General features: G+C 45.2%; 1 long non-coding RNA gene across 2 annotated transcripts; it reads right to left on the bottom strand.

The window, feature by feature from the left end:
• Nucleotides 1-31,897: 31,897 nt before the first annotated feature.
• LOC114605934 (uncharacterized) lies at nucleotides 31,898-64,374 on the bottom strand. Of its 2 annotated transcripts, none has more exons than XR_003708700.2 (3): nucleotides 64,093-64,374; nucleotides 35,991-36,204; nucleotides 31,898-33,568 (listed from the first exon to the last, which is right to left on the bottom strand). It is a non-coding gene; the product is annotated as an uncharacterized LOC114605934 (long non-coding RNA). The 2 variants fall into 2 exon arrangements; XR_003708701.2 differs by having other exon boundaries at nucleotides 36,005-36,204; nucleotides 64,093-64,373.
• Nucleotides 64,375-72,089: the final 7,715 nt, after the last annotated feature.

Here is a 72,089-nt window from a genome sequence, read left to right as displayed (position 1 = left end):
GCTGATGAAGTCACCTTGGGAAGGTCTGGCGACTGAGCCAGAGGGTCATGGCAAATCTGCATATGTGTAATGAACTTAATTTTGCGTAACAAGCATGAGCAAGCAGAGAGGTTGGTGGATCTTTTACATTAAAATATGCACATGTGCAATTTTCTGCAAGTGTGCAATTTTAGGCTGGGAGGGAGGCATTCTCACTCCCAGAGTGTTTTTTAAAAGTGGGAGCATATGAGGAATTCTAGGTACCAATGTAACAAAGGAACAGAAAAGACTTTTTATGTATGCGACAACAGCCACACGGATGCTACTAGCCCAGAGATGAAAAGAAGATAAAGTCCCTACCAGAGAGGAATGGCAAATTAAGCTGTTGGATTATGTCGAAATGGCAAAACTGACTGGAAGACTCAGGAGCCAAGAAGACCTAAACTTAAGAATGGGGGAAATTTATAATTCATTTAGGAGAGCACTGTAAACAGATGAAAACACTAGCAGGATTTTTATAACACTTGTAACGTGATGAATATTATGGACAAGATGGAAAGTACAAAATTTGGATTGTGGAAAAATATTCAGTAAAAAAGGTGTATGATAGGACCCATGGGGAAGGTGGGAAGTCCAGAGATTTGGAGAAATCTCTAAACATGGATATGTAATTTGGATTGTTATAAATTAATATTTGTAAAACCTAATTTTATATATTGATAGGTAAAGGTAAAGGGACCCCTGACCGTTAGGTCCAGTCGTGGCTGACTCTGGGGTTGTGGCACTCATCTCACTTTATTGGCCGAGGGAGCCGGCATACAGCTTCCCGGTCATGTGGCCAGCATGACTAAGCTGCCTCTGGTGAACCAGAGCAGCGCACGGAAACGCCGTTTACCTTCCTGCCAGAGTGGTACCTATTTATCTACTTGCACTTTGATGTGTTTTTGAACTGCTAGGTTGGCAGGAGCTGGGACCGAGCAATGGGAGCACATCCCGTCGCAGAGATTCGAATTGCTGACCTTCTGATTGACAAGTCCTAGGCTCTGTGGTTTAACCCACAGCACCACCCACGTCCCTATATATATCGATATATAGATATAATAAAAAGTGGGAGCATCTGCAGGAGAAGTAATGGAAAGCGAGAAGACCAGGCCTTAAGAATTTGCTTCCTGTTCACTCATATGAAATGTGTATTTTGCAAAGTGCATAGTAGACATATTGGTATCGAGATTCTATGTGAATTATGCACAGCTGTTCAAAAACAATATAAGGCTAGCCTCTACTCTCTTTGCTGTATTTATGGCCAATAGTCACTCTCACAAAAATAACACCCAATTAACTTGCATTAGGTGACCAGCATTGGTCACACTAGTGTAATGGACTCACCAGTGTGGGCTGTCTTTGGACTGCTTTGTGTCATTGTGTGCGGTGGAAAAACTTGAACACATTGCAGAGTTCCCAAAAATACACCGGAGGCAATTGTATTTCATCCAGCAGAGCTTTACTGCTACTGAAGGCAAATGAGAATAATGGTCACAAATCCAATATATTCAGGATTGGCACTGTCCATAAGAAATCCAGCTGCAGCAGCAGACGTGACTTAAACTTACAATACTTATAATAAGACTAAACCTTAACCTTAGAACAGAACACAACACCACACCAGAACAAAGAGATAGAAAAGGAAAGTGAGAAACCCAGGCTCCTCCTAGCCTGACTATAATAGTCAGCATGACCTTGACAGAAAGAGATAACAGAGCCAGTTTAAACCAGCTGTACTCAGCTTCCCGGAAGGAATAACCCAAACAACAACCTTCTTTCAAGCAGAGAAGAAACCTTCCAGAACCCTCTTGAACTAAGCAGAACAGGAAAGATCAATACTTTCTGTACTAAGAAATGCAAACTTGTAGAATGTAAAGGTGCAGTCAAGTGCAACATTCCGACAGAGGACTAACGGCCTCCATGTTCTAACCAGTTGCTGTGACAACCAGTCTGTCGGTTGCTGGTAGTTTTGAAAGAGAACTGCTCAGTTGCAGTCACCTCAGGACCAACTTCCCTCTGGTATAGTTTATTTGCTTGTTATGTAACCTAAGCCTGCCTTCAGGTACAATTTTGTAAACCTGAATGAATCTGAGAGTAAAATAGTTTTATATTAACATGAATCAGATTCATGAGTGTATTCTTTAAGAGGGATTCAAAGGGATTATTAACCAGGAAGGCATCGTTATTAGTAGAATGCAGACGAGTCAGCAACCAGCTGATCACTGCATAAACTTATAAAGGGGATTGTTTAACTCTGCTAAAGTAAGGTAAAGGTAAAGGGACCCCTGACCGTTAGGTCCAGTCATGGACGACTCTGGGGTTGGGGCACTCATCTCGCTTTGTTGGCCGAAGGAGCCGGTGTACAGCTTCCAGGTCATGTGGCCAGCATGACTAAGCCGCTTCTGGCGAACCAGAGCAGGGCACGGAAACGCTGTTTACCTTCCCGCCAGAGTGGTACCTATTTATTTACTTGCACTTTGATGTGTTTTCGAACTGCTAGGTGGGAAGGAGCAGGGACCAAGCAACGGGAGCTCACCCCGTCACAGGGATTAGAACTGCCAACCTTCTGATCGGCAAGCCCTAGGCTTTGTGGTTTAACCCACAGTGCCACCCGTGTCCCATCTGCTGAAGTAAACCTCCCCACAAAACTGAGACTTTGATCATTAGCCTATCCAGTAAAACAGTTGTTGGAGAAGGGATCTGTCACAGCCAGAGTGGGGGACCTTGGTGCCACAGTCTGGTTGAATGCAGAGGGATGGTGGGATGAACCAGCTGGGGAACTCCCAAGGGAAGAAGGCTCAGAGGCCAGGGGTTGGTGGTGGGACGACGATCAACAGACTGCGAGGAAGTGTCAGAAGCTGGAGAGGGAACAGGGCTTAGTGAGCTGGGAGAGCCTGTGCTAGAGAGAAGTTCAGAATCAGAGGCAGAGGCAGGAGAGGAGGGAGGCGAAGAGGCAGAGATGAGACTGGCTGCTGAACAGTCATGGGTGTCTCCCCCTCCTGCTGGCAGATGGGGCTCAACAACCTTTGAAGGTAGCCCAGCCAGGAGAAAAAAACGCCATACACATTGCTCAGGGTAGGCCACTTGGGTGGTGCTAAAAGAGAGGTTTGACCTCACCCCCAGAGTTGCACTCCATGGTCTCTCAAGACAGACGGAGGCCAACAACAGGGGAACAGCAGTTCTCCATAGCTGAGCCACCATCGTTTTAAACAAAGAATAGCCACTTCTGGTGGTTCCCTCACTGCAAGAAGTGAGGTTACAGGGAACCAGGCAGAGGGCCGTCTCGGTAGTGGCACCTTCCCATCAGATGTCAAGGAAATAAACAACTATCTGAATTTTAGAAGACATCTGAAGGCAGCCCTGTTTAGGGAAGTTTTTTTTTAATGTTTGATGTTTTATTGTGTTTTTAATATTCTGTTGGGAGCCACCCAGAGAGGCTGGGGAAACACAGCCAGATGGGTGGGGTATAAACAATAAATTATTATTATTATTATTATTATTATTATTATTATTATTATTATTATTTTGTCCACACTTACCGTTTGGCCTGGTAAGGCAACAGTGGTGGTATTTTCCTATGGTTCCACTGAAACAGAGGCCTAGGTGAATATGTTTTATGATGGGTTCCCATGAAATGGCTGTTACAGGTCATTCTGTAATTCATGGAAGGGATAAAATGAGAGCAACTAGTGGATTAAAATGTCTGATGATCTGAAGTCCCATGATCTGATCCAATCCTGAAAAACAACTGTTGGCCTTAGTTTTAATGGCACAACTCGTAAGAAAGTGGGCTTTTTCTCACAAACATCTTATCAATAAACTGTGAAGTGTACATGCTCAAAAAGATCTGGAAGCAGTTTATCATACCCCCACTGCCCATATTTGCATTTCTAAAGGCATCCCACACTTTTGAAAATTATTTGTATGATGTGCCTTAGGCCTTTCTGTCAAGCCTTTGTTCAGAGCCGAAATTTCGCTGAAGCTCTCCCAACATGGGAAGAGAAAGTGTCACAAAATACCTGAGTGTTTCTGGTGCCTGTGTAGTCTAAGATTTGTGTGATCATTTACTTTATTGTTCTTTATATTCTTAGCCAAGGGAGAAATTTATTCTGAATCTGATATGGGGCATGCCCAATACTAATGATCAAGCTAAAATTGTATTGTTATTGTCTAACCAAGATAAATTTGTTATAGGTAGGGTAACCAGATTTGTGGTGATTGTTTAAAAGTTAAGGAAAATGTTTGCTGAGGATAATTTGGTGAACTGTAAAAATGTTATATGATACACGAGTTATTGATTATAGCCCCCGTATATAAATCTAAGGAAAAAGCATATTGATTTTAATTCTGCAACTTCCAGAGAAGCTATATATTGTTGGCTGGGTTTGGGGGTGGTTTTGCACTGCTGATAACATGTTTCTTTCTTGTTTTATTTATAGTTTAAGATTGTTGCAATGGCCATAACGGTTGAAACAATAAATACTTATGCAGGGAGGAAGTCAATCTCAAAATCCCCGACCTGCAGCTTGGAGTGGTACTTTCCAGTGGAAACATGTGATCTGCTCTCTGTGATGGGTGTGCCTGAACAGCAAAAGGGGGTGGTTTTTCTCCAGAAAAAGGAAATGTTAACTCTTGGAGAATGCAGGCCGGAGAGAAAGATTCCATCAATTACAAAACCGATTTAAACATCTTTTGATTGCAATTGACTGATAGCTTAGTGGGGTCGATTTGTTCCATCTGTCTCAACCTGAATGCCTTCTGACCTCCTTTTTTTCTTTTTGCAGGAGCGGCATCAGCTGCTAATATCTTTAGTTGCAGACTGTTGGAAGAATTTATAAGCGATTATCTCCTGGTGTTATTTAGGAGTCTTTTAATTGTCCTAACTGTTAATTTTCCCCATGGCTGGGAAATTAACATATGTATTAGTGACAATCTGGCCTTAATGAGTTTCCCAGCAACATATCAAAGAAGAAGAGACAGTCCTTGCAGAGAGAGAGAGAGAGAGAGAGAGAAAGAAAGAAAGAAAGAACGAAATATTGGAGAAAGCACCTGGGGATCAAAGCTATCACTCTGACGGGAATTTGAAGCACTGACTTAATTGACCATAAGAAACATTTTCCCTTTCCACTAATCTGAATTTCCCTGAGCTGCCAAAATTGCAGATGAAAGTGGAAAGCATCCTTGACCTCTTCTGACAAGCAAAACGTTCTCTCCCCCCCCCCCCAATGTGTAGAAAGGAGGATATTTTTGGAGTGATTTACAAGGTCTGGGAGCTGCAAAGAAAAGGTGTCAGAAAAGTGCATTCTGAATGGACTCCTTCATCCTCGGCTGCGCCTTGACCCATAAAGAGATGTTAAAGAACATTTCAGTGCTTGTCAGTTTACATACTGTCCCGATTCAGCTAGGTCTCCTGATGTGAATTTAAGCACGGGGCGGGGGGCACAGGGAAAGCCTCTTGCTCGACGGCAGTGGCATGAGAAAGGACTGCTGCCCATTTCAAAGGTGGAAATATATGCTCATTGCGTGTCGAGGTCCCCAGGGCCACCCCAATAACTCACACATCACACAGAAATTTTTGTTTAAGATTTTTGGCATAATTTTGGCCACAACTTTATTAAAATACAAATTTGTGAGTGGTTGCTTAGGCATTGGTTGCGACTCTCTGCCCCCCCCCATGGGGGACAGACTGACATTCCGCACGCCTGTGAAAGTCAGAATAGGGGAATACACTTGGGGGTAACGCGGAGCAGGGAACCTGCCTTCACCCCAAATGCAACCAGGAGCTCATTGCTATGGCCCGAGCCCCCTTGACAGGGTGGACAAGCAATAGTTAGCCCCCAATTCCTTTAACAGAATCCCTTGCAGCAGCAGCATTAGAGGGGCAGACACAGCCAATCCATGCCCCTCAACCAACCAAACCATAAACCAATGCCTAACCTTACAAGTTGTGACGATTTGCTACGCAGTAGGCAAAAACCAAATGGCCCCAGCCAATCAGCCAGATGGACAAAATTCCTACCGGGTCCTTGCCCCAAGAGCAGACGACCCCATGACAGACATAGCAAGGTCAAAGCGAACAACCCTATTCTAGGGAGGGAGGGACGGGAAATCTGATGCACGGGTGAAAGAGGAAGCCCTAGCCTCATGCAAGGAGTTTTAGCATTTCAGGCTGTCAATCAACAAATGGCAACATTAACTTCTTCCCAACTACAAGGGAAGCCCCAATCACATCAGTGGCCAACGATCAATTAGCCCGCCCCCAACTTTGGAGTGTCCTGGCGGCCCCCACCGCAACACGTGCTCTCCGTGAAGGAGAACACACTTTGTGGTCACTAGTCAGTAAACACAGGGGAGGAGGGACCTGTCTATGCAGTCATGTTTTGCATGATGGGGACAACATGAATAAGCATTTGCAGAGGATTTTCCTTGGACAAACTGGACTTAGGAAAGCTTGAAGGCTGGATTTACCCTTGGCAGAACTGGCCCTCTTGCACGTGCCACAAAACGTTTGCTCCACACTTGCAAGGAGGAATCGATTCTTTTGTATGGCAGCGCCAACTCTCTCGAACTTCTTGCCTCTCGATATTCAGCAGGTGCCTTCATTGTAGGCCTGCCTGTAATTTTGGCGGTGTGCATTTGTTTGCACACCATGCTCTAGTTATCTCTCACTTGGACTACTGCAATGTGCTGTACGTGGGGCTACCTTTGAATGTGACCCGGAAACTACAACTAATCCAGAATGCGGCAGCTAGACTGGTGACTGGGAGCGGCCGCCGAAACCATATAAAACCAGTCTTGAAAGACCTACACTGGCTCCCAGTATGTTTCTGAGCACAATTCAAAGTGTTGGGGCTGACCTTTAAAGCCCTAAATGGCCTCAGCCCAGTATTCCTGAAGGAGCGTCTCCACCTCCATCTTTCAGCCCAGACACTGAGGTCCAGTGCTGAAGGACTTCTGGCTGTTATCTCGCTATGAGAAGCCAAGTTACAGTGAACCAGGCAGAGGGCCTTCTCGGTAGTGGCACCCACCCTGTGGAACGCCCTCCCATCAGATGTCAAAGAGAAAAATAACTACCAAACTTTTAGAAGACATCAGAAGGCAGCCTTGTTTAGGAAAGCTTTTAATGTTTAATAGATTATTGTATTTTAGTGTTCTGTTGGAAGCCGCCCAGAGTGGCTGGGGAAACCTAGCCAGATGGGCAGAAAATAAATAAATAAATAAATAAATAAATAAATAAATAAATAAATAAATTATTATTATTATTATTATTATTATTATTATTATTATTATTATTATTAAAACAGCTGATGGTTATCTCTGTTCTGATACATTTCATTCCTCCTCGTTTTTCAAGGTTTGATTTTGTTTCCTCGTGTATAGTTTTATACCGTTTTATGCAAACCACTTAGAGTTTTTCTGTCGGATATTTGGCAGGTAAATCTTTTTAAATAAATAATAATAAATGGACGGTGAAATCTGTGGCGCGTCAGGTCTGCAGCTCACCGGGTCCAGGTTTTGGGGGCTGGGGGGATTTGCACCTACTTATGTTGATTTCAAGCCTTCTCCCGCTATTAAAGAGTGCCATAAAATACCCATTCAAATGTAAAAATATTTGGGTGGTGAGTTCCCGTCCCCTCCAGTGGAAATAAAGACACATGACACAATTATTTAAGGTTAATGGGCTAAATATGGCCACAACTTTATTGGTTACAGGCATTGGTCCACTTTATCCTCACCCCAGTGTCTCCCATGTGCAGAAGATCACTGAAGATCCCAATACGCAAAATATCTTGGCTGGATTTGAGAGTTCAGAGGTTGGGGGTTCAACCAGCCTGGCAACAGGGAAAGATGGGCAGGATTGCTATAAGACTTGATGGGCTGTTCACAGAGCAGACCATGAACTTCCCACCTGTGAGTTAGGGTCAGGATTTTTGTGAAGATGCCATTTAATAGCAATACTAATAACTTTATTATTTCTGGTTACAGATAGGTAGCCGTGTTGGTCTGCCATAGTCAAAACAAAAAAATTCCTTCCAGTAGCACCTTAAAGACCAACTAAGTTAGTTCTTGGTATGAGCTTTCGTGTGCATGCACACTTCTTCAGATACACTGAAACAGAAGTTGCCAGATCCTTCTATATAGTGAGAAGGTTTTTTATTATTTTTTATTAATTTTTTATTAATTTTTTATTATTTATTTATTTATTTATTTATTATTATTTATTAATTTTTTATTAATTATTTTTTATTAATTATTTATTATTTCTGTTTGTGTTCTTTATTTGTGTTATAAAATGAATAAAAAAATGGGGGGGGAAGAGAACACTGTAAATGACTAAAAACTTTAGCAGGACTTGAGTAACGCTTGTAATGTATTAAAAACTAAGGTCCTCCCTGGTAAAATCACTTCAGTCTCAGTCAGCTTTTCAATTAATAAAGAAGAGGGTATTTTATTTCAGACACAAACAAAACTTTTACAGCATTCCAAACGTTGTTGCTCTTTACTTTCTTAGTCTTATTTTCCTCTCTCTATCTCTTCTACCTCCCCACACTCAAGAACCCACTGCCCTAACTGTCTCTCTATTACCAACCGCCTTTCCCAACCAGCCAACCCACTAAATCCAACCAACTACCCACCAACAACTCCCAACGAACTCCTCCCGAACTCCTCCCAGAACTGGTTTTATAGTCCCACTGACTCCACCCCCCTGGGTCCTGTCTGTGCAACCTATTTAACTATTTCCCCTCCAGCACTCTCTCATATATGTTAACGTCACAGGTACATTCCCTACGAAAGTTCAGTGAAGTGAAGTCGAAGATACAGCCCTACTTTCTGAAAGCAAACAATGAGTTTCCCCAGCCCGGCCCTCCCTGCAGGACGCTTGCTGTTTTGGTTTTCTTTTAATAAGATATTTATTAGGTTTTTTCAAAGAATACACATAAATTTACGAAATAAGAAAATTACAAACAAAAAATTACAGTGTTAAAGAAAAAACATAGTAAATATAAAAAACTAAGAAGAAATACAGATAGAAAATACATGCAAAAACCGAGAAAGACCAAAAAAAAAAAAGAAGAAAATTTTTAAAAAAACAAATCCAGTTTTCAAAACTTGTAGGCTCATTGGCTTATTTTCTTGACTTCCTCACACCTCCCCTTTTTGTATTCCCATTTATATAATTAATTCAGCAAATCCTAGCCTTCTTTCATTTATTTTAACTTTTGATCTTAACCTATTATAACAATATATTTTCATCCATTATCAATCCTTATTTACATATTCTTATTACTCTTATTTGCCAACGCCAATCCAACATCATTTTAACATTCATTAATTTTGCAGGATGCTTTCTGATCTACTTCTCTAACTTAAATGCTGCCTTTTGTTTTCAAAATCTGATCGGGAAGGAAAGCCATTGACTTCATCATCATAAGCCACGGAAGAAAGCACTTCTCCCAGTCCTTCCTGATGTATTACAAGTTCATTGTGGCAGGTCAGGGAACAACCAAACAACACCAGAACAATACGTTTTTGTTTTGTTTTTTAAGGACAAAAATCAAACCCATTTTGATAAGCCCCGACCATTCAAAGGTAGCTATTGTCCTTTTCTTTTTGATGGTAATAATCCAAAGGCATGAAACAGATGTCTAGTGGGATCATGCAATCAGACACAAAAAGGTAAAGGACCCCTGGATGGTTAAGTCCAGTCAAAGGCGACTATGGGATTGTGGCGCTCATCTCGCTTTCAGGCCTAGGGAGCCGGCAATTGTCCACAGAGAAGCTTTCTGGGTAATGTGGCCCGCATGACTAATCCACTTCTGGCACAACGGGACACCATGACAGAAACACCATTTACCTTCCCGCTGCAGCAGTACCTATTTATCTACTTGCACTGATGTGCTTTTGAACTTCTAGGTTGGCGGGAGCCGACAGAAGGGAAGGGATGGAGATCTGCCAGTGGCTGTGTTTTTCAGCCCCAACGAAATGTGCAGAGAACTGGAATTAAGACTGTGGAAGTCTCTTGAGAAATATCACAGGACTGGGCTACGGTAAATGGCCATTTCTATGTAATAGAAGAGCGAATTTGTTGCAGCGATCTCTTACCAACATACTGGGTGGCATTCAGATGGCAGATATGGAAGATGTAATTACCTAGAGTATACGTGCCTGCCATCATTCGATCTTTGATACGAACCTTTAAACGAGATCATCGCGAGGTCAAGAGATTTTTAAGCCAGAAATGGGAATATTTACTTACATTAGAAATGGAAACTTAAAATAAAAAAAACTCAGGAACAAACATTCTTATGAGCCCATTCAAAGGTATTTGGACTCAGTTCATAAAAGACAAATCATCAGGGACCTGCTTGCCATTAAATGGCTTGGATTGTGATAAAAGCCAAAAAATGTTAATTGCAGACGCTAAATGAAAAATAAAACCTTAACGATAAACGAATGAAATGTCTTCCTTTACTTGATAATCTTAATTGGAGCTTTCTGTTAAAACCTGTTGGCCCTCAATATTCTGCGATGAAACTGAATTGCCAATGGGCTCCATTTGGTCATGTGCATACTCTGAAACATAGTTTTAATGATTGGGTCCAGTGAAGGTTTTCGGTTACCCTTGTATGATCTGAAACGGGACAAAAAAAACTATTTGGAAAGCCAAATCAAAAAGCCACATCATGGAACAGTTGCGAAGCAAAGTCCTTTCACATGTCTCTCAACATGCAAAGGCCCATGTGGGGAACCAGTGTGGCGTAGTGGTGTAGTGGTTAAGAGCAATAGTCTCGTAATCTGGTGAACCGGGTTCGCGTCTCCGCTCCTCCACATGCAGCTGCTGGGTGACCTTGGGCCAGTCACACTTCTCTGAAGTCTCTCAGCCCCACTCACCTCACAGAGTGTTTGTTGTGGGGGAGGAAGGGAAAGGAGAATGTTAGCCACTTTGAGACTCCTTAGGGTAGTGATAAAGTGGGATATCAAATCCAAACTCTTGTTGTTGTGATTCTTGCAAGACCTTCTCCATATACCCCATGTGGAGGTCGCATGCCTCTGAATACAGACCAGGCCTACTGATGAGGCAGGTGAGTCATGCATCTTGAGCGGCAGAAGCCCAAGAGACAGCACCCACCTCACCTCCGTTGCCCACCTGCCTACGCAGGTGGTGCTGTGGTCTAAACCACCAAGTCTCTTGGGCTTGCTGATCAGAAGGTCAGCGGTTGGAATCCCCACGATGGGGTGAGCTCCTGTGGCTCTGTCCCAGCTCATGTCAGCTTAGCAGTTCGAACCTAGTTCGAAAGCATGCCAGTGCAAGTATTTACTGCTGTGGCGGGAAAGCAAACGGCAATTCCATGCGCTCTGGCTTCCGTCACGGTGTTCTGTTGCACCAGAAGCTGTTTAGCCACATGACCTGGAAAGCTGTCTGTGGGCAAACACCAGCTCCCTCAGCCTGAAAAGTGAGATGAGCGCTGCAACCCATAATGTTTGGAAAAGAAAAGAAAAACCCAGAAGCTTTCCTTTTGGGAATTATAGGGACAGAATGACCCAGACTGTATAGAAATGTATTCATGTATGCGACTACAGCGGCAAGAATGTTACTTGCCCAAAAATGGAAAAAAGAAGAAGTCCCGGCAAAAGAACAGATGCAAAAACTTACGGACTATGCAGAAATGGCAAAACTTACCAGAAAAATAATAAATCAAGATAACAACTTTTTATAAAAGAATGGAAATGGATTGTTTAATATTTATAAATAAACAGATAAGAACATTGGCAGGATTGTTGTAATAACCTGCAGTTTCCTAAGAGGATATATTTAAAGTAGATGAATAAATGAGCAAGTCAAGATAATTTGGAATATGCAGAAAATATTAAAAATAAATTTAAGGAACGGCAGAAAGAGGGGGGATGAAGTCGAGTTTTGAAATGTTAAAGTGAATGTAAAATTATTGAAATGTATAAAATTGAAAATAATAAATAAATAAATAAATAAATCTGCTGCCAATCAGTGTTGGAAATAGTGAGCTAGATAGACCAATAATTTGACTCATTAAAAGGCAGCATCATATATTCCTATCCTGCTTTATGGCCTTTTTTTGTGAATGCATGAATAATATCCATAATAATATTTGTAATAGCAATAATATATTCCTATCATGGAGAAATGCCACCGCCAGTAGCATAACATGGAGAGGGCCCAGGGCGCAAAATTGTTAGGACTTCCATTGTTGGGCCCTGTTGAAAACAGTTTCTCTATGCGAACCAGGAAGTGACCTCTCCAGGCAATAGAACGACTCTTCTTTTCTTATCTCTGTGGCTGTGAATTCCTGGGTGACAAGGATGCTGTAAGGCAGTTGACTGTGCAAGCATACTCAATCCATTTCCCTCCCTCCCACCCCTCTATGCGGCCACGGGCACTGGCAATCCATGCTACGCCACTGGCCAAAGCCCAGCATCTTCAGTAGAGTCTGAAACCTTGCAGAGCTGGCAACAGTCTGTCTTGTCGGTATGGAGCTAGACACAGAGCCCATTCGTAAGCACATTAGACGCCAGAGACCTCCAAATGGTTGTGACTTCTGGGCACGTGCCATCTGTGCATTAGCAAACACGCGGTGCTTAGGGCTGGGCTCATCAGTGTGCATGTGTCAGGTGTACGTGCAGGAGCCAGGCCCTGTGACCAATAGGGCTTTGCAGGACTGGGGACTTCCTAAGTTTGTTCTGAAGAGGCAAGGCACAGCCACACAGGTGAGGCTGCTTGGTAACTCACAGAACCTGGCAGATGTGATTTCAGAACCACTGGCAGTCATCTTTGAGAATTCCTGGAGAACAGGCGAAGTCCCGGCAGACTGGAGGAGGGCAAATGTTGTCCCTATTTTCAAAAAGGGGAAAAGAGAGGACCCAAATAATTACCGCCCAGTCAGTCTGACATCAATACCAGGGAAGATTCTGGAGCAGATCATTAAGCAAACAGTCTGTGAGCACCTAGAAAGGAATGCTGTGATCACCAATAGTCAGCATGGATTTCTGAAAAATAAGTCATGTCAGACTAACCTGATCTCGTTTTTTGACAGAATTACAAGCCTGGTAGATGAAGGGAACGCAGTGGATGTAGTCTACCTTGATTTCAGCAAGGCATTTGACAAGGTGCCCCATGATATTCTTGTAAAGAAGCTGGTAAAATGCGGTCTTGACTATGCTACCACTCAGTGGATTTGTAACTGGCTGACTGACCGAACCCAAAGGGTGCTCATCAATGGTTCCTCTTCATCCTGGAGAAGAGTGACTAGTGGGGTGCCACAGGGTTCTGTCTTGGGCCCGGTCTTATTCAACATCTTTATCAACGACTTGGATGATGGACTCAAGGGCATCCTGATCAAATTTGCAGATGACACCAAACTGGGAGGGGTGGCTAACACCCCAGAGGACAGGATCACACTTCAAAACGACCTTGACAGATTAGAGAACTGGGCCAAAACAAACAAGATGAATTTTAACAGGGAGAAATGTAAAGTATTGCACTTGGGCAAAAAAAATGAGAGGCACAAATACAAGATGGGTGACACCTGGCTTGAGAGCAGTACATGTGAAAAGGATCTAGGAGTCTTGGTTGACCACAAACTTGACATGAGCCAACAGTGTGACGCGGCAGCTAAACAAGCCAATGCAATTCTGGGCCGCATCAATAGGAGTATAGCATCTAGATCAAGGGAAGTAATAGTGCCACTGTATTCTGCTCTGGTCAGACCTCACCTGGAGTACTGTGTCCAGTTCTGGGCACCACAGTTCAAGAAGGACACTGACAAACTGGAACGTGTCCAGAGGAGGGCAACCAAAATGGTCAAAGGCCTGGAAATGATGCCTTATGAGGAACGGCTAAGGGAGCTGGGCATGTTTAGCCTGGAGAAGAGGAGGTTAAGGGGTGATATGATAGCCATGTTCAAATATATAAAAGGATGTCACATAGAGGAGGGAGAAAGGCTGTTTTCTGCTGCTCCAGAGAAGCGGACACGGAGCAATGGATCCAAACTACAAGAAAGAAGATTCCACCTAAACATTAGGAAGAACTTCCTGACAGTAAGAGCTGTTCGATAGTGGAATTTGCTGCCAAGGAGTGTGGTGGAGTCTCCTTCTTTGGAGGTCTTTAAGCAGAGGCTTGACAACCATATGTCAGGAGTGCTCTGATGGTGTTTCCTGCTTGGCAGGGGGTTGGACTCGATGGCCCTTGTGGTCTCTTCCAACTCTATGATTCTATGATTCTATGATTCTATGAGAACCTGGTGACAAGAGCTGGGAAAGGATATAAGGTCAGTGTTAAGTTGTGTTCAGTACATAACAGTCAGCATTTCCCTCTGGCTCTTTGCCACAGCAACATGTTCCCTGCCTTGCTGCGTTTGACTCCTTGCTTCTTGATCCTCAGACCCTTGACTTTGTGACTCCTTGTTTCTTCATCCTCCAACCCCGGACTTTGTGACTCCTTGCTTCTTGATCCTCAGACCCCTGACTTTGTGACTCCTTGCTTCCTGACCCTTGGACCCTTGGCTTCTTGACTCCTGGCTTCTGGACTCCCGTTCCTGCTCCCACCCTGCCATCTTGCCCCCGGTCCCGACGTCCGCAGCCGGGACTTCGACCGCCCGCAAATCGGACCGTGACAGCATGCGGCAAATGCACTCGCCCGCACGATAAAGCCCAAATGTGCCGGAGCATCTCACTTTCACATCCCCAAATGCTCACATCTTGTGCCAATTTCTGGTTACCTGGGCTGCTTATAATCCAGGTCGCGGTATAATAAGCACTGTCGATTTCAAGGATGTTTCTCTTCTTTGGCTTCGGTTCCAATCCCTCACTATTGACAAAACGAACACAGAACAGTTAATGTTTAGTGAAAGATCATTGTAAAAGAGTATCTGCATTTAGGGGTTCTGCGTTTTGCATTAACATCAGGACCATTTTATTTGGAGTGGATTTGAGCCAGCATGAATGGCAGCAAGAATATTACACACTTGGGATGCATAGAGGGATATTTTAATTAAATCTAAAAAGAACCAGTGGGATGATTAAAGCATATTAACATGATAGTTTGTTATTTCCGAGAAGAAATGTTTCTTTTCGATTAATTTATTTTTAATGTAGGAAGTTGCTCTCGACATATTACTAGGTGCAATCGGATGAATAGAGGTCACGTTCCAGGCGATTGCTGAAGGGTTTTTGTTTCTAAAAAATTCAATTCGGATGTAGCGGTTATTTCAAAGGAATTTGAAGCAGGAGGAATGGAGGGGCTTAGACTAGAGTTGCCAGCTGCCTTGCAAATTGGACACTACATATGGTTGCAATCCTATGATGAACCAATGTAGTGGTTAAAATGTTGGACTAAAATCAGGGAGATCATGGTTTGGATCCCAACTAAGCCATGATGCTCAGTGGGTGACCTTGGACCAGTCACTATCTTTCAGCCTTTCAGAGTTGTTGTGGAGATTAATTGAAGACAGGGAGAACCACATATGCCACTTCGAGGTCCCGGGAGAAAAGCCGTATAAATGCAATGAATAAATTCAAACTAAGATAAAATGATGATGATGAAGAGCAAAAAAGGCAAATGTTAAGTGCCCTACACATTTTGAGTGCGGTCATTGGGGACAGAATATACTTATTTTTATAATATTGTAACTGGAGAAGTGTTCTGTACTGATTCTTCCAAGGACTTTATTTCGTGGAAGGATTATATAGATTTATTTCTGACGAAGAACTGTGCAATATTTATCAGTGAGTATTGCCGGGGGGGTGGGGTGGGGAATTATGGGTGCCATTTCAGATAATGTCTTCAGCTTTCATCCCTGTGCAAATCGAAGGTTAATTCTGGAAATTTGGTCAAAATCAGCCCTCTCACCTTTCCAGTTTGACGTCACCATCCATGAATAACACATGGCTAAGTGAAACAGTTTGTGATCAACAAATAAGCTGACGTACATTTGCTGAGGATGTTTCCTGATCAACATCAAACAGTGAACCATCCATTTTATTAAAAGAAAAAGGGGGGGGGGGAGAGAGAGAGAGACAGCACAGACTAATCACTGGCTTTTCACATGGCTAGTACATCCCAGGCAACTTATTTGTTCAGCTATCAACACCACACAGCACTGACCTAAATGCCAGATTCTGCCTGCTCTTCTGGTCTGTGTTTTGAAGTATTGCAAATTGCTCGACTAAATGAAGATGCTTTCAATATCGGGCATCTAATCTTTACTTTCACATTTTGAGCAGGTCTTTCATGGCACGAGGCATTCCGCTTTTATCATGGAATCCAATTATGGACAGAAACTGGTAATACTTAAGAACAATGGAAGATTCTGCTGAGTTGAGGCAATGGCTCCTTTCATTCAGCATCCTGCCGTCTAGCATAAGGTTACCAGATTTTTTTCCAGAGAATCCAGGGACCCCCTTTTTTCTTTTTTTGAAAAGAGAAAAAAAAAGTTGTTTAAAAAAGTTATTTATTTATTTTTTAAAAAATAAGAAGTAATAGCTTCTCTTCTCTGGTCTCCACTGTCGTGTGGCCTTCCTCTGGGCCCCAGCCTGCTCTCTTGGAATGCTAGCCGCCGTGGAGTAGGCTCAGGTCAGGCCTGGGCTCGGCCACATGTCCGCCCGGTGCTCTCCTCAGTGGCAGCAGCAAGATTGGGGCTCCCCTCTTTTTTCTCCTTCCTCTATCTCTCTCTTCCTTCTCCTTCTCCTCTCCTCTTTCTCCCTGCATCGGCTCCGGGGTTTTCCTGGCGCCAGAGCACCGCTAGGCAGTCAGCCAGGTGGCTGGGTGCTTTCACTCCTGGCTCGATTTGGGTCACGGTGTGTGTGTGTCAGCGGTTCCCCAGTTGACGCACCAGGCATCCCTGGTTTCCCCTCGGCAGTGGCGGTGGCAGCGGCAGTCTCAACAGCCCAAAGCAAGCCTGGTAGTGCAGTTGGTTCTGGCTGGCTTCAGGAGCTGCTCGCTGGGGTGGCGCCCGCCATTTTGCCTCATCAAAAATCCCCATATGATGTGTCTTGTACTGTTGAACCAATCACGCAACATTCATCCCTTACTAATAAATCTACAACACTTAAAATATAAATCCGGGGACATTAAATGAAATCCGGGGACATTCCGGGGACGGATTTTGTTCCAGGGACAGATTTGTAAATCCGGGGACTGTCCCAGAAAACACAAGGCGGAAAAGAACAGGAGCCCTGTTTAGGGAAGTTTTTGATGTTTGATATTTTATCGTGTTTTTAATATTCTCTGGGAGCCGCCCAGAGTGGCTGGGGAAACCCAGCCAGATGGGCGGGTGTGATGGGCTGATGAGCTGCTTGTGCGTGAAATCCTAGTCCCTCAGAGTTTGGCCAAGTCCGCAAACCTCTGCCTACGACGGAGCCCCTCAAGCATGGCTCCGTCAGTCGCTAGCAGAGTCCGACAGTGGGCGCTTACGGAATCTCTTCCAGCATAAAAGCTCCTTAACGGAAACACGTCTTCTGGACTCTCTGCGCGACAGTTTCCGGCGAGGAGTGGGTGTCCCTATAGGAGGTCCTGAAACCTCCCCACTATTTTCGCTGGAAGTGTCCCTGAGCCATCCCTCCGACTCACTTTCCCTTGGAGCTCTTTCTCTCCCCCTGCTGGTTCCCTCTTGAGCTGCTAAGTCTCTCTCAACCTCTGTGAGCCCTTCCACCTCCTGTCCTTCCGATGGCAGTTCCCTGACATCCACCTCCCCTCCAGGGCCCCCTTCACCCCCTCCTCTATGGGTGGTGAGGAAGCAAAACCCCTGAAGGAACCTCCCTCATCTTCCGAAGTCTCGAACACTTCCCTCCACCGGTTGCTGTTCCTGGTCTCCAAGTACTCCTCCTCATCGGAGTCTATTCCTTCTTCCACCTCCGATTCCGTGAATCCTTCCAGTTCTTCCTCCTCGTCGGTGGTGCCGAAGTACTCCCTCCTGAACCTTGCTACAGGCTGAGGTTTCCTCGGGAACCTTTGGTGGAACGTTTCTATTAAGACCTCGTCATTGACCTCCTCTGCAGTTACCCAGGTGTTTTCTGACTCCGGTTCCCCTTCCCACGCCACCAAATATTCCACCTGATTTCCCTTCCACCTGGAATCGATGATTTCCGCTACATGGCTGCTGCGTTCCCTTTCTTCTAAGGCTGGTCCCCTGGTGGACTCCCCTTCACGTCCCCCCCTATACGGTGACAGTAAAGACCTATGGAATACTGTGTGCAATTTCATGTGGTTGGGTAACCGGAGTTTGAAAGCCACTGGATTGACCTGTTGAATGACCTCAAATGGTCCCAATCTTTTGGGTCTTAATTTCTTACAACCCCCTTTGAACGGCAACCCTTGGGTAGACAGCCACACCTGATCCCCCACCCTTATGGTTTCACCTTCCCTTCTGTTCTTGTCTGCCTGCCTCTTATATTCTTCTTTGGCCCTTTCTAAGTTGAGTTGGAGCTGACGATGGATCGCTTCCATTTCTTCTACAAAATGTTCGGCCGCCGGGACGCTCCATCTCTCCCCTCCTCCCCCTGGAAATGCCCTGGGGTGACACCCATAATTAGCCAAAAAGGGGCTCATCCCTGTAGACACATTCTCCGCATTATTGTAGGCAAATTCTGCCAGCGCCAACTTTTCGACCCAATCGTTCTCTCTGTCATTGACATAACACCTCAGGTATTGTTGGAGGATACCGTTTGCTCTTTCCGCCTGCCCGTTGGTTTCAGGGTGCCGGGCAGTCGAAAAATTGACCTCCACGTGCAGTAAGCTCATGAGCTTCCTCCAGAACCTGGACGTAAATTGTTTGCCCCTGTCTGAGACCACCCTCAAGGGGGCGCCATGCAACCTAAAAATGTGTTCTACAAACAATTTCGCTGTCTCTTCCGCTGTGACTGCATGTGAGCATGCTACAAAGTGGCACATCTTTGTTAACAGGTCTACTACTACCATGATGGCTGTTTTCCCCTTGGCCTTCGGCAGATCCGTCATAAAATCTATCGATACCGCCTCCCATGGCCGTTCTGGTGTGGGTAATGGTTCTAATAACCCTGCCGGCGCCCGCCTTTCCCCTTTGGCTCGCTGGCATTGGTCACACCCTCTTACATACTCCCTAACATCTTCCCTCACCTTGGGCCACCAAAATTCCCTGGTAACCAACCACATGGTCTTGTGTTGTCCAAAATGCCCCGCTGTGGGGCTGTCGTGCAACTGCTTGAGTACTCTCCCCCTCAATTCCCCTTCGGGTATATACAGTGCCCCTTTGTAATACAATGCCCCATTTCTTTCCTCAAAGCCTCCGGGGCTCTCTCCCTCCCCCCTGAGACCTCTGAGCTTATCCTGGGCGTATTCATCATTCTCCGTTTCCTCTACCAGTTCTCTTTGCCCCACCAATGCCGCCCCACACACCCATTGGTCCTCTGGGATGACATGTCTCTCTTCGGTTGCTCCCTCCCCCTCCAAATACTCAGGTTTACGTGAGAGAGTGTCCGCCCTGACGTTTTCTGGGCCTGGCACGTAACAAATTTCAAAGTGGAATTTGGAGAACTCCTGGGCACATCTCACTTGTCGTTGGTTGAGCACTCGTGCCGTTCTCCAATACTCTAAATTCTTGTGGTCTGTGCACACTTGCACCTTATGTTGTGCACCAATTAGTAAATGCCTCCATCTCCAGAACGCTTCGTGAATGGCGAGTAGTTCTCGGTCATACACCGTGTAGTTCCTCTCGGATTTATTCAGCTTCCGCGAGAAGAAGGCACACAGTCTCCACTCCGACTTACTCTTCCCGGGTTGTAGAAGCACCGCCCCTACCGCCCGGTCTGATGCATCGGTTTCTACTCTCATAGGTTTTTGTAAATCCACATGCAGGAGTTGTTCTTCCGAAGCGAACACCCTTTTCAGTTCTTCAAATGCTCGCTCCGCCTCCGCCGTCCAAACAAATTTCTTCTTGCTGCTGAGACAGTCAGTGATGGGAGCCGTCAAGTGGGCAAAGTTCTTGATGAACTTCCGATAAAAGTTTCCAAACCCTAGGAATCTTTGCACATCCTTCTTCGTTTTCGGTGTTTTCCATTCCAGCACCGCTTGGACCTTGCCTGGATCCATGGCCAATCCCTTGTCTGACAAGCGGTACCCCAGGAACTCCACCTCCTTGGTATGGAACTGACACTTCTCCAGTTTCACCCACAGCTGGTTTGCTTGCAGCTTGCCCAACACTTCTCGGACGTCCCTCACATGCTGCTCCTCATTCTCTGAATATACCAACACGTCATCTAAGAAGGCCACGCAATTCTTGTAGAGCAAAGGTCCCAGGACGTGGTTCATAAACGCTTGAAAACACGCTGAGCCTGCTTGTAGACCGAAGGGCATAACGAGGTATTCAAAGGCCCCCAAAGGGGTGAACATGGTGGTTTTCCATTCATCTCCCTTCCTTATTCGTATCAGGTTGTACGCCCCCCTCAGGTCCAGTTTAGTAAAAATCTTTCCCTTCCTCACCCTAGTCAAAATGTCATCAATTCGGGGCATAGGGAAAGCCAGATGTTCCCACACTGCATTTAGGGCCCAGAGGTCCACTACAAGCCTCGGTTTATCTGTGGTTTTTTTGTCCACAAAAAACACTGGGCTGCCCCCCACCGCTCGGGACTCTCTGATGAAACCTCGCTTCAGGTTTTTGTCAATGAACTCCCTTAACTCCTGCATCTCCCTGTCTGACATGGCGTACAGCTTGCCCACTGGGAGTTGGGCCCCAGGGAGTAGATTGATTTGACAGTCAAAGGGTCTATGCGGCGGCAGTTTGTCTGCTTCCCTTTCGCTGAAGACGTTGCTCAGATCGGCGTATTGTGGGGGCACCTTCCCTTTGTCCGTTACTTCCGTCCCTGCTAGGGTGACTCTGGCCCCTTCCGGAGCCTTCCCCTCTTTGCAGTGTTCTAGGCAATGCGCTGACCCAAAGGAGACCATTCTCTGATGCCAGCCCACTAGCGGATCGTGTAGCGCCAGCCAGCTCATCCCCAAAATAATGGGAGCTCCTCCCAAGGTAGCCACATTGAACGCTATCCGTTCGGTGTGCCTTGCCACCCTCATTATCATGGGAACCGTCTGTTGACTAACTTCTCCCCCTAGTAGCTCCCGCCCATCAATCATGGTCACCTGCAAGGGATTGCTTAGAGGGATAGTCTGTATCTGGTGCTAAGCTGCAAACTCCTTACTCATGAAATTACAGGAGCTGCCTGAGTCCAATAGCGCCTTTATCTTTAGTGGGTGTCCGTTTGGCAGTTCTAGCAACACTTCTATCACTAGAGCTGGTCTTGGAGGTTCCGGCGTGGGCACTTTTACTGCTCTTTGGCCTGGCTGCTGTGCCCCGACGGTGGCAGCCAGTCGTTGCCTTTTACTTGCTCCTTGCCTTCCTCCTCTTTTCCCCCAACAGCTCCCGCCATCCCTTGCCATTCCTTTCTTTGTGGGCAGACTCTGGCAAAGTGACCTGGCTGTTGGCAGAGATAACATTTCTTGGCGCTCTTCCCCTCCTTCTTCCTCCCTTCACTGGGATTTGAAACTGCGCGCGCGCGCGCTGTTCCAATTTCCATCGGCTCTGCTGGCGGGAAAGGTGGCTCTGGAATCTCTGGAATGCGGAAATCCCTCCAACGTTCCCCTCTCCCTTCCCGCTTCTACAACGCCCTTGCCTCCTGGCATGCTCCTATGGTCAGCGCGGATTTGGTCAGCTGGTCCATAGACTCTGCCCTGGGCGCCCGGGAAAGTTCATCTTTCACCGCCGAAGAAAGACCTTCTTCGAAAAGCATTTGTATGGGCTCCGCCGAGAGATCCCACCCCAATTTATGGATCAACATGGTAAACTCAGTCCAGTACTCACGGACAGATTGGCTCCCCTGTTTACAAGCCATTAACTGTCTGCGCACCACTCCCTGCTCAATGTCGCTGGAAAACATCAGGTCCATGGCGCGAAAAAACTTCCTCGTGTCCTTTAGGATCTCATTATTCACTGCCATCAGGGGCCTAACCCAGTCTTTCGCCCCCGCTTCGAGATGGCCAATCACAAAAGCCACTCGCGACTCCTCGTCGGGAAAGTTATCAAACTGCAGATTGAGAGCATATTGCATCTCTGTCCTAAAGGTGTGATAGTTCCTGGGATCCCCCCCAAACTTCTGCACCAATCCTGGCACCTTTCTTGCGAGCGGGGTGGTTTTTCCCTTTTCTGCATCCTGAGCCCTCCTCTCCTCGAGCCTCGCCGTCTGCAGCGCTAGCTGGACCTCCAACACCCTGTACCTTTCTTCCAGGCTTGGACCCGCTCCAGCTCCTCCTGCTTCTCCGGTTTTGGCTGGGTTGCTCATGATGCCTCTCCCTGCACAAGCTGCTTTCAGAGACTGTCGGACTGCTGTGATGGGCTGATGAGCTGCTTGTGCGTGAAATCCTAGTCCCTCAGAGTTTGGCCAAGTCCGCAAACCTCTGCCTACGACGGAGCCCCTCAAGCATGGCTCCGTCAGTCGCTAGCAGAGTCCGACAGTGGGCGCTTACGGAATCTCTTCCAGCATAAAAGCTCCTTAACGGAAACACGTCTTCTGGACTCTCTGCGCGACAGTTTCCGGCGAGGAGTGGGTGTCCCTATAGGAGGTCCTGAAACCTCCCCACTATTTTCGCTGGAAGTGTCCCTGAGCCATCCCTCCGACTCACTTTCCCTTGGAGCTCTTTCTCTCCCCCTGCTGGTTCCCTCTTGAGCTGCTAAGTCTCTCTCAACCTCTGTGAGCCCTTCCACCTCCTGTCCTTCCGATGGCAGTTCCCTGACAGCGGGGTATGAATAAATTATGATGATGATGAGACAGGAGAGAGACTGGCTTGGTCCAAACTCCCTGTCTTAACCATTTTGGCATTTCCTTTCCCCTGCAGGATACAAGGCAACAAGCTTATGAAATCTTTAAGTCAATCCGACACCTATTCTCTCTCATTCCCTGCGCTAGAATAATCGTGTCAGAAAATTAGGATGGGAAGGAAGCAAGGCACTCATCTTCCCATCACCACATAAATCAACTTGACAAGTACCGAAGAGAATCAAAAACGACTTATTTTTTTGGCAATAGCCATTACTTTTTGGACTAGAGCCAAGCACAGTGGGCAAGTGGGGGGTTAAAGCTTAAAAAAAACAAAGACAGCAGCTGTAGTTTTCAAAACTGGATTCCCATTCTTCTGAATTCTCTAGTAGTCATTCTGCTGATTCTCTACATTTTCCCATAACCAGACTGTTCTTTTCCGCCTTGTGTTTTCTTCAGCCTTCCCTTTCCCCGCTGGCAGCTTGCCATTGCATCCAGGACGGATGGAGAGCTCAGATAAATAATGGTCACTCGGCCCTTAAAAGGCTCGTGAGTTACGATGGCGCTTCAAATTAGGTAGAGCTGCCTTAGCCAATGTTGAAACATCGCTGGCTGGCCCAAAATCACTGCCCGGCTCATAACATGCAAAGGCATTGGAAAGAGTGCAATGCACTGTTTGCCAGCCTGCTCAAAGGCCGAGCCTGTATTGCCATACCAGAGATGCCACAACGGGCCTCGTGTGACATTTAGAGAGCCGCTGTGGTTAGAGCGTCGGACTGGGGGTTGGGAGACCAGGGTTCAAATCCCCACTTGGTCAAACAGCTCAGTAGGTGACTATGGGCCAGTTACTATCTCTCAGCCTAACCTACCTCACAGGGCTGTTGTGAGAATAAAAAGTGGCAACAGAGAACCATGTTTGCCGCTTCGAACTCCTTGGAAGAAAGGTAGGCTATAAATGCAATAAATCAGGGGTCAGCAAGCTTTACCTCACCAGGGCCGGTTCACTCCAGCAGAGACCCCTCCGTGGGCCGGATTGCGCCTGCGCCTGAGTGCGCCAGCCCATGATTTCTTGTGTCTGCGTCTTCATAGACGCGATTTCCGGTGCCACGGAAATGAGTCCCCATGCTGCACCGGTTTAGCGCAGCACACAGGGACTTGCCAAGTGGGTGGCTTGGTGTGGGGGCGGCTCGTGGGCCGGTTAAATGACCCCCATGGGCCGCTTGTGGCCCATGGGCCTTAGGTTACCAACCCCTGCAATAAATAAATATTTGAATAACAAATGTAAGATGTTTTCACCTTTCATTAGCTGCCTATGGGTAGCATACCCTCCAACATTTCTCCAATGAAAATAGGGACGTCCTATTCCATTATTATTATTATTATTATTATTATTATTATTATTATTATTATTATTAATACCTCACCTATTGGACTAAGTTGCCGCAGCCACATTAAAAAAAAAACTGCCTTCAGGTGTATTCTAAAGGTTACTTACAGTATTTTTTGCTCTATAAGATGCACCAGACCACAAGACGCACCTAGTTTTTGGAGGAGGAAAGCAAGAAAAAAAAATATTCTGAATCTCAGAAGCCAGAACAGCAAGAGGGATCGCTGTGCAGTGAAAGCAGCAATCCTTCTTGCTGTTCTGGCTTCTGGGATAGCTGCGCAGCCTGCATTCTCTCCATAAGACGCACACACATTTCCCCTTACTTTTTAGGAGGGAAAAAGTGAGTCTTACATAGCAAAAAATTTGGTATCTCTTTGGCTCAGGAGTCGCATAACTCAATACCAACATTTTCTGATGAAAATAGGGACGTCCTAAGGAAAAGCAGGACATTCTGAGATCAAATCAGAAACCGGGATGGTTTCTGTAAATCTGGGGCTGTCCCTGGAAAATAGAAACACTTGGAGGGTCTGGGGTTTGAATTTTCCATGCTGGCCACTATCACAATTTGCTCTGCCTCCCTCTATCTTTTGACCTATTTCCCTGGCAAGTCACCATCCTTTTCCCTTTGGGGTTACTTTCCCTTTGGGGATGCATTGTTTGTTCTTTTATTTTCTTCTGCTAGTTCATTAGAATTGTCATTGTTTAGGATTCAGTCCTCTTTGCAGGATTTCTAGAAGTTAAAACTGTGAGTGGGGATTTCATCCATCTTGTCTCTAGCACATTGTCATATATATGTATATGTATATGTATATGTATATGTATATGTATATGTATATGTATATGTATATGTATATGTACAGTTGGAGGGACGCAGGTGGCACTGTGGGTTAAACCACAGAGCCTAGGACTTGCCAAGCAGAAGGTCGGCAGTTTGAATCCCCGCGACGAGGTGAGCTCCCATTGTTCGGTCCCTGCTCCTGCCAACCTAGCGGTTCGAAAGCACGTCAAAGTGCAAGTAGATAAATAGGTACTGCTCTGGCGGGAAGGTAAACGGCATTTCCATGCGCTGCTCTGGTTCACCAGAAGTGGCTTAGTCATGCTGGCCACATGACCCAGAAGCTGTACGCCGGCTCCCTCAGCCAATAAAGCGAGATGAGCGCCGCAACCCCAGAGTCGGTCACGACTAGACCTAATGGTCAGGGGTCCCTTTACCTTTATATGTACAGTGGTACCTCGGGTTAAGAACTTAATTTGTTCTAGAGGTCTGTTCTTAACCTGAAACTGTTGCGGGGATTCGAACCGCCAACCTTCTGATCGGCAAGTTCTTGGCTCTGTGGTTTAACCCACAGCGCCGTATAGCTGAGTCCTAAATCACCCTTGGGTCCCTTCCTACTCTTCTGTGATAAGCCCTCACTAGTAGGAACTAAAAGTGCAATATGAACTATACCTTTTTTGTTTTGTTTTTAAGTTCTTTCTGTCCCACCTTTCACTCCTTTGTTTGCAGTTCCTCCATTATTTGCAGGAAACAGTGGAGTGAACCCAACAGCTCCAAAAAGACCTCATACCTGAGGACATGGCAAGCGCTGGCTGTTGTGACATGACATTCTCAGCAAGTCTTATGATCGGCCCCAAAGTGCAGTAGATTACTCAAAACAGCTCTGTTAAGTACAGTAAATAGCTCCATGAAGGAAACCCTAAACAAAGAGAAAAGCTAGGTTCCCTCTGTCCTTTTGCTCTGAGTAACTGCCGCTTTGTTTTCAGCTTGGTCACTGTATAATCTCCAAACACAAAGAAGGGACACCCTACGTTACAGTAATCATTGCTGGGTTGGAGGTAGAATTATCTCTTCAAAAAAGAAATAAAAAGGGAGGATTGGACACACTCTAGACAGGTCCATACCACAGCAAAGCTCCTCTGAATGTCTCACACTAATGGGGACCATTTGGACACCATTTTCAATAACAGATCTCCAAACAATGAGCGATACCCAACTTTAGTCACGCTCCAAGTAGATCCATCGCAATTGATGAACAGGAGTTAGTTGGGTCTCACTCCATGCAATTAGGAAAAGCAGAAAAATAGAAATAGGCTGCAGTCACACCTCACTTCATCCCATTTCCCTAACTGTTCATTTCTGCATTATATTTGAGTCTTTGCACGATGCAAAAGCTGCTTCTGGAAAACCGAGTGCATATTTAGCACTAGTTTCTGTATTATCTGATTCCAGGAAAAAATACTTCTGTGTACAAATTGTTGCTGTTTTGAACGAGTGTGATGCGATACCACAAGAAACTTTGCACATCCAGAAGAGAGAGTTGAGATTGTGGACGGGATGAATGATTAAAAATGCCAAACTGGATGCCCGCTAGATATTTTAGACTGCAACTACCACCATCCCTGACCATTGGCAATGATAGCCGGGCTGCAGGCGATAGAAGCTGCCCTCCAAAACATCTAGAAGGCACCAGGAAGGCTGCAGTTTGGTTAAAAATGCAATCACATTGCTAGGTTGTTGCGTGGTGAGTTCCCGCCTCCCCCCATAGAAATAAAGACACAAGAATTCGAGTTAATGGGTCAAATGAGGCTACAACTTTATTGATTACAGGCACTGAGCGGTATTGGCCTAGGCATTGGTCCTACAACTAACCGGCCTGGCCAGTGAAGGTTAACCACCAGTGGGAGGAGTCCTGCTGAGGCACGTCAACTAGGACCTCCCCCAGGGTCACCACATGGGGGCGTGCCGTGGGCCCACACCTCCATAGGCTTAGGATGAGGCCACGCCCCCTGGAATCCTTTACCGGACTACCCTTTATTTGGGAGAAGGTGATGGCGCTCCTTCTCCCCCCTTCATCTGCATAACAATAAACTGTACTCCCACCAATGCCTACCACCAATACTGTGGAGTTGTGACGGTTTGCTACGAGGTAGGTGAAAACCAAATGGCTGGAGCCAATCTGCCAGATGGAAAAATTCCTACCAGGCTCCTTGACGGCGACCAACTGAGGTTCATAGCAACATCAGAGAAGCTAGACCCGCTTGAGGATAAGAAAGACACACGGACACGGTGGCAGGGGGCGGAACACCCCCTGCCAACGTGGGAAACGGCTCCTGCTCACAACTCCTCCCCTCCCTGAGGAGAGGCTTTGTGATTCAAGGCCCCCCACCTGCTTGAGGATAAGAAAGACACATGGGCGCGTTATATTAGGTTAATGGGAAAGGTAAAGGACCGCTGAATGGTTAAGTCCAAAGGCGACTATGGAGGTGCAGCGCTTATCTTGCTTTCAGGCCAAGGGAGCCAGTGTTTGTCCACAGACAGTTGGCGATTTGAACCGCCGACCTTCCAATCAGCGACCCCAAGAGGCCCAGTGGTTTAGACCACAGTGCCACCCTCCAAACCTCACACACTGCTTCGCACACCGCTGTCGCCTTAGCCTCTCAGTAACAGTTGCTGCATTCAGAGCTGATGTTCAGAGCTGGCAGTGCAACCGGCTCTGACGTGGTGATCTTCTGCAGACCAGTTAGCCTAAAGCAAACTAGCTGCTAAAGATCCTCAACGCTTGCTCAACCTGCACGTGGTCGAGAAGGTCCTTCCTGGAGGTCTTAATCCAATGAGAAGCAGCAGCGCAATGGCTGGGAAATGCTGCCGCGGCCACGTCTGAGCGGCTAAACCCCACCCCCCAGCCTCCAGCCAATTGGCTGGCCACCTGGGGGAGTGGCGCAGCAGCTGGGCAGGGGGCGGAACATGGGAAATGGCTCCCGCTCACAACTCCTCCCCTCCCTGAAGAGGAGAGGCTTTGTCTAAACCACTGAGTCTCTTGGGCTTGCCGATCGGAAGGCCGGCGGTTCAAATCCACGGGATGGGGTGACCTGTGTTGCTCTGTCCCAATTTCTACCAACCTAGCAGTTCGAAAGCATACCAGTGCAAGTTGATAAATAGGTACCGCTGCAGCGGGGAGGTAAATGGCATTTCTGTGCCCTATGGCACTTGTCACTGTGTCCCGTTGCACCAGAAGCAGTTTAGTCCTGCTGGCCACATGACCCGGAAAGTTGTCTGTGGACAAACGCCGGCTCCCTCGACTTGAAAGTGAGATGAGCGCCGCAACTCCATAGTTGCCTTTGATGGAACTTAACTGTCCAGGGCTCCTTTACCTTTTTAAAGAAATACCAAGGGGGGGGGGGGGCAACAGAGAAAGTTTCTGAGAGCATGAAGGAAAACCACACAGAACAAAGTCTTTAGGCTTATTGCAGGTCATTTTGTCCATAAGCATCATCTTTATACAGTGGTACCTCAGGTTAAGTACTTAATTCGTTCTGGAGGTCCATTCTTAATCTGAAACTATTCTTAACCTGAAGCACCACTTTAGTTAATGGGGCCTCCCGCTGCCGCCACACAATTTCTGTTCTCATCCTGAAGCAAAGTTCTTAACCTGAAACACTATTTCTGGGTTAGCGGAGTCTGTAACCTGAAGCGTATGTAACCTGAAGTGTATGTAACCCGAGGTACCACTATATAAACAACAACAACCCCAACCACATCCAGTCATTCTTCCTGGAATTGTTAACAGCATTAAAAAAAGAAGAAGACTACTCCTGATTCAATTGAGCTTTCTTGAAAGGTGTCTACTTTCTAGTTTATTTGCTTTTGCTGTTCGATACACCCTTTTAGATACAGGAACCCATCTGATATTGAATCCATTCTGGTATTTTCACTTAGAATCTGAAAACAAAATCTGGAAAGCAGGGGTATTTTTGCTTTCATTTTATTAACAGCTATTTTTTCATTTCAGATTCCTGATTCATTTTGTTCTTCCGCGAAAAGGCTCTGCTTTCTACTGTTCAGGGGTACCCTTTCAAATACAGGAATCCGTCTGATATTGGATCCATGCTGGTATTTTCCTAAAACAGAATACAGAAAGCAAGAAAACGCCTTTATTTCTTTACTTTCTTTTTACTAGCCATGAATATGCAGCACTGAGGAGGATAATATTGTTACAACTGAAACGATGGGCGTAGCCGGGGGGCAGGGAGTGGCAGCTGCCCCCGCTAAATCAATAAAAATCAATAAAAATACATATCTAACTGAGATTCTGCCTCCCCTAACAAAAGGCCTTGCCCCCCCCCAAAAAAACCAGCTGGCTAAGCTCATAGCTGAAACCGAAACAAGCAGTCTGTTTCACCCCATCCTTCATCGATTGTTCAATTTGGCCAGCTCACGGTATTATTTATTACAATTATATTGGCTATTTCATAAAGCCACTTCCGACATCAGGAGGAGGTGGGATTGCGGGCTCATGCCCCCAAAACGTGTGCGGGACTGTTTCCAGCCCCATGCGATGAGGGGAATCCTCGGGCCGCATCATCCCCTGAGCCAGCCAATCAGCTGGCTTGGGGTGTGTGGCTTGCCCCATTTAAGGCAAGCGCGGCCCTGGGATCTCCTTCTTTGGTCCACACAGCTATTGTGGTTTCCCACCCACCTGCCCTTTCTTTTTTCTTTTTTAAGGTTCCCCTTCTGACCTTGCTATGGACTTTGGTTGGTCATCGTTAAGGGGCCTGGTAGGAATTTTTTCCACTTGACAAATTGGCACTGGACATTTGGTTTTTCGTCTACCTCATAGCAAATTGTCACAACTCCTTGGTTTTGGCAGTTAGGCATTGGTAGGGGTATTGTTATGTAGATGTGTTGGGGGGGGGAGCGCCATCACCTCCCCCAAATATTGAAGGGTAGTCCGGTAAAGGATTCCGAGGACATTGCCTCGTCCGAAGCCTATGGATGCCAGGGCCTAAAGCGCGCCCCCGATCAGTGACCCTGGGGGAGTCCCTAGTTGATGTGCATCAGCAGGGCTCCCCCTGCTGGTGTTGACGCTTCCTGGTTTTCAAACTAACAGGCTGAAGCCAGATAGTCTGATAGGACCAATGCCTAAGCCAATACCGCTCTTACCTGTAACCAATAAAGTTGTGGCCAATTTTAGCCCATTAACCTTAAATAATTGTGTCCTGTGTCTTTATTCCTACTGGGGGGGGCAGGAACTCGCCACGCAACAGGCAACCTGTTGGCATTCTACTGTAAAGTTCTGGTGTGCACTTAGAAAACGGCACAGATGAAAGCAAATATTATGCAGACAGATCCCTCGCACTTCTCTTGATTCTTCTGGATCTCCTTCCTCAACAGAGGAGTTAGACCTCTTATTTCTTTGAGAAGCCTCAAAGATGGTGGTGGCAGAGGATTGAAAGCTGTAATACGGTTAAAACCAATCCTATATTAATAGACTTATGAGACAATTTAATAGTAGGCTTGGTGGCTCAAAGGATTAATGGAATGATAGCTCTCAACATAATTGCAAGAATCCAGTCAAGTCATGCAAAGATTCATATTGGGGTAACTGTAAGGATTTCAACCTCACAACACTATGGACTAAGCGAGGTAAAGGTAAATGGACTCCTGACCATTAGGTCCAGTGACGGGCGACTCTGAGGTTGCGGCGCTCATCTTGCTTTATTGGCCGAGGGAGCCAGCGTACAGCTTCCGGGTCATGTGGCCAGCATGACTAAGCCGCTTCTGGCGAACCAGAGCAGTGCACGGAAATGCCATTTACCTTCCCGCTGGAGCAGTACCTATTTATCTACTTGCACTTTGACGTGCTTTCGAACTGCTAGGTTGGCAGAAGCAGGGACCAAGCAACGGGAGCTCACCCCATTGTGGGGATTCAAACCACCGACCTTCTGATCAGCAAGTCCTAGGCTCTGTGGTTTAACCCACAGCGCCACCTGCATGCCTATGGACTAAGTGAAACTTACAGCAAAAATAAGAAAGCAATCATGGAAGAACGGAATCCCTTTTGGGAGCGTCTGGGGGAGGGGATCACAATCAGATGAAATTGCGAGCTGGATTTGAAATATGAGCATGATAATATAGGAAACAGAAGAATATGTTTTAGGGGAGATGTTTATTAGATTGCAGCATGTAAATGGGATGGAGTTGAGAACAGCATGGAGGAAAAGGAGAAAAATCAAAGTTTAAAGAGAAATGTACAGAATTTGGAATTTATATGTAATTTTTAAAAAGTCGGTAAAAATTTGATACCAATACAACAACAAACAACCCTTTAGCTAGAAGTGCTGTTTGCAGCCAGCCTATGCAACTGATTCCCAGAAACGGATGGGTGAATCTGTTATTTTCGATTTCTCTCGAATCTTCATTTTTCAAATCCTATTTTCAGTTCTCCTCATTTCAGCATCAGTTTGCAATTTGTTCATTTTTTAAAAAAAGTCATTCTCATAATACATGCCATTTTGCCTCACAGACACAAGTTCCCAGAGCAATTTTCCTTAATACAATGCATTGCCATTTATTATTTTCATTAACATGTAGGTTCTTATGCATTGTTTTAACCTTGAACATGCATTTTTCTGAACATTACTTGACTGGAGGACTGCATTTGAAAATTTGGAAAAGTGCCACATTTCGAAGACTGCTGTGATTCAGTTCAGGCAAAAATCTGTTTGCCTTTCAATGCGAACTGAATCAAATCTCTGCCCCATCCCTATTCCCAAGCATCATATATTTTGTAAAATAAGTTTATTTACAATTTTCATTTATAACAAAGAAACATTTCAACAAAGAAACTAAAAGAATGGAAGACAAAAGATGAACAAGCGAAATTGGGCAATAGATATTGGTTATAACGGAAGGTATGGGAAAGACTGTGGAACATGGACATAAAATTTGCAGCATGTTATGGTTTAAGAGAAAACTATATTCAAATGTTATACAGATGGTATCTAACACCAAGTAGATTGGCAAAAATATATAAATCAAAATTGAATATGTGCTGGAAATGCAAAAGGAAAGAAGGTACCTTTCTCCATATGTGGTGGCCTTGTGTGGTGTAGTGGTTAAGAGTGGTAGTCTCGTAATCTGGGGAACCGGGTTCGCGTCCCCGCTCCTCCACATGCAGCTGCTGGGTGACCTTGGGCCAGTCACACTTCTCTGAAGTCTCTCAGCCCCACTCACCTCACAGAGTGTTTGTTGTGGGGGAGGAAGGGAAAGGAGAATGTTAGCCGCTTTGAGACTCCTTAAAGGGAGTGAAAGGCGGGATATCAAATCCAAACTCTTCTCTTCTTCTTCTTGTATTAAGGTTAAAGCTTATTGGGAAATGATATATAATGAACTGAAAAAGGTGTTTAAGTTAACATTTGTAAAAGAAAAGAAACAGAAGCTTTTCTCTTGGGAATTATGGGATCAGAGTTACCTAAACAATATAGAAATTTATTTATGTATGCAACCACTGCCGCAAGAATGATATTCACCCGAAAATGGAAAGAAAAAGAAGTCCCTGTGAAAGAATAATGGTTACAGAAATTAATGGACTATGCAGAAATGGTGAAACTTACCGGAAGAATAAGAAATCAAGACAACAGACTTTTTATCAAGGAATGGAAATCATTTGTTGAATATTTATTACAAACAAATTGTAAACAAATTGAAACATTAGCGGGGTTACTGTAAAAAAACTTGCAGTTTCTAAAACGTATATGAAATAGATGAGGAAAAGAATTAATAGAGTCCATCCAGATATGAAGGAGAGGACAAAAGAGGGTAAATTCACAGAGGAGGGAAGTCGAAGTCCCAAAACAAGTGTGCCTATGCCGTCTCAATTAGCAATGAACACAAACTGGAAGTAATTTTTTTCCAGCCCTGTCTCTAGCAGAGTGGACAGCTGAGTGCCAGTAAATGGACACAAAATTCAGAAGGCATAATGGGACCAGAAGAACGTGATTCATATGCTTTCATATGCCCCAAACCCAGGACAGCATCTTTGCAAAGGCTTCAGAAACAAAGGTTTGGTTGACATAGGAAATTTGGGTTTTACTTTATTCTCAGCCTGATGTTTTCAGTCATAGTTTTGCTGTACAGCAGACTCGGAGGTAAAAGCAGTGACTGTGGGTTTCTTCCACAGATTTAAGGCTTCATTTAAACTCAGCAATGTAAGGCAAAGTATAGTCTGCCCCCCTTGCCTCCATTCATGTGGACAAGAGGCAAAACAATGTGTTTAAGGGCCACATAGACAAAACATATGGATTTTTTACAGCTTTGGAGATAAGTGATGTTTTGCTCATGTATCTGTTTGATTTCATGCACTTTTGTTTTCAGAACATGTTCGGGGCTGTCTGGTAGCCTTTGATTCTCAGCCATCTTTTTGTTTTTCCTCCCAAGACGTGCTGTTTAATCTTTCCTGTTCAGACGCCGGCATCACGGTGGGCAAAACATTAGGGAACAGAGGCTCCAAGTATGAAACGAAAACAGACACCTGTTGCCAATAGAACATGCTGGAATAATGGCCATCTGATGTCCTAGTGGGATTTTAAAAATAAATAAATTAGAAAATAAATATTATTGTTAATTTTTTTAAAAAATAAAGACGTTGGTGAGCATGGCATACGAGTCTGGCCATTGAGATGTATTTTTCCATTTTCTTTTATTTTTTGCTTTCAGCTTAACTTTTGCTACCAGGACAAAAGGGGGAAGAAGAATGCAGTCGTTGTGGTTAAACCATCATTTATAAAGACAGGGAAAGTTGCTTCATGTGATGCTTCCTCCTTTTGCATCTTGAGTTCCGAAAAGAGCTCCTCTTTGTGCTAATTTTTTTTTTTAAATAAAAAAAAATCAGTGTTTTAAAAGTCATCTTGAAAAGGGGCAGGGGGCAAACACACGTGACTTCCCAAATTGCCTGTAGCTTTCCTGGCACGGAACGGAGAAATATTTCTTCATCTCACGTTGCATAATCATTTTTGACGTATTGTTTGTTCCAGCTCAGGGTTGCTTTCATCAAACCACAAATCCAGCGGAATAGGAGAAATGTTCTTTCTCTTTTTCTCCCTTCCTTTCACAAGGCTAACGAGAGTAATCATGGAATACGGTGTACTAGGAAACATCGTTGTTGTTCACTAATATTCCCCTCTCCTGATGTACGGCTTTTCTGTAGCTGACTTCTCGGCGGATTTTACTTGGCATAAAAAGATGGAGGCTGCAATCCTACGCTCACTTACCTGCATGGGAGTAAGCCTCATTGAAATTAATTGGACTTACCTGTGAGTAAGCATAACTAGGATTGCTCTATAGAGATAAAAAGAGGATGGGAGGGGATGCCTTATAACATGAAATAAGTAAGAAATTTATTTATTTATTTAGTTATTTATTTATTTATTTATTTATACCCCACCCATCTGGCTGTGTTTCCCCAGTCACTCTGGGTGGCTCCCAACAGAATATTAAAAACACGATAAAACACCAAACATTAAAAGCTTCCCTAAACAGGGCTGCCTTCAGATGTCTTCCGAAAGTCGGATAGTTGTTTATTTCCTTGACATCTGATGGGAGGGCGTTCCACAGGGCGGATGCCACTATCAAGAAGGCCCTCTGCCTGGTTCCCTGCAACCTCACTTTTCGCAGTGAGGGAACCTGCAGGAGATGTATGCGACAAAAACAGCAAGAATTTTATTCGAGTGTTCCTGTCCCCGCCCGGCTTCCTGCTTCGGACCTCGCCTCGCACCTTGTGTACTATTTCCAGGCTAGTGACTCAGGACTGAACTTTGATTACGATAACAGTAACCTTCCCCCCGGGACCAGCACAGCCTGGTTTCCTGTAACCTCACTTCAATTGCCAAGTATTTTCTGGGTGATTCAGACTTTCGACATACTGTATTTTTCGCTCTATAGGACGCACTTTTTCCCCTCCAAAAATGAAGGGGAAATATTTGTGCGTCCTACGGAGCAAATACAGGCTCCTTGGCTTCAGCAAAAGCAACCCGAAGCCTCAAAAGTGCAGAGGGAGCGCTCCCTCCGCACTCCGGAGGCTACGCGTTGCTTTCGCTGAAGCCTGGAGAGCGAGAGGGGTCGGTGCGCACCGACCCCTCTCGCTCTCCAGGGTTCAGGGATAGCTGCCTGAAGCCTTTGGAGCGCAGCGGTACCTTGCACTGCGCTCCAAAGGCTTCGGGTTCCTTTTGCTGAAGCCGGGAGAGCAAGACTCTCCTGGCTTCAGCGAAAGGAACCCGAAGCCTTTGGAGTGCAGCGGGACCTCGCACTGCGCTGCAAAGGCTTTGGGGTTAGCTGCGCAAAGCCTCCACAGGGCAGCGGGGTGAAGGCACCCCGCTGCCCTGCGGAGGCTTGAAAGGCTGTCCTCGAAGCCAGAACAGAGAGACGGAGCACTGTGCAGCGTCTCGCTGTTCTAGCTTGGGGTGCCGGGGCTTTATGGGGAAACCCCGGGCTTCCCCCTTCAGCCCTGACACTGATTTGATTCAAAATATTTTTTACTTGTTTTCCTCCTCTAAAAACTAGGTGCGTCCTTTGCTCGGGTGCGCCCTATAGAGCGAAAAATACGGTATATGACACCCTTCCCTAACTGAGGCATCTACCCTCTCTGTTTCTCTAATCCTTCTAGGTTCATAGGTTCGGGCCTGCTGTTTTTCTGCCCCTCTATCACTTCTGACCACTTTTCTGCCCGCCATTGCCATCCTTCGCAGCCATTATCACCTAGCGATCTGAAAGCGTTTCCCTCTACTGCCAATCTTTTTCCATCTTTGCGACTGCATTATAGACTTTTCTCCTTCAGAGTAACCAGTCTGCGTGTCATGTTGCAGCATTCTACGGAATGTATCTATATCTCTACCAGGGTAAACACTTCTTACAGCAATAATAAGAATAATAATGAAATATGACAGCCAATTATGTCTAAATGCAGTGTTTCGGAAAGAAACCTTCCATATGCTAATTTACATTGTTTTATGCACCGTTAGGTCTCTCGCTGTCACAGGGCTGACTGTGCAATGGGTATCCGTAGAAATGATCTTTAAAAGCTTGGATTCTAATTAGGGTTGCTTGGGCTGTCACTCAGCAAGAGTTCTTCACGTGAGGGTTATAGCGATGGCTTGATTACTACCGAGTGTCAGAAGGTCGTCCTGGATCTCTCTTTGATCATCTCCGTAATTGCCTAGCAAGGGGAGACAAATGGAAAGGAGATAACTGTTACAGAAGGCTGGTTAGCATTTGCATTCACGGTTAGAGCTCACAGCTCACAGGATCAGCCTTGGCTGGCTGGCATCCCCTCTGCGTGGGATTTGTAATATCTGTTTGTTTGGTTGCCACCCAGCGGTCCAGAGGTAAAAGCTTTCTCTTGAGAAACAGATTCAGGTAGGAAGCCGTGTTGGTCTGATGCAGTCGAAATAGAAATAAATAAAAAATTGTCCAGTAGCACCTTATAGACCAACTAGGTTTGTTCTGGGATAAACTTTCGCATGCATGCACACTTCTTCAGATACACTGAAGCAGAAGCCACCAGACCAGGGGTCAGCAAACTTACCGCTCCTCGGGTCGGCGTCTCCAGCGCCGATCGCGCAGCGGGCCAGAGGACGGGGATGCATGTGCCCATATGCGTGCACACACGCTATTTTGGGCACACTTCCAGGTCGGAGGAGCACTGGAAATAGCTTGTGCACAGGCCTCCTCCGACCCAGAAGTGGGCAGCCCTGTAGCACAGCACCAGTAAGAGTGAGCGGCAGCAGCAGGTGTCAGGGGTTGCCGCGGGCCGGATAAACGAGTCCCTCGGGCCTTATCCAGCCCGACAGCCTTAGTTTGGGGACCCCTGCACCAGACCTTTATATATAGTGGGAAGGTGGGGGTATTGCTCAGAAGAGTAGTAGGAGATTGGCTTAATGGGTATGGTAAGCCTGCTGACGACTGTTAACAACTGTTAACGACTGCAATTAGTCCTACAGGCAAAAGCAAGGGATGACCAAAAATAGCTTTAGCATGAGTAATGAGACAAGAATCCAATATCTCTATTAAGACCAGGTCTCTCCATAGTTTTCAGTTTGGTAATAAGTTGTAATTCAGCAACTTCTCTTTCAAGTCTATTTCTGAAATTCTTTTGTAATAAGACAGCTGCTTTGAGATCTTGTATTGAATGTCCTGGGAGACTGAAGTGTTCTTCTACTGGTTTCTCTGTCTTGTGATTCCTGATGTCAGATTTATGTCCAGGGTTTGGCCTGTAGGGTTTGGGAAACAGTTGGAACTGAACAGGCATTCTTCAGAGTGGTCCCAAGATGGATGCCGGAAGGAAAACCCTACGCCGGAAGAGTTTGGATTTGGATTTGATATGCCACTTTATCACTACCCGAAGGAATCTCAAAGCGGCTAACATTCACCTTTCCCTTCCTCCCCCACAACAAACACTCTGTGAGGTGAGTGGGGCTGAGAGACTTCAGAGAAGTGTGACCAGCCCAAGGTCACCCAGCAGCTGCATGTGGAGGAGCGGGGACGCAAACCCGGTTCCCCAGATTATGAGACTACCTCTGTTAACCACTACACCACACTGGCTCTCTCACTGGCCGGAAATCAAGAAATAAAACCCATTGAAGTGGACAAGGCGAGACACAATGGTGATGGCAAGAGAGCTAACAGAACCGAACAACAGGGGCAAAGGCCCGTTCTTGTGGTGCCAGCCTCTGGACCTCTCATGGAGGAGGCACACAAAGAAGGGTCTCCGATGATGATCTCAGAGTCTGGGTCAGTTCATATATTGCAACACTTTGTGAGGTAAGGTGTTAGTACACCCATTTTACAGATTGGACAGCTGAAGCTGGGCCAGTGGAATTAATTTCAGAGATGTCATTTGGAACTATGCCTCAGTCCAGCATTCCACTGATTCTCAACGTGTTATTTACCAAAGGTGTCATGGGCTTTGAAGATGCTGGAACTCAGGACGAAAGGGAGAAACGCGCTAAGAGAAAGGCACGCTTGGCAAACCCTCACAATGATCAACTCCTGCCCAGAAGCCAATATCCCGACTGTGGAAGGATTTGTGGATCCAGAATTGGCCTCCACATCACTTATGGACTTACTGTTAAGACCATGTTCATGGAAGACAATCTTACTTGGCTATGAGTGATCACCAAAGAAGAAAATTAGAAGGGCTATGCACACATATTTCGTTTAGAAGAATTTGACATTCAGAAGGAAAGTGGGGAGCGATGATGATAGACTAGATCAAAACATGGGGAGGTGTCCATCTCCCATTCCTGCTAGACATATTGTTGTTGTTCAACTGATGCAGTTGATGTTAAAATACCGTGTCTTGTCTTTTGTTGAATGAAGTTAGATTGGATACAATACAGAACTAATGAGCCGTATTGAGATAAGGTTAATCACTTGCCATGCTATTGCATACGAATTGCTTGAGATGGCAATATTTCTCATTTGAAAGTCACTGAATAGCTTGGGAAGGAAGACAACTTGGTTAAGTGGACAACAGCTCTGAGCACGCTAGCTTTACAGAGGGAAATATGAAGGTCATTTCATTAATTGTAACCACCGTCAAGTTAGGGCGAGCTCTCGCCCTCTCTGGAAGTGATAACCAACATATGATCGCCTCATCACTTCCCAGTAGATTTACTAATCCCCCATCCTTCGCTAGATAATTGCCTGGCTAGATAAGAAAACATGATGTACGGCAGCATTTTCACAGGGTAATCAAAGGACAGCTGCAAATGTCACATGAACAATGTATTAAGTAAATTCCCCTTTTATAATTGGACTCAGATCCATAGAGGAGTTGTTGTTGTTGTTGTTGTTGTTGTTGTTGTTGTTGTTGTTGTTGTTAATTTATGAAATTTGTAGCCCAAGATCCCAGGGCAGTTCACAACAGAAAAATACTGCTACAAAAGTTGTGTGTCTCTCCTTCTCTGTACTGAGTGGTGGCAAGTGCCCATCGGGTCCCAGGTCTGTGTCCCTTTGGAGAACTGAGACACAGCAGAGACTGTCGTAGCTTTAAGAAATGTGGTTTATTCGCCTATTTACACCTTCATTCTGTGTGGAGGGAGCATGGTTACATGAATAACAGCATGGTTATTCAAGAGGAGCTTGTACCCCACAGCAGGGCAGCCATGCAGTCCAAGGCATCTCTCCCAGCCAGCCTGCAGCCAGCCTGCCCAAGATGGATCCCAATCTTTCTTCTTCCCTCTCCTTCCCAGAACACCCTGTTAAAAACACTCTTTTCCTGTCACCTCACACCCAGTTACCCTGGCAACCTTCCAAATGTCCCAGTCTCTGTTCACACCTCAGGGAAAGGGAGCAGGACAATTCTCTTGCATTGCCAATGGCCCATATTGTTTTTTAATGGTCGTAGCCTGGCCAGGTCATTTTGCATAGGCTAGCCCAGGAATTCCTCTGCAGCTTGTATTTCTCCCTTTGCATCCCAAATGACCAAAACTGTACCATTTGTTTTCATTTTCACAAAAGGGAAATACAAAAGACACAAAAAACTGGGGGGGAAAACAAACCAATAACACACACATATATCAAAACAATTCCACTGGAAAAATGGTGATGTCCCTGTGGAGATGGCAGTACAGTGGAACCTCAATTTTTGAACGTAATCCATTCTGGAAGACTGTTCGACTTCCGAAGTGTTTGAAAACCGAGGATCAAAGGGCTATCAGCAAAGTCTATGGTGAAAATTGAGAAACGCGCCTTGTTGCTGACACACTTTTTATACACGCATCATTTCTTGACACAGTAATTCAGTTTTACTAGCAAACCAGAGGTTAAATCAGGCACCCCCAACCTTCGGTCCTCCAGGTATTTTAGACTACAACTCCCATCATCCCTGACCACTGGTCCTGTTAGCTAGGGATCATGAGAGTTGTAGGCCAAAACATCTGGAGGGCTGCAGGTTGGGGATGCCTGGGCTAAACTAACCCCTTTTGAACCGCGGGAGGAGTGTGGGGAGCATTCAACAACACAACTACACACTGCAGCTGACACACTAACACATAGGTAGGCAACCTAAGGCTTGGGGGCCAGATCTGGCCCAATCGCCTTCTAAATCCGGCCCACGGACAATCTGGGAATCAGCGTGTTTTTACATGAGTAGCATGTGTCCTTTTATTTAAAATGCATCTCTGGGTTATTTGTGGGCATAAGAATTTGTTCATTATTTTTTCCAAAATATAGTCCAGCCCCCCATAAGGTCTGAGGGACAGTGGACAGGCCCCCTGCTAAAAAAGTTTGCTGACCCCTGCACTAACGTGTCATGACACACAGTTTGGAAAGCTCTGATATGGATGTTTCTGAGACATAATCCCTTGAATTTCACAGAAAGTATTCCTGATGAGTATAATAAATTAAATCCTGCATGAATGCCGCACCTTAAGGGGTTAACGCAGCAATACAATCTTCAAACCCACCAGAACAATACAGTTTCTCCTTTTTATTATTCTAATAAATATTACAGAAATATATCTGTCTCTATATTTAAAGTCCCCATTTATGTTTAAGTAAGAGATCCATTTCTCTACCATCAATGCCACTACTCTAAGTCCATTTGAGTGGATTTTATCTCCTGTCAGCATCTCCTGTCAACTTATCTCATGTCGGTGATCACAAGTGCTGTCATCAATCATTTCTTAATTGTAGGCAAAATCGCTGATTTTCCATGTTGAGCAAAGATGATCTTAGCAGCTAGAAGACTATTTGGGGGAAAAACAATCTGATGGGGACCTGCTAATTGTCCTTAAAGGGACCCCTGACCATTAGGTCCAGTCGAGGACAACTCTAGAGTTGCGGTGCGCATCTCTCTTTACTGGCTGAGGGAGCTGGCATACAGCTTCAGGGTCATGTGGCCAGCATGACTAAGCCACTTCTGACGAACCAGAGCAGCGCACGGAAACACCATTTACCTTCCCACCAGAGCGGTACCTATTTATCTACTTGCACTTTGACGTGCTTTTGAACTGCTAGGTTGGCAGGAGCAGGGACTGAGCAATGGGAGCTCACCCTGTCACAGGGATTCAAACCACCAACTTTCTGATCAGCAAGCCCTAGGCTCTGTGGTTTAGACCACAGCACCACCCGTGTCCCTTAATATGTCTTTAATATGGCTCAAAACAGAAGCTCCCATAATTTCAGAGGCAATCAACAATACCTGGCAGCAATGAGCATAATTAGAGATGCTAGAAATTAATAAAACCAAACCAATCTGCCGAATGTAGGCAACCTTTGACTCTGTTCAATACTGCATTTATCCTGACAGGATAGATCATCTTATACTAGGCTTACTGTAAACTATAGCCATCTGAGGTCAATTTAAGGAGATCATATATATTATGCCAGCCTGCTGAACCTGCTGAACCAGCCAAACCAGTTCCTTTGGTAAGATAATGACCTGAAGCTAGAAGCTGGAGAAACAGATTCTTGTCTTTCTTTGTGCTGGACCAAAAGCTGTGCCTTGGAAGTTCCATGGAAACATCATCATCATCATCATTTAATTATACCCCAAATATTTAAAACACGATAAAACATGAAACATTACAAACTTCCCTAAACAAGGCTGCCTTCAGATGTCTTCTAAAAGTCAGATAGTTGTTTATTTCCTTGACATCTGATGGGAGGGCATTCCACAGGGCAGGCACCACTACCGAGAAGGCCCTCTGCCTGGTTCCCTGTAACCTCACTTCTTGCAGGGAGGGAACTGCCAGAAGGCCCTCGGAGCTGGACCTCAATGTCTGGGCTGAACGATGGCAGTGGAGATGCTCCTTCAGTTATACAGGACTGAGGCCGTTTAGGGCTTTAAAGGTCAGCACCAACACTTTGAATTGTGCTCGGAAATATACTGTGAGCCAATGCAGGTCTTTCAGGACCGGTGTTATATGGTCTCGGCAGCCACTCCCAGTCACCAGTCTATCTGCCATATTCTGGATTAGTTGTAGTTTCTGGGTCACCTTCAAAGATAATTCGCAAGATCTGCTGGACTGCTAATTCTGTGAGCCCCTGCATCTTTATGTTGTATATATGTGCAAACAAAACCTTATATACTAAAGACACCACAGTCTCCATTGACCTTCTTTCCAAGGAAACTGAACCCTGGGTATCACTGGAATCTTCCACTGCTCAGCGAGTGGGGTGAGACCAGCCATATTTCTACTGTTTGAAATATTTGACATTGATTGATCTAATCAAGACTGCCTTTTCCCCATGAGCCATTGTTAACCAACCACCAGTTCAGGCTTCACTGACTTGTGTTCCACTAGGAATGCCTGAGGAATTGGATCTTTCTAAGTACAAATACAGACTGACCTGATCTAAGCTAAGGGTTTTTGGGAAATGAAACACAATGCAATGAAGAAAATGTTAAAATTGGTTAGTCCCCCAAAACCTGAAGCTTTCATTCTTGGGATAATAGGGATGGATGTATCAAAGAGGATGATGAAACTATTTATGCACACAACAACATCCAGAATCCGATATGTGCAGAAACGGAAGGAAGGAAAATTTCCAGTCAAGGAAGAATGGATCTTAAAACTAATGGTCTATGCGGAAATGGAAAAATTGACAGAAAGAGTAAGAGATCAAAACAAACTTTTTATTGAAGAGCGGAGACCCCATTCGGACTATTTGAGGAAATATTATAGCCAAACGAAGTCGCGAGCAGGATTTGAAATGTAAATAGTGGAAATGGCAACAATTGTAATAGAGGAAATAACTGTGAGATATAAAAATGCCACATCATGCAACAGATAAAAAGGAGGGGATAAAAACATCATGGCGGTAAGGGTGCGGTTAAGGGAAATATGTATTAAAGTTGAAGTTAATGTGTGACAATTTCTGAAATTTAATTTTTAAAAAGTGTAGGCTCGTGTGAGCATACGCTGGTGATTTCTGTGCTAGGCAAGTTCATCTCTAATTATTATTTATTGCATTTTCAAAGGTTTTCAACTGAAACCAAAACTCTTCCTGCTAGGACTTATAGATATACACTTAGAAAAGGACTGCAGAACTTTGCTAAAATATATGATTATGGCTGTGAGACCTTTTTATGCACAAAGATGGAAGGACACCTCATTAGCAACAGTTGAAGACAGGCTGTTAAAACTCACAAGAGTTCGCTGAGATGTTTAACCAAAGGAAAAATCATTGTTGACATTTGTGAAAGATTAGAAACCTCTCATAGACTTCTTGCATGAAAAAGAAATAATGACATCTGCATTTGTGGATTGAAGATAATGCTTGTTTATAGAAAGCAACTTTGTTAGAGTGGATTGGATAAAATGAATACAGTGGTACCTTGGAAGTCGGACGGAATCTGTTCCGGAAGTCTGGTCAAGTTTCGAAACATTCAGACACCAACAGACACTTTTGATTGGGTGCGGGAAGCTCCTGCAGCCAATCGGAAGCCGTGTCAGACATTCAGGTTCCAAAGAATGTTTGCAAACCGGAACACTCACTTCTGGGTTTGCGGCATTCAGGAACCAAAACGTTCGACTTGCAAGGTGTTCAGGATGCAAGGTACGACTGAATTGTTTTTATATGGCAGACGGATGAAGAATCGGAAGTTCTTTAATTTCTGAATCTTATTTTTCTATCTTTCTCTTTTAACCTCTTTTCTATTCTTTCTTTTATTTATTTCTTTTCCCTTCTCTATTTCTCCTCTCCTTTCTTTGTTTTTATTGTATGGAGAATGGGAAAATATATCAAGTTTTGTAAATAAACTTTATTCATATGTATATTTTATTCATATTCATATTCATATTCACACACACACACACACACACACACACACACACACACACACACACAATACTGTCCAGGGCTGTAAAGACTGCGGAGAGAATAATTGGGTGCACTCTTCCCACCTTAGATCAAATCTATGCTTCCAAGTGCCATAAGAAAGCTGCAGAGATAATGCAGGATAGTGTGCACCCCGGAAATGATCTCTTTCAGCTTCTGCCTTCTGGAAGAAGGTACAGGGTTATAAAGACTAGGACCAGCCGCCTGAGAAACAGTTTCTGTACAAATAATAATAATAATAATAATTTTATTATTTATACCCCGCCCATCTGGCTGAGTTTCCCCAGCCACTCTGGGCGGCTCCCAATCAGTGTTAAAACAGTACAGCGTTACATATTAAAAACTTCCCTGAACAGGGCTGCCTTAAGATGTCTTCTGAATATCAGGTAATTATTTATCTCTTTGACATCTAATGGGAGGGCGTTCCACAGGGCGGGCGCCACTACCGAGAAGGCCCTCTGTCTGGTTCCCTGTAGCCTCACTTCTCGCAATGAGGGAACCGCCAGAAGGCCCTCGGTGCTGGATCTCAGTGTCCGAATGATGGGGGTGGAGACGCTCCTTCAGGTATACAGGACCGAGGCCGTTTAGGGCTTTAAAGGTCAGCACCAACACTTTGAATCGTGCTCGGAAACGTACTGGGAGCCAATGCAGGTCTCTCAGAACCGGTGTTACATGGTCCCGGCGGCCACTCCCAGTCACCAGTCTAGCTGCCGCATTCTGGATTAATTGCAGTTTCCGGGTCACCTTCAAAGGTAGCCCCACGTAGAGCGCGTTGCAGTAGTCCAAGTGTGAGATAACTAGAGCATGCACCACTCTGGCGAGACAGTTCGCGGGTAGGTAGGGTCTTAGCCTGCGTACCAGGTGGAGCTGGTAGACAGCTGCCCTGGACACAGAGTTAACCTGCGCCTCCATGGACAGCTGTGAGTCCAAAATGACTCCCAGGCTACGCACCTGGTCCTTTAGGGGCACAGTTACCCCATTCAAGACCAGGGAATCCCCCACACCAACCCGCTCCCTGTCCCCCAAAAACAGTACTTCTGTCTTGTCAGGATTCAACCTCAGTCTGTTAGCCGCCATCCATCCTCCAACCGCCTCCAGGCACTCACACAGGGCCTTCACCGCCTTCACTGGTTCTGATTTAAAGGAGAGGTAGAGCTGGGTGTCATCTGCGTACTGATGAACACCCAGTCCAAACCCCCTGATGATCTCTCCCAGCGGCTTCATATAGATATTAAAAAGCATGGGGGAGAGGACAGAACCCTGAGGCACCCCACAAGTGAGAGCCCAGGGGTCTGAACACTCATCCCCCACCACCACTTTCTGGACACGGCCCAGGAGGAAGGAGCGGAACCACTGTATGACAGTGCCCCCAGCTCCCAACCCCTCTAGACGGTCCAGAAGGATGTTATGGTCGATGGTGTCAAAGGCCGCTGAGAGATCCAGCAGAACTAGGAAACAGCTCTCACCTTTGTCCCTAGCCCGCCGGAGATCATCAACCAGTGCGACCAAGGCAGTTTCAGTCCCATGGTGAGACCTGAATCCCGATTGGAAGGGATCCAAATGGTCCGTTTCCTCCAGGCGTGCTTGGAGTTGTTCAGCAACCACCCGCTCAATCACCTTGCCCAAGAATGGCAGATTTGAGACTGGGCGATAGTTGGCCAAATTGGCCGGGTCTAAAGATGTTTTTTTAAGAAGCGGTTTAATGACCGCCTCTTTCAGCGGGTCTGGGAAGGCTCCCTCACAGAGGGAAGCATTCACCACCCCGCAGAGCCCATCGCCCAGCCCTTCCCGGCTCGCTTTTATCAGCCAGGATGGGCAAGGATCAAGGAGACAGGTGGTCGGTTTCACTTTTCCAAGCAGCCTGTCCACATCCTCGGAGGTAACAGACTGGAATTGATCCCATGTAACAGGACCAGACAGAACTCTAGCACTCTCCCGCCCTGGCCCTGCTCCCACGGTGGAGTCTACCTCCTTCTGAATCTGAGCGATTTTATCTGCAAAAAACTTTGCAAAAGCATTGCAGGAGATCTTGGGGTCCCTACCAGGCCCCGGTGGTACAGGTGGTTCCGATAGATTGCGAACCACCTGAAAAAGTCTCCTGCTGCTGTTTTCTGCAGATGCAATGGAGGCGGCGAAGAAGGCCCTCTTCGCCGTCGCCATTGCCACTTGGTAGGCTCGACGTTGAGCTCTAACCCGTGTCCGGTCTGATTCAGAATGAGTTTTCCGCCACCGGCGCTCTAGCCGTCTCAATGATTGTTTCATCACCCTCAGCTCCGGGGAAAACCACGGGGCTGTCCGGGCTCCATGCAATCGGAGAGGGCGCTTCGGAGCCAGACAGTCAATAGCCCTGGTTAACTCCGCATTCCAGCGTGCCACCAGGGAATCAGCTGAAAGGCCATCAACTTGGGATAAAGCATCCCCTACCACTCTCTGGAAGCCAATTGGATCCATTAAGTGGCGGGGGCGGACCATCCGAATCGGTCCCACCTCCCTGCAGAGGGGAAGGGTTGCAGAGAAGTCCAGTTGCACCAGGAAGTGATCTGACCATGGCACTTCTTTTGTTTCGCTTTTAGTTAGTGTCAGATCACCAACATCCATAGAGGTGAACACCAAGTCTAAGGCATGTCCATGGCTATGAGTTGGGCCAAACTTATTCAGGGACAGCCCCATGGAGGCCATGCTTTCCACGAAGTCCCGAGCGGCCCCTTGTAAGGTCGTGTCGGCATGGATGTTAAAATCCCCCAGGACAACCAAGCTAGGTGTCTCCAGGAGCATATCCGCCACGACCTGAAGCAGCTCGGGCAGGGAATCCTTGGTGCAGCGGGGAGGTCGGTACACCAGTAGGAATCCTGTACTGCCCCTATTGCCCAACTTCCAGAACATGCACTCAGAGAACTGGGTCTTCCCAATAGGACGCCTGGTGCAGACTAATGACTTCCTAAAAATCACTGCAACCCCCCCTCCCTGCCCACATGACCTGGGTTGCTGTGCGTAAGAGAAGCCTGGTGGGCAAGCAGCGGCAAGGACAGGCCCATCTGCTTCATCCAACCAGGTCTCTGTCACACATGCCAGGTCAAATCCTCCATCCACAATCAGGTCGTGGATGGCAGTGGTTTTATTCATCATTGACCTGGCATTGCACAGCAACACTTTCAGGTCATGTGGGTTTCCCTTGCTGATTCCAGTATCCTTCTGGTCAGGACCAGACCTGGAGGCAGGGATAGTCCTCAGACAATGACTAAACCTGCCTCCTCGGTAATGACATGGTCTGGTCTTAGCGTAACTCCTCCTCCTACCCATGATCACTGAGATCGGTTGTCCCAGTGCATCCCCCCCTGTGGAACATGCCCCAGCCATTTTGTTTGCTGGGACCCACTCCCAGGCAGCCCTGACCCCACCCCTTAAAAAGCAAAATACAAATTATATAATAATTTAACAGAATAATAATAATAATAATAAAACAAAACAGAACAAAATAAAACAAGAAACAATGCGATTTTGGTTTTAAACGCAGTGTAAGGTAGTCTTTATGGGAGTATATTGTATTCAATTATGGGATATCAGAGTTTTTAGGGGCTAACCAGGCTGGGATAGCTGGGATAGCAGGCTTGTTGGTTTTTGAATGTCTGATGTTGATGTTTTCAATTTTGTTGTTCTGTATGGGATAATGACAAGAAAGATTATCGTATCGTATTGCATTTGTGGGGTGGGGGCTGCAAGTTCACCTTTCGGGCCAGCATCCCTTTGGTGCTACCACATTTCTGCTTGGCTGCGAAACACTCTGCTCTGTTGGTCTTCACCTCCTCTTTGGTTTTCTTTGCTGATCTGTTGACACTGACTGGGAGAAGCAGGGCTGTGACAATGCAGTTGTCTCCAACTGCCATTGCAGGTTGGGCTTCCAGCCAAGGCAGTTAATGCTTCCCTTTGCATTCCTTTCTTCTCCCCTGAGAAGAGCGATTTTACAGACACCTGGCATTTACAGATCCAAGGAAGTTATCGCTGCTGCTAAAGCCTAGCTGTGGCAGAAAATTGCTGCAGCAGCAAAATTCTACCTCTGAAGTACAAAGTCATTAAGGAAGCTTTTTTTTTAAAAAAATAAATCTCTACCATTTATCATTAAGTCTCCAAGTTAATTTAATTAAAGCCATAATTGCTCATTTTAAAAGTGACACTGAATATCATAGCGCTTGGCCAAAGGAGACTGAATGGATGGACGTGTCATAAAATGAATTGAATCCGCTGTGAGGAAACCATTCTATAGAACTATCTGCTAAGTATCTGACAAACATACTGCCTTTGGGTTGGCTTGGACTAGGGGAGGGGTGGGGGATGTTATTCCGTTCATATTTAAAGGCATATCTGTTTGACTCTACCCAACACAGCCAGGCTTTGAAAAGGGCATCGCTCCGAATTTTGCGATGTCATTCCGCAGTCAAGGAAGGTGCATAAATGGTCAGGTGTCAGTGAAAATCCCATAGGAAGATGCATTCCCTTAGGGAAAAGTGGATTGCAAAAACGTGTGTTTATTAGGCAAAAAAACAAAAAAACAACAACCCCAGTGTTCTTCTTTCTTATTTGGTGGGGTGGTATGCAACTGTTCTATATGTTTTTAAATGCTTTAAACCAATTTTTAAAAGATATTTGCCGTTGCTATTAAATGTTTTCAGTATTTCACTTGACTTGCAATTGTCTCTTTTTTCTGTTTTGCGGCTTGCCACCCTGGGCTTCTTTGGGAAGAAGGATGGTGTAGTGGTTAATAATAATAATAATAATAATAATAATAATAATAATAATAATAATAATTTTATTATTTATACCCCGCCCATCTGGCTGGGTTTTCCCAGCCACTCTGGGCAGCTTCCAACAAAATATTAAAATACAGTAATGCATCAAACATTAAAAACTTCCCTAAACAAGGCTGCCTTCAGATGGTTAGAGAGTCACAGTAGGACCCAGGAGACCAGAGTTTGAATCCCCACCCAGCTGTGAGGCAGTCCCTGCTTTTCAGCCTAGCCTACTTTGCAGGGTCGCTGTGGGAATTAAATGAGGAGGGGGAGAACTGTGTGTACCAGCTCGAAGGAAGAGTGGGATTTAAATATCACAAAGAAAATAAGGAAACAAAACGCCATCAATCAGTCCTCCGAAATGCCGTCATAAATTCAAGCCCCATTTCTCCGGACTCCCTCGGTTACAGCTGAAAGGCCTGCCTGTTCTCAGAGCCTGACCGAACTTCTTGCCATTGCTTGTCCCACCACCATGTGTGGTCTTTGTCTGCTGGAACTCTGCCATGGTACGGCTTTGGAAGATAGACGGTGATGGACGTTTTCTTTCTCTCTGCCTCTGCGGCGAATGTGTACTCCTGGCCCTGGTTCAAACCGGTCAAGGGACGGCTACTCGGTTCATTGTTCACTTTCCGAAGATCCCCCTTCAGCCTTATTTATTTATTTATTTATTTATTTTTAAGCAGCTGCTATCATTGCGTAGCTGTTTTAATTCTTCATCTGGAGAAGCAAACACATTCCCTCTCTTTTCAGCAGCTCTGAGCCACAGACACGTCTCTTCCTAGGGCTAGGCTGTTTTCAGCCTACAGAGTGCCTGTACCAACTCCTATCGCCATATTAAAACAGATCCTTGTTTGTACTGGTTTTAGTAGCCCATGTTAAATTGGAGCAGTGTCTTCTTTCTTCTTTGGTGATCACTCGTAGCAGAGTAAGTTTGTCTTCCATGAACACTGTCTTAAAAGTGAGTCCGTAAGTGACTGTGGAGGCCAATTCTGGATCCACACGTCCTTCCACAGTGGGGACATAGGTTTCCGGGCGGGAGTTGATCATGGTGAGGGCTTGCCAAGCGTGCCTTTCTCTTAACTCATTTCTCCTTTTCACCCTGAGTTTGTTCTTCAAAGTCCACGACACCTTTGGTAAAGGCTGTTCTCCAACTGAAGCACTCACAGGTCAGTGTTTCCCAGTTATCAGTGCTTATACTACATTTTTTTAGATTTGCCTTGAGAGAGTCTTTAAACCTCTTTTTTTGACCACCAGCATTACACTTTCCATTTTTAAGTTTGGAATAGAGTAATTATTATTATTATTATTATTATTATTATTATTATTATTCAGAAAAGAATGGTCAAGAATGGCACCTGGCAGACTGTGAGAAGAACTTGGAGGGTTCCGGCATCAGAACAATAGCAACACAAACCTTATTTGGATGAGCTCTGACATTAAACTGACTTTTTGGACCTCAATATTGTTTTACAAGCAGTTTTACTGGTCAGACTAGTAAAATATGGACTGACTGCACATAGCTGTATACATAACAAAACAGGCTCTAATATACCAACTAGTAAATGGCAAAGACTAAAACCTCAACCAGAAACCTTAAGAAGAAACTTACGCAAAAAACATAACATGCCCTGAGACCTTAGGGTGGAGGGCAGATTGTTGTTGTTGTTGTGATACAAGTCTTAGCTTGTTTTGTTGGGTGGGTTTGGTAACAATCGTGAATCGCCTCTCTGTACTATACAATGCAGGAACATCAGATCTTTGGGACGTCACCTTCCTCTAACTGTAACTGTTCGAAATAACATTATGTGAGTAAGGCAGCTAATGTGACTCGGCGACTCACATTCCACTTTCAAATCACCATCCTAAAAATAACTATAACCGCCTCATTCATTCACAATAACCCAAGTCATCCACCTCTGAATCTCATGCTAAGATGGGAAAGCTTTCACATTCTCATGTGGTGTCAGCTGAGCTTGGCAACCGCAGGGCTCATTCATACCGCGTCGCAGTTTGCGGCTGTACTTTTCATGCCATTTATTTCGCTCGATTTGGGGGCAATCTCGATTTCACTCAAGCAGGTTTCTTCCTGTCACCGCTCCCTCACCCGTTTCACAGCTTTCGTTTCGGCTGATGAGAATTGAACGAAGAATTTGAATCAATCGCTTTGGCGTGTGTCTGACACGCGCCGAGATCTTCCTCTTTGTTACGTGCTTTGAGGGGTGTTTCGAGCCTTTGGCAAATCCTAGAGCAGCACGGAAACAAATAACATACCCTATTCCCCACCACAACCCCAGCAGGGTCACCCAGGACGGTGAGGTCAATGGGGAGGAGCTAGGCAAAGAATGATCCAAGAAGTCCTTAACAGCAGAACAGGTGGAAGATCACAAGTGGCATGTTACAGCATATCATTCCCTGAAGGAGAACTACTTGAAAATGATTTGTGTGACCAGGCGGCAACAGCCCCAGCCCCCAGGGATCATAAGGAAGACTCTGACATATAGAATTAAAATTAGGCGACAACTTTATTAAACTTCCAAATGTAGGAAGATCTTGGCTTAGGTCTTGGACATGTATCCCTCCCAGCCCCCCAGCCAGGGGGAAGTGGGGCTCATCAAGGTAAATGGGATGTGGGGGTGCTCTGTGAGGCGTAAGTGTAGCAGGCAGTCGAGCCCATATCCCCACACACAGGGTAGTTGACTGACAGCCTTTCGGTGTACGGCCAGTGACACCCAAATATACCATATTTTTCGCCCTATAGGACACAATTTTCCCTCCAAAAATGAAAGGGAAATGTGTGTGCGTCCTATGGGGCGAATGCAGGCTTTCGCTGAAGCCTGGAGAGCGGGAGGGGTCGGTGCGCACCGACCCCTCTCACTCTCCAGGCTTCAGGAAAGCCCCAGCGCCAGCCCCACAAAGTCGGGGGGCAGAGGGAGGCGGAACGCCGCCATCCCGCTGTCTCCCAAAGTTGTTTGGAGGCTGACGGCGGGGAGACCCCGCCGCCAGCCCCGCAAGCTCTGGGGACAGTAGGGAGGCGCAGCGCGTCTTCCCGCTGTCCCCAGACCTGATCTGAAGGCAGGCAGTGGGGAGAAGAGCGCTTCTCCCCGCTGCCTGCCCCACAAGCTCCGGGGACAGCTGGGAGACGCAGCGCGTCTTCCCGCTGTCCCCAGACCTGGTCTGAAGGCGGGCAGCGGGGAGAAGAGCGCTTCTCCCCACTGCCTGCCCCGCAAGCTCCGGGGACAGCTGGGAGGTGCAGCGCGTCTTCCTGCTGTCCCCGGACCTGATCTGAAGGCGGGCGGCGGGGAGAAGAGCGCTTCTCCCCGCTGCCTGCCCCACAAGCTCCGGGGACAGCTGGGAGGCACAGCGCGTCTTCCCGCTGTCCCCGGACCTGATCTCAAGGCGGGCAGCGGGTAGAAGAGCGCTTCTCCCCATTGTCTGCACCACAAGTTCCAGGGACAGCGGGGAGACGCAGCGCGGACCTGGTCTGAGGGCGGGCTGCGGGGAGAAGAGCGCTTCTCCCCGCTGCCGGCCCCACAAGCGCCTGGGGGGGGAAAAATTTTTTTTTTCTTTATTTCTCCCTAAAAAAACTTGATGCGTCCTATGGGCCGGTGCGTCCTATGGGGCGAAAAATACGGTATATACAGTGGTGCCTCGGGTTATAGACGCTTCAGGTTACAGACTCCGCTAACCCAGAAATAGTAGCTCGGGTTAAGAAAATGAAAGGACTTCAGTTTTTCTGTCCTGTAGCTACACATGATATTCATTCCTTAAGATTCCACCATTCTATCTTCCACAAACCAGTATTTTTTTTTCCAATCTTCAAATCCAGGTATTACAAGACCATTTCCTCTTTCACGCAAAAGGTGCATAAGAAATTTCCAATCCTTAACAAGCGTCAGAAAAGATTTTCTCCAATTAAACATGTGAACTTTGCCATCTCAGCCAAGTCCAATTGTTTTATCAATCAATCAATCAATCAATCGTTTTATCAACTATTCTTCTATAATGGGTGGGGCTGTGTCTTTCGGAATGTTGCAGATGTTCATCTGAGTAGCACGAACATGTGTGACAGGGTTGCATGCTCTGCTCCAAATCTTCCCAATCTTTAAACCCTTGCAAGGTGCAATTGCATGTGTGTTCTTCGCACAAGTTCCTCTTTTGTGGCTCAGCACAGAGGAGGTGCATTGGCAGAATGCTTATGTGCTGACCCAGCAAAGCACCTAGTCGGCTGCATTAATGCGGCACAGTTTCTTTAGCTGAGCCATGCCAAAAAGTAGCAAACCTGGTGTGCAATGCCATTGCCTTTGTGTGGATCATAGCCAGAGTCAGGCCCTAAACCTGCCTCTTACATTTGCAATAGAATTCCAAGGTTCCTTTAAAAATGCAAAAATGACTCATAAGTGGAGTATGCAATGAGGAAATTAGGGAAATAACCAGAAGGATTTGTGAATGAAGCGTTTCCTCCCAGATGCAGTCTTCACCAGAAGGCAGCGTAAATCATTAACATGTGCCTGAAATGCACACGTGGTCCAAATGACAAAAACAAACCTCCTGTCCTTTGCTAATAAGGGAAAGCAATATATTTTAGCTTAGTTTTAATTGCTGTGGGATATGAAGCAAGGGAAGTATTTTAAGACGATTACATTGCGTGCTCTTTTATGTGGGCCGCTTTCTGAATTCCATTTCCCCCCCACCTCTTTCCCACAAAGTATCGTGTTATGGGGAGCGATTATTCAGTAACTGGGTTTGTTGACATTGGCGACTAAATGGCCCATCTCTCAATATATAGTGAGAAGCAGCTGCCTGCAGAGATGATTGGGACTGGGATTATGGAAGCTAGAAATGGGGAAATCTCAGCTTGTCCCTCCATGCTGATTTCAGATTCAAGCATACCTTGTGGATACACATCAATTTGCCCCAATGGCAAATAGCAGCTTCCAGCAGTGGGGAGCAGGGGGCATGACATGGAATTGAAATGGTTAAATTCCACTCTGGTTGAGGCAGCCACTTCCTGTAACATCATGGTGGTAGCAATGGCACCCGGTCATGGAGTAAGAGGAGGTGGTCATGGAGGTGGTGGCTGGGGCGACAGGTGGGGCCTGAACCACACCAACGCAGGTGTCAGGGACTGGGCTGAAGGGGACGAAACGGAGGAGGAATGGTGGAGATCGCCCCCCCCCCCTTCTCCTGAAGCTTCCAGAGAAGAGGAAGGCAGTATAGTGGTGCCTTGGTTCTCAAACACCTTGGTTCTCAAACGCTTTAGTTCCCAAACGCTGAAAACCCGGAAGTAAGTGTTCCGGTTTTTAAACGTTTTTTGGAAGCTGAACGTCTGATGCAGCTGTTGGCTATTGTTTCCGGGGTGCCTGCACCAATCAGAAGCTGCACCTTGGTTTTCGAACATTTTGGAAGTCAAACGGACTTCTGGAACGGATTAAGTTTGGCACCTTTGGTATTTATTTTGTGTTTTTGAGGCTTTTTGGGTTACTTTGTTTTTGTGATGTGTGGAACCCAGTTCAGCTATGGAAATGGATAAAAGCCCCCCATCCAAACATTGACTATCATCAGTGCAGGTAAGAAAAAATTATAATTTTAATTTTTATCATCTACAATACCGTATTATTTATTTTATATTATAGTACATTGATTATTGTTTTCATTTTATGGATCAATGGTCTCATTAGATAGTAAAAATTCATGTTAAATTGCTGTTTTAGGGGTTGTTTTTAAAAGTCTGGAATTTTTTTCCATTTTTTCCCACAGGCCTTCCCATCTCTAGTCAAGAGACAGAGATGAGACAAGCCACATTTCAACATTTCAGTGTAGCATAGTATAGTACCATTAAAAAAAATTTTTGGGGAGTATATGGATACATACCTTTTCAAATTAAGAGCAAGAGCATCAAGTGATACTGAGAACGATCCTAACGTTCATCCCCAATGTATTTCTTATCAATAAAAAAATTGGTGTGCCACAAGCAAACTTTTATTCTGAAAGTGTGGCCCACAGAATAATACAGTTTGAGAACCACTGCTTTAAAGTTAGACTAGACCTGCCAGACCTGCAAATGTATTATGAGGCAGCCTGTTTTTGTTGGTTAAAAGAATGAATTACATTGGATAATGCAGTGTGATGGCCTGGGATTCCGAGTCTGAGAGCGATCCGGAGGAATCCCAGCCGGCACAGGAGTCCCCGCCTCCAGGGCCGGCTGAACTGGGGCAAGGCCTAGATGCTGAGGAACCTCAAGAGCAGGCACCAGGTGAAACCATTCTGGCCCCAGAGGTGCTGGAAGACTCAGTGGCTACAGGTGAGCCTCCCCCGGGGCCCAGTAACCCTTCGGCCTCTCCTGATCTGCAGAGGCTTAGGGCAGAGAGGCGAAGGGAACTGGTGTCTCCCAGGAGGAGTGCTCGCCTTAAGGCCAAGAGAGGCGGGGCTTCTGGGGGCCGGGACCGCCCCCGGCCTTAGAAGAAGATAAAGGTCAGGCAGCCTGGTCCCAGGTTGCGGGAGCAACGTCGTTGTGGAGTACCTGCTTTACCCAGTCCTTGATCTGCACTCCCAGTGTGCCTGTTCCTCGCTCGGCTTCCTGTTCCTGTTCCTCGCCTGGACTCCTGCTTCTGCCCTACCAGTGTTCCTGTTCCTCGCCTGGCTTCCTGCTTCTGCCCTACCAGCGTTCCTGTTACCCCGCCCGGCTCCCTGTCTCGGACCTCGCGTCTCATCTAGTGATCGTCTACCCTGCTAGAGACTCTGGACTGATCTTGGGCTACGGTAATAGTACCTTATCCCCCCTGGGACCAGCACATGCAGACATCCTGGACTTAGATGGTCATGACTTAAAATTTGACTGGAGGGGAGAGTGCTCTTGTGCTCAGATCCTGCTTGTGAGTTTCCCACACTTGGCCACTGTGAGAACAGGATGCTGGACTAGATGGGAAATCGGCCTGATCCAGACGTCTCATCTTATCTTCCTAAAATGTCATTGTTAAGACCAATTGCATAGGCCCTTCCCAACTGATCGGTGCTGATTTGGGGGAGGCCCTTCTGATTAGCTTTGCCCACTAAGTTGCCATATTCAGATACAGTGGTACCTCGGGTTACATACGCTTCAGGTTACATACGCTTCAGGTTACAGACTCTGCTAACCCAGAAATAGTGCTTCTGGTTAAGAACTTTGCTTCAGGATGAGAACAGAAATCGTGCTCTGGCGGTGCGGCAGCAGTAGGAGGCCCCATTAGCTAAAGTGGTGCTTCAGGTTAAGAAGAGTTTCAGGTTAAGTACAGACCTCCGGAATGAATTAAGTACTTAACCCGAGGTACCACTGTACTTAACGTGGCAACACACGATTTTCTCACTGGAAAAGAGTTATCACACCACTTCAGGACATGCTATGTCCTTCTCAAAAATCTGTGGAACAACAAGTCACTGTCAGCATGGACATACAGCAATTTGAGAATTTGGACAGTAAAAATAAATAAATGGCACATATGTGCCTTTCTGTTGTGTCTAATGACTGGTGATTAATCCACCAATATGTTGGTTGTCAGCATAGTTAATATGACTATGTCTAATGGGATGCGTTAATATCATCATCTGAAGTATGCTTGCAACAAGCTTTATGGTAAATTAATCACCAGTCATTAAAATCCACAGGAATACACATACACAGTTTCTGTCCAAGAAATAATTAATATCCAGATTTTCAGACTGCTGCATGTTTGTGCTGGAGAACAGTTGAATTCCAGCTTCAGAGAGGTGTTAAAGAGCCTCTCACAGAAAAAACTGGCAACCTTATAACACAGAGAAAATAAGTTTAAAAGTTTGCATGCAGCACCACATGAATGACCCTGAAGACTTAAGCAATATGTAGAAGTTCCATCTGCTTGATTCAGATTTTATGTTAAAAGTGTGGGATAAATCATCTTCGAGTTGCTAAGATGGCAACTCTATGGTTAAGACCACAGAGTAAGCTGTCCAGCCAGACTTAGCTAGGTCACATCCACCCACCTCCGGAGGAAGGGTTATCAAACCCTTTGTTCATTTCCATTTTCTTTTTGAACTGACTAGTAAGGATGTCTAAACTGAATGCCCCAAGCTTAGGCAAGCTTAGCCTGCCATTTTTGTGTTTCTATACAGATAATTTGGAAACTAAGTTGTACGCCAGCTCCCTCGGCCAATAAAGCGAGATGAGCGCCACAACCCCAGAGTCGGTCACGACTGGACCTAATGGTCAGGGGTCCCTTTACCTTTTAAATGAATATTGTAAAACAGAATTTTTTAAAAAAAGAAATTATATACAAAAAGAAATTAAAAATGCAAGGTTCAGCAGAGCTACATATGAGAGAATAACTTGCAAGTATATCTTTAAGAGGCTGCTCTCATCCTTGATCCATGTGATAATTATCCTTGGGATCCCCAAAGACATCGGGTTATGTAGTTAACTCATCAACACGAGCCTTGTTCTACGACAGCTGCTGAGTCAGGACCGACTGCGATAGAGTTTCTGTTTACAGGCAAAATACAAAGTTGAAGGGGCAAGCCAAAGACATCTCAGTTCATCTGTGATGTGGGGCGTTGGGTGGGACACACTGAGTTCTAAAATGTCTTCTAGCAGGACTTGAATTAGAAGTGTCTTGTAGCTGACATAAGTTATTCCTCTTCCAATTCCTTTTTTGGTAGGGACTACTGTCGAGCGACTTGCAGCTATGTACCCTCTGCTATCTCAAAGAGATATATCTGCAGTATGTTAAGTGCACATCATATGGCAAAAAGTGAATTCAAAAGGCAATCCATTTGGTCAAAGGGAATGGCACATGGAGTTTAACAGAGCTGAGACAATTCATTGAGTTTTAACATTCATTTCAAATTAAGTGCTAAGGAAATGGGTCTTACAGTGTCATTAAAATAAGAAAAGCCCTTTATGAAGTTAAGATGTATGCTACTTTTTAAAAAAATAAGATCCGGGGGAATAATGATTAAAGTATTTAAGAATAACATTGGAAGCCAAAGTAGCAGGATATGTTTTCTAGTAACAAGGAGGAGCTTCTGTGATTCATGTATATTGGAAATATATACAATTTTTAAAGCTCTGTTGGGAAATGATTTGATTTTATGTTTGTGGGACTAGCATTGTTTGGGTTTCTTAACATAGCTGTAAAGCATTGGTAATCTTCAAAAATTATAATTATGCATGTCACAGAGAAAGTGGATGAAGGAAATTTTTTCTCCCACTCTCATAACACGAGAACTCAAGGAAAGTTAATGACGCTGACTGTTGGAAGATTCTAGGCATTATTCCAACTCATTCGCCCAGAAGACAGTGATGGCCACCAACCTGGATGGCTTAAACAGAGAATTGGATAAAAGGATCCAGCAGCCTCTTCTTATGTACGTATGGTGAAATTGAAGTTTTTCAAAATGAGTGTCAGGAGATTGTCCCTCTATAGGATTTTTGAGCTACAGAGTTTGTAGAACTATGTATTCAAAGTCTTGGGAAAGGGACACAGGTGGCACTGTGGTCTAAACCACTGAGCCTCTTGGGCTTGCTGATCAGAAGGTCAGCTGTTCAAATCCCCATGAAAGGGTGAGCTCCTGTTGCTCTGTCTCAGCTCCTGCCAACCCAGCAGTTCGAACGCACACCAGTGCAAGTAGATAAATAGGTACCACTGCGGCAGGAAAGTAAATGGCATTTCCGTGCACTCTGGTTTCTGTCAGGTGTTCCGTTGTGCCAGAAGCGGCTTAGTCCTGCTGGCCACATGACCCAGAAAGCTGTCTGTGGACAGACACCAGCTCCCTTGGCCTGAAAGCAAGATGAGCGCCGCAACCCCATAGTCGCCTTTGACTGAACTTAACCGTCTAAGGGTCCTTTACCTTTACCTTGGAACAGCATGAATCTAGGAGCAAGACAAAAACTGAACTTTGGGGCTGTCAGTGAGTATATGTATAGCCATGATTTGAGTTATTTATTGAGGACTGCAATCCTATTCCTTTGCACTTTTAAAAACGAATCATTGCTGATTTTATCAATACACTCATATTCTGAATTAGCCGATAGCATTTGATACAAATGGATTACAAGGGAATGGAAAATATAGAATTACAGCTGTAATCGACTAAGTAAGAGAAGAAGGTAAAAAAGGAAATGAGTAACTAGTTAACTGAAGGGTTGCTGAAGAAATAGCAAAATAAGGATGCAGAAAAGGGGAGGCATGGGGAAGTCCGGGAAGTAAGGTTTATGAAAAAGAGGTTTCGAAATTATACATGTTTATATGTTTGTTTGTTTATGTATTGTGTATTGTTTTGTTTTTAATTTGTGTTGGAAAATCAATAAAAATTTAATAAAAAAGAAGAAGATACAAATGGATTAAACACCATTAACCTTTGATATTTTGTTATACAGCCGGCACGCTTGAATTCTTCTCATCCCAACTTCTCGGTTATTTTCTTCTCGGTGGCATGTGTTTTTGTTGGGTTAGCAGCCCCACAAGCTGCACATGTTGTGCGTTTGCCTCTGTGTGTTTTTTGGTGTGGCATATTCGACGTTAGTAACATTGCAATCACATAAGTCAAGTTCCAACTCTTCGGCTGTATACTCACTTGCTAACAATACTAGTGGCTTTGACGAAGCGATACCAAAATATCTCATGCTGTGGCCAGTTGCTATATGCGTGGTTAGCAAGTTTTTGCTCAGCCAGCACAGCACACACAGGTGTGAGCAGTGCCTTCTGGGAAAGTTGTGACCTCATACTCTTATTTGGAGGAGGCCCTCTGTGGTTGAAACTGAATCTCTCACCTGTTAGGTCCAGAATAGATGCATTGACCATTACTACACTGTGCAGAGAGGGCATCTCAAATACTTTCCAGCCGATGAACATTTGGCCATATCTTCTGTGCATTTAGATGGGTGCAGTCCCTTTAAAGTTTCACGGCTTCTCTATCAGAGGTTTAGATTACATGCTATTTGGTCTTCCAAACACGAAAGTGTCAGGAGACCAAACTTAAGTCACATGAGCAGCGGATCTTATTGACATTCAAGTGTTTTCCATAATACTGTCTAAGCATGAGACATAACAATCATGCATTAGATAAAGCCAAGTACCAGAAAGATAGTATTTCATTGACAATATAACATCATTCTCCCCACCTGCGATTAATAATAATAATAATAATAATAATAATAATAATAATAAATCTATACCCCACTCATCTGGCTGGGTTTCCCCAGCCACTCTGGGCGGCTCTCAACAGAATATTAAAAACACGATAAAACATCAAACATTAAAAACTTCCCTAAACAGGTTTGCCTTCATATTTCTGGTATTCAAAGGGATACTGACTCCAGCGCTGAAAGCAGAACATAGCCATTGTGGAAGAAATATGGAGCAGTGCTGTTGTGCTCATGTCCTGCTTAATAATAATAATAATAATAATAATAATAATAATAATACCTTTATTGTTCAATGTACAGGGGACACGGGTGGCGCTATGGGTTAAACCACAGAGCCTAGGACTTGCCGATCAGAAGGTCGGTGGTTCGAATCCCCGCGACGGGGTGAGCTCCCATTGCTCGGTCCCTGCTCCTGCCAACCTAACAGTTCGAAAGCACAAAGTGCAAGTAGATAAATAGGTACCTCTCCAGCAGGAAGGTAAAAAGCATTTCTGTGCACTGCTCTGGTTCGTCAGAAGCAGCTTAGTCATGCTGGCCACATGACCCGGAAGCTGTATGCCGGCTCCCTCGGCCAATAAAGCGAGATGAGCGTCACAACCCCAGAGTCATTCACGACTGGACCTAACAGTCAGGGGTCCCTTTACCTTTACCTTTACCTTTACCTTTACCTTTACCTTTGTCAATGTACAACCTGTGTACAATGAAATTAACCGAGCCTCCTCCCTCCCACAAACACTCAATCTCATTGTCGCACAACACACCAACCCCGAAAGTGAGTTGCACTATATTATTTTCCATTCAGCAGCCTGACAGCCCACGGATAGAAACTGTTTTTTAGCCTGTTGGTACGACTTATACTTCTATATCTCCAGCCTGAGGGTAGAAGATTAAAGAGTTGCTGGCCGGGGTGTGAATCGTCCCTGAGAATTTTTCTTGCTCTCCTAAGGCATCAGTCCCTTGCAATGTCATCTAGTGGGCTCAGGGGACAGCCCATGATATCATGGGCTGTGTTCACCACCTTCTGTAAAGACTAATCTTAAACCCCACCCACTTGGCTGGGTTGCCCCAGTCACTCTGGATGGCAGCTTCCAGCATATACAAAAACATAGTGTCAGGGAACTGCCATCGGAGCCTGGAGAGGAGGTAAGGCTCCCCAACTATGCAGGAGAAGGGACCAGCAGGGGGAGAGAGAACACTTCCTTTGAGGAAGGAAATAGGAGTAACACCAGGAAGCAAGGGGGAACTGCAGAGAGAGGGCTCCAAGACTCTTCCACAGAGACCAGCGGGGAGAGCACAGGACCTCCGTTGGGCATGCCCACTCTGCGCAGGAGACTTGCACGCAGGGAGGCGAGGAGGAGACTTGGTGTCAAAGAGTTTCTATGTTGGAAGAAGTTCAGGAAACGCCCACTGACGGATTCTGCCAGCGACTGACACAGCCAGTGTCAGAAAGGGCTGTCCAGCCAGGGAAAGGTTTAGCCAGGCTACGTTGCCTAGAACAGTAGCACCCTTTACGCACAAGCAACCCCCAACATCCTTTACACATAGTAAAACATCAAGCATTAAAAACCTCCATATACAGGACTACACATTCAGATGTCTTCTAAAGATTGTATTTATCTCCTTGATATCTGCTGGGAGGGTGTTCCACAGGGTGGGAGCCACTACCAAGAAGGCCCTCTGCCTGGTTCCCTGTAGCTTCATGTCTCGCAGTGAGGGAACTGCCAGAAGGCCCTCAGAGCTGGACCTCAGTGTCCGGGCTGAACGATGGGGGTGGAGGTGCTCCTTCAGGTCTACAGGGCTGAGGCGGTTTAGGGCTTTAAAGGTCAGCACCAACACTTTGAATTGTGTCTTTCAGGATGGGTGTTATATGGTCCCAGTGGCCGCTCCCTGTTACTATAGGCACCATGAGTTTCCCATAGACATCTGGTTGGCCACTGTGAGAAAAAGATGCTGGACAAGATAGGCCAATGACCAGAAGGTTCCTGGTGTGATGCACTCCCTTTATTATAGGCCAAATTTGATTTATTTCCAGCAAAACTGGTGTGTTTTGTTAACTAAACCTGAACAGAAAAAGAAGGTAGGGCAATAGGAAACGTCGAGAAGAGAAAGCCCAGTTTATTGCTAAAAGCTGTGCACTCAAAAAAGTAACATTTCATCGGCGTGATCCATATATTATTCAAGGAAGTTCCTGGCAGAATACACAAGCTTCCTTTACAAGTCACTGAAGCTCATTAACTCTCTTCGCACACACTTGCCATCTGGCTGCACTTATGAGATATTATTGCCAATGTGCCTCATAGTCTGTGACAACCCTCAGTCTGTAGATGAAAACGAAGTGGGACCTTATGCCATCTAATTTCTCTGAAACAAGTTGGCACCTTCTGATTCTTCTTCAAATGCCCTGTAGGGGGGAAAACCCTAACATTTTCTAACGTTAATGGCAAGCAAAAAAATATGCATTATGCTTGTTTGTTTGTTTGTTTGTTTGTTTGTTTTCTTCATTCAAAAGGACACTTAACAACGGGAACAGCCCAAGACTGGGAAGGTGGCATCCCCTCCCATATATAGATAGATGATAGATAGATAGATAGATAGATAGATAGATAGATAGATAGATAGATGATAGATAGATAGATTAGATAGATAGATAGATAGATAGATAGATAGATAGATAGATAGATATAGATAGATAGATAGATAGATAGATAGATAGATAGATAGATAGATGATAGATAGATAGATGATAGATAGATAGATAGATAGATGATAGAGATAGATAGATAGATAGATAGATAGATAGATAGATAGATAGATAGATGATAGATAGATAGATTAGATAGATAGATAGATAGATAGATAGATAGATAGATATAGATAGATAGATAGATAGATAGATAGATGATAGATAGATGATAGATGATAGATGATAGATAGATAGATAGATAGATAGATAGATAGATAGATAGATAGATGATAGAGATAGATAGATAGATAGATAGATAGATGATAGATAGATAGATAGATAGATAGATGATAGATAGAGATAGATAGATAGATAGATAGATAGATAGATAGAGATAGAGATATATAGATATAGATATAGATATAGATATAGATATAGATATAGATATAGATATAGATATAGATATAGATATAGATATAGATATAGATATAGATAGATATATTTTTCTTGGTTTCTCTTATTTCAAATAAATCCTTTTAATACACACTGGAATACTGCAAAGGTAAGGGGGGATGTTAGCTTACGGAGAAACACAGCTCAGGTGTTCAATCTGGCCTCCAGAGACTTCACAACAGGCTCCCAGTATCCTACCCTCCAACATTTCTCTGATGAAAACTGGGACGTCCTAGTCCATCATCATCCTAATTTTATTATTTATACTCTGCCCATCTGTCTGGGTTGTCCCAGCCACTCTGGGCGGCTTCCAACACATATAAGGTAAAGGAACCCCTGACCATTAGGTCCAGTCGTGACCGACTCTGGGGTTGCGGCGCTCATCTCGCTTTATTGGCCGAGGGAGCCGACGTACAGCTTCCGGGTCATGTGGCCAGCATGACTAAGCCGCTTCTGGCGAACCAGAGCAGCGCACGGAAATGCCGTTTACCTTCCCGCCAGAGCGGTACCTATTTATCTACTTGTACTTTGAGGTGCTTTCGAACTGCTAGGTTGGCAGGAGCAGGGACTGAGCAACGGGAGCTCACCCCGTCACGGGGATTCGAACCGCCAACCTTCTGATCAGCAAGTCCTAGGCTCTGTGGTTTAACCCACAGTGCCACCCGCTTCCCTTTCCAACACATATAAAAACATAATAAAACATTAAACACTGAAAAACTTCCCGATACACAACTACTTTCAGATGTCTTCTAAAGGTTGTATAGTTACTTCTCTCCTTGGCTTGGAGGTTGCATAATTCCATAATTCCAAATGCCGACTCCCTCTGCCTAAAAGCGAGATGAGCACCACAACCCCGTAGTCGCCTTTGACTGGACTTAACCATCCAGGGGTCCTTTACCTTTTTACCTATTTATGCTTCCTGTATCTATTCTTATGCTATATTCTTATGTCTTTATTGTTATGTTCTGTAAATTATGCTCTTAATGTTGTATACCACTCTGAGATCTTTGGATAAATGGCAGTATATAACTGGAAAGAATAAGAATAAGTGCTATTCTTCTAGAAAATAAGGTGCCAGAACTTACCATGAACATCTCACTCGTTCTCTGAGAATGGCAATGGTGCCCACCTGAGAGGTGCCAGAACCCTAATAATAATAATAATAATTAATAATATCTTCACTTTGGCAATGATGAGTTTCTTCTTTTCATCAGCAATGGATCCATTCCACAGAACTGGAGCTTATAAGACGGGCCTTCTGAAAAGTCAACAAGTCCATCTGTGAACCAGCAAATAAATTGATTCAATTCTGTATCATCTCCAGGAAATGTGCCCGCGAGGTCAGCTGGGGAGACGTTGTCATTTAGCCAGCACCAGGCACTGCATGCGAGTGAGCCTTCGCATAGTGACCTTTCCTCCATCCCGAGCACTGAACATTCTTTCCACAGTCTGGTACGTGTGACTGCATGGTTAACTCTGTGACAGCGCGAGAACATTAAGTGGGTGTCAGTGACTAATGATAACTTGTCTTCAGGCTTTTATTTTCGTGAGTCCTGTTCTGTGCACACACGTTAACAGCTGTAAGCCTGTCTGGTGAATGTTGTCACTGCGGCACTTTGTTTGTGGGCTTGCTTCTTCTTCATCATCTTTGGCAATCACTCACACCTGAGTAAGGTTGTCTTCCATTGACTGTGGAGTGACTGTGGAGACTTCCATGAACACTGTCTTAACAGTGAGTCCACAAGTGACTGTGGAGACTGTGGATTCTGGATCCACACGTCCTTCCACAGTGGGAACAGAGGTTTCCAGGCAGGAGTTGATCGTGGTGAGGGTTTGCCAAACGTGCCTCCCTCTTAGAACATTTCTTCCTTTCATCCTGATTTTGAGCGTCTTCAAAGTCCATGACACCTTTGGTAAAGGCTGTTCTCCAACTGGAGCGCTCACAGGCCAGTGTTTCCCATTTGTCGGTGTTTATACTATATTTTTTTAGATTTGCCTTGAGAGAGTCTTTCAACCTCTTTTGTTGACCACCAGTATTACGCTTTCTATTTTTAAGTTCGGAATAGAGTAGTTGCTTGGAAGATGATAATCAGGCATCCGTACAACATGACCAGTCCAATGAAGTTGATGTTGAAGAATCATTGCTTTGACACTGGTGATTTTTGCTTCTTCCAGTGATGATCCAGTGAGTGAATGCGGATTTGTAGTACAGTGGTACCTCGGGTTAAGTACTTAATTCGTTCCGGAGGTCTGTACTTAATCTGAAACTGTTCTTAACCTGAAGCACCACTTTAGCTAATGGGGCCTCCTGCTGCTGCCGCGCCGCTGGAGCACAATTTCTGTTCTCATCCTGAAGCAAAGTTCTTAACCTGAAGCACTATTTCTGGGTTAGCGGAGTCTGTAACATGAAGCATATGTAACCTGAAGCGTATGTAATCCGAGGTACCACTGTACTCTTATCACATGCATGATCCTTCTGAAGGTTTGAGTTTCATTTGTCCAATCTAGTCAACATTACCAGGAAGCACATTCATGGCCAGATGCAACCAATCGGTTGCTAAAATTGTAATGGCAACAATGCACAAAGGCATAGGGAAACTGGTAAAAGTGTGTCTTGTCTGTGCTGTGTGATGCAGTGCAGGAATTTGGGCCAAAGAATACAAAATAAAATAGGTACATTGCTACTTTACCTCCCAACTGCTCTCCTTTTTTTAAGGAGCTATCAGATTCATAGAACTCTTGATCGGTAATAATATAAAGGAGCTGCGAGAGCCATGCCATGACTGCCCAAATCTCGATTTAGAGGACATATTCCTCAGCTTGGAGTTTCTGCAGAGCTGGGAAATGGAGCTGGAAGCTGCAGCTAAAGAGACTATGAAGTGCACCAGGCCAAAAGTATTGCTCCATTTACTAGGCAAGGTTGCCAGACTTCTAATATTTATATCGAGCCTGTCTCACACAAAAACATCATGCCTGGCATTTGCAGAGAGGTCAGCGCCCTGTGCAGATTCTCTCAAAGTGATTTACAATCGTAGATCCTCATGGAAGGAAGTATGTGTCAGGAGTGCGTGCAGCAGCCAGGCCCTGTGACTGGTAGGGCCTTGCAGGATCGGGGCCTTCCTGAGTTTGGCCTGGAAGGGCAAACAAACAGACGGCCAGACAGAAAGGCAGGAGCTGGGTCCGAGCAACGGGAGCTCACCCCGTTGCGGAGATTCGAACCGCCGACCTTCTGATTGGCAAGTCCTAGGCTCTGTGGTTTAACCCACAGCGCCACCAGCATTTTCCCTTAGACATCCCTATTTTCATCGGAGAAATGTTAGAGGGTATGTGATCCTTATACCTTGGGTTCAAATGAATGACGGTTGCTTATATACATGCATCTGGCTACATTGGAGTCTATCGTCCATAGCTTCTTTGCCTTCTTCCCCATTGCTTCTGCTGCTTTTGTGCAAAGCAAGAAAGCAGTTGAAAGAAAATGCCCCCCCCTTTTTTTTTGCTCCAGCAAAGATAATCCTCTAGGTTATCCAACCTGTTTTATCCATGAATGTGAATTTCTGTGTAGTCACAAAGCCAATGCCCTTGAAAGCTCTCTGTCAGGATTAGGGCACCTTCCAGATGTTGCTAGACTACAAATCCCATCATCCCCCACCAGTGTGGCCAATGGTCAGGGATGATGGCAGTTGTAGTCCAACGACATCTGAAGGCCACCATGTTGGCTACCTCTGCTGTGATACATTTGCTCACAAGGCCTCGCTCATAGTAGGAGGCCGGCCTGAATTGGCCGGTTTCGAAGCCCGGATTCTGTTGCGAGTGAAAAAAGAAGTCTGGTGGAAATTCAGTGGGAGGCAAATGGCAAAGATGCCTGCGAGAGGATTTGGAAGAGCAGTGGCAATTTTGGAAATTTTCTGGAGGTATCTAATGAGGGCGGTCCCTTATGGCTTCTTTACTTCTGCATCTCTCACCTGACCCCCCACAACACTACAGTGCCAGGCGAATTCAATTCACTAAGAAGCAAATCCTGCTGTGTTTAACAGAGCTTACTCCAAACTAAGGGTCTGTGAGATTGCAGCCAAATGATACGAATGAAGCCGCCAAATGTAAGAAAAGTCATACTTTTCTTACATGCCCTCCAAGCTTTCTCTGATGAAAATGTTGTTGTTGTTGTTTAGTCGTTTAGTCGTGTCCGACTCTTCGTGACCCCCTGGACCAGAGCACGCCAGGCACTTCTGTCTTCCACTGCCTCTCGCAGTTTGGTCAAACTCATGCTGGTAGCTTCAAGAACACTATCCAACCATCTCGTCCTCTGTCATCCCCTTCTCCTTGTGCCCTTCATCTTTCCCAACATCAGGGTCTTTTCCAGGGAGTCTTCTCTTCTCATAAGGTGGCCAAATTATTGGAGCCTCAGCTTCAGGATCTGTCCTTCCAGTGAACACTCAGGGCTGATTTCCTTCAGAATGGATAGGTTTGATCTTCTTGCAGTCCATGGAACTCTCAAGAGTCTCCTCCAGCACCATAATTCAAAAGCATCAATTCTTTGGCGATCAGCCTTCTTTGTGGTCCAGCTCTCACTTCCATACATCACTACTGGGAAAACCATAGCTTTAACTATATGGACCTTTGTTGGCAAGGTGATGTCTCTGATGAAAATAGGAACGCCATATTCTAGTATTAGTATTAGTATAGTGGTACCTTGGTTCTCAAATTTAATCCGTTCTGGGAGTCTGTTCAACTCACAAAATGGTTTGAAAACCAAGGTGCAGCTTCGGACATTTGGCTTCCTAAAAACATTCACAAACCAGGACATCACTTCCGGGTTTGTGATGTTCCGGAGCCGATTTGTTCGACTACCACTGTATACAGTATTAGTATTATTTTATTTATGCACCACTCATCTGACTGGGTTGCCATCCACTCTGGGCAGCTTCCAACATATATAAAAACATAATAAAACATTAAACATTAAAAAACTTCCCTATACAGAGCTGCCTTCAGATGTCTTTGAAAGGTTGCATGGTTACTTATCTCACTGAATTGGGAGTCGGATATCTCCATACCCTCCAACATTTCTCCAATGAAAAAAGGGATGTCCTAAGGAGAAGGGGGGACACGGGTGGTGCTGTGGGTTAAACCACAGAGCCTAGGACTTGCCGATCAGAAGGTCGGCAGTTCGAATCCCTGCGATGGGGTGAGCTCCCGTTGCTCAGTCCCTGCTCCTGCCCACCTAGCAGTTCGAAAGCACGTCAAAGTGCAAGTAGATAAATAGGTACTGCTCTGGCGGGAAGGTAAACGGCATTTCCATGCACTGCTCTGGTTCACCAGAAGTGGCTTAGTCATGCTGGCCACATGACCCAGAAGCTGTACGCTGGCTCCCTCGGCCAGTAAAGTGAGTTGAGCGCCACAACCCCAGAGTCGGTCACGACTGGACCTAATGGCCAGGGGTCCCTTTACCTTTACCTTTAAGGAGAAGGGGGACATTCTGGGATCAAACCAATCTGGGACGTTTCCTGGAATATACGGACACTTGGAGGGTCTGTTCTTGCTGATAGAATAGGCCTGAAAGAAGCATGATAGCATCAGTTTACTCCTGCAGTAACTTTAGCAGCAAAATCCTTCTCTTTTGGCCACACTGCCAATAAATTTGTAATTTACTCCCATGTCTCACCTTCTGAGCTGAAGCACTTTCATACTGGAATAAACGAATCCTGTTTGAGAGGGTAGAGGTGAATGCACTATACGTTTCAATTACATGTGTGTTCATTAAAAGAGTCCCACACTATAATTAGTTACATAACTTTTATGGGAGGTGCTAGATTGCCCTAGATCAGCCGGAATCAAGTTATATGAGGGTAAAGGTCTAAGCCAGTTGACTACAAGTCCCTTGAGATGTTTTTAATGATGTTCATGTGTAGTCTGTCCTTAGGCAGAATTCTTCTAATTCCTTCTTTATCTTTTTTTGTTATCTATTGTCTGCAGCACTTTGTCTGAGACACTTGGACCAGCACGGTTATTTATCCTATGGTTACATGCCTCTCAATACTTTCCTCAGCTGAATGTGTCTGTACGGCACAGAATGTGCCCAAATAATTGCTTCCAAATTAGTTCGTCTCGTACATTTCTCCATGGCCATCTAAATATTCATAATTGAAGTCTTTATTTTGTTTGTTTTTTTGAGACACAAGAAAAAACATGGCTGTGCTTCTTTATCTGTGGTTTCACTGCAACTTACGTCATTATATTCATTAGAGAATATCACTTGCATCATTACATATCTATTGTGTTCCAAAGAAGGCCAAAATTACAGAGGGGCCTCTGCCCAGTTTCAGGATTGCTAGGTTCCAATATAAATCTTTGTGATTTCCCCCCACTCTTTGGTCTTCTTGGCTTGTATGAAGGGATGCTGTGACCCTTCCATTTGCTCCAGCCACCAATAAATACTTGGGGGTGAAGGTTTGGTTCATGAAAGTACATCGAAGGCTGTGGAATGAAACAAGAACAATAATGACAGCTAGGGCTTTTCCCCCCTGGGGGTTCTCAAGGGTATAAAGCAGTGCTTTTTGGGGGGTGGGGAGCGCAGAGATACCCATACCCCTAAACATTTTGTGAATCTAAGTTTGGCCGCATTGAGGGGCAGTATTTCAATATGAGTAGGAAAATGAGAGTACCTCTAAACATATTTTTAGGGGGGAAAGCACTGGTATAAAGTACCGGCAACTTTTTATTTCAAATGTTAAAAGTGTGGCACTTACTGTAAAAACTTCATGGTGAGTACCGGCACCATTTTTCCTAAAAAGAAGCACTGATAATAGTTAACATAGAAACTGATGTAATAATAATAAATTGTGTCCTCCCTAAAAGAGGGCACGTGTTGCGGTGAGACCTGGAGACTGACCTCCTGGTTGTGGGTGGGTCTATTGGACAGCCACAACACCTGATTGGTAGGTCTCTCATTGCTGGGTGTAATCTGGCCAATGGGGTGCAGTCTAAATGGATCGAGGGACCTATATAAACCCATGCACATGACCCAGAGCTTCCTCTTTCAGCTCGTGCATCGGAACACACAAACATCTCTCCCTACTTTTAGGGCATTTTGCAATTGACCTTACAATGCCGTCGTGTGTCGTCTGTCGTTGGGACAGGGGCATGGCAGGAATTTTCCCCGCTTGGCTGATTGGCTGTTGCCATTTGGGTTTCGCCTGCCACGTAGCAAATTGTCACAACTTGTAAGGTTGCGGATAGGCTCTGGTTCAAGTCATAGGGATGGGAGAACGCTCTTGCCATCCCTACATGAAGGGTATTCCGTTAAAGGAATCCAGAGACTCAACTTGGTTTGGTGAACCCCTGAAAGGGGGTTGTGCCCATGCCTGAGTCCAGGGGAGCATCTGGGGAGAGAACAGAGTCTGTTCCCAGGCTTTTCACCTGCCTCAGGTGTTCACCCTTGGCTGACCTATGATAGAACTCTGGGTCAGCGCTGCCTGCAAATGGGGAGGGAGCTAGTTGAACCAGAGCCTATGCAACCAGTCACTTTTCTGTAATCAATAAAGTTGTGGCCTAAAAACAAAAATTTGAGTAAAATGTGTCTTTATTTAAGGGGGAGGTCTCTGGGTCTGAACACCCAATAAAATAATAATAATAATAATAATAATAATAATAATAATAATAATAATAATAATAGTTTTATATGCCGCCCATCTGACTGGGTTGCCCCAGTCACTTTGGGCAGCTCCCAACAAAAATAAATAAATAGCAAAAAGACAAACATTAAAAACCTCCCTGAACAAGGCTGCCTTCAGATGTCTTTTTAAAATTACACATCTGTCGGTAGGGCATTGAACAGGCGAGATTACCGAAAAGGCTCTCTGCCTGGTTCCCTGTAACCTCACCTCTCACAACAAGGGAACCACCAGAAGGCCCTCGGAGCTGGAAGGAAGGAATGAGAGAAGGCCCCCTTTTTCACATGTGGCTACACTGTAATAAAAGATAAATAAATAGCTAATTATATTCAAGCTCCCACATGAATCACGCTGTAGTAAGGGAACACTGTGATTCCATGCAATGGCTTGATATGGAGACATAATGTTCGTGCTGCTCTGCTATTATACGTCAAACTCACATGCACTTTTGAAAGTTAATACCTAATTTGGTAAACACCTGCTGACAGATTGCCTTGGTTCTGCTCCTAAGACCTTAGTACAGCTCGCTGTAGGAATTTGCCTGTTTGTTTGTTTGATTTGTTTCTACTAAGAATGCTGAGCGATTGCACAGGTAGCTTAGCAAAACCAGAGTACCTCACTGCGGGCGACAATGAAGTATGCAACATGTTCTGCTCTTTTTTTCATGGTTTGAGTTTGTGCCTGCAGAATTGCAGGCTTGGCAATGTAAGGAGATGGAATTATTGGTGTGCTTTTGAAAGTCCACAGTGAAGATAGCCCACATATCTGACTCAAAGTCGTAGTCAGGAAGCAAAACTATTCGCTGCATTATTAGTTTATCATTTACCGTATTTTTCACTCTATAAGACGCACCAGACCATAATACGCACCTAGTTTTTGGAGAAGGAAAACAAGAAAAAAAATATTCTGAATCCCAGAAGCCAGAACAGAAAGAGGGATCGCTGCGCAGCGAAAGCAGCGATCCCTCTTGCTCTTCTGGCTTCTGGGATAGCTGCGCAGCCTGCATTCGCTCCATAAGACGCACACACATTTCCCCTTACTTTTTAGGAGAGAAAAAGTGAGTCTTTTTTTTTTTTTTTTAATTTTTTTATTGAGTTTCATTTAATGCATACACATAACACAGGTAAGTAAATATAGAGAAAGAGAGAGGAAAAAAGAAAAATTAAAAAAGAGAAAAAGGTAAGAAAAAAAAACCAGAAAAACAAGGTAACATACAAATTGACTTCCATCCTTCTTGACTCTGGATTCCTAAATTTTTCCAAGATTTTGTCTTTACAGCTGTTGTTATTTAGTACCTTGACACATCGAAAGTTTTATAATAAACCAACTATATTTGGTACGTTTTCATAATTTCCTTCTATATATGTCATAAATTTAGCCCAATCATCCCTTAACTTTGTATTCTTTTGGTTTCTGATTTTCTGCGTCATATTTGCCAATTCAAAGAAGTCATATAGCTTACTTTGCCATTCCATCATCGTTGGGGTGCTCGTGCTTTTCCATTTTTGA

This window comes from Podarcis muralis, chromosome 10 (assembly GCF_964188315.1).
Source record: "Podarcis muralis chromosome 10, rPodMur119.hap1.1, whole genome shotgun sequence".
Lineage (NCBI taxonomy): Eukaryota > Metazoa > Chordata > Lepidosauria > Squamata > Lacertidae > Podarcis > Podarcis muralis.
Note: the sequence above shows the minus strand (reverse complement) of the source record. Positions and strands in the feature narration are given on the sequence as shown.